The sequence below is a fragment of the Cucumis melo genome, chromosome 4 (assembly GCF_025177605.1).
Source record: "Cucumis melo cultivar AY chromosome 4, USDA_Cmelo_AY_1.0, whole genome shotgun sequence".
Lineage (NCBI taxonomy): Eukaryota > Viridiplantae > Streptophyta > Magnoliopsida > Cucurbitales > Cucurbitaceae > Cucumis > Cucumis melo.
In genome coordinates, this window is record NC_066860.1 from 5418462 (window position 1) to 5490550 (window position 72089).

General features: G+C 34.1%; 4 protein-coding genes and 1 long non-coding RNA gene across 9 annotated transcripts; 2 read left to right on the forward strand and 3 right to left on the reverse strand.

Moving 5' to 3' along the window:
• Positions 1 to 4117: 4117 nt before the first annotated feature.
• Positions 4118 to 4516, reverse strand: LOC127148838 (uncharacterized). Its single transcript, XR_007819973.1, has 3 exons — positions 4452 to 4516; positions 4282 to 4386; positions 4118 to 4190 (listed from the first exon to the last, which is right to left on the reverse strand). It is a non-coding gene; the product is annotated as an uncharacterized LOC127148838 (long non-coding RNA).
• Positions 4517 to 38430: 33914 nt separating this feature from the next.
• LOC107990608 (uncharacterized) lies at positions 38431 to 39813 on the reverse strand. The gene has a single exon (XM_017044169.2). It carries the CDS (start codon positions 39811 to 39813, stop codon positions 38431 to 38433), a length of 1383 nt encoding a protein of 460 aa, XP_016899658.2.
• A 4994-nt stretch (positions 39814 to 44807) lies between these two features.
• On the forward strand, positions 44808 to 50279 carry LOC103503950 (probable methyltransferase PMT28). 2 transcript variants are annotated; one of them, XM_008468346.3, is made up of 8 exons: positions 44808 to 46327; positions 46472 to 46621; positions 47220 to 47490; positions 47585 to 47677; positions 47991 to 48165; positions 48898 to 49143; positions 49364 to 49558; positions 49671 to 50279. In XM_008468346.3, exons 1-8 carry the CDS (start codon positions 45485 to 45487, stop codon positions 49867 to 49869), a joined length of 2172 nt encoding a protein of 723 aa, XP_008466568.1. In that variant the 5' UTR covers positions 44808 to 45484; the 3' UTR covers positions 49870 to 50279. The 2 variants fall into 2 exon arrangements, with proteins under 2 accessions (XP_008466568.1, XP_008466569.1); XM_008468347.3 differs by lacking the exon at positions 49671 to 50279 and having other exon boundaries at positions 48898 to 49088; positions 49364 to 49552.
• Positions 50280 to 50757: 478 nt separating this feature from the next.
• LOC103503952 (uncharacterized protein At1g01500-like) lies at positions 50758 to 53803 on the forward strand. The gene is made up of 3 exons (XM_008468353.3): positions 50758 to 51644; positions 51849 to 52672; positions 53348 to 53803. The coding sequence occupies exons 2-3, from the start codon at positions 51968 to 51970 to the stop codon at positions 53576 to 53578; spliced, it is 936 nt and encodes a 311-aa protein (XP_008466575.1). The 5' UTR covers positions 50758 to 51644; positions 51849 to 51967; the 3' UTR covers positions 53579 to 53803.
• LOC103503951 (CRAL-TRIO domain-containing protein C23B6.04c) lies at positions 53791 to 59006 on the reverse strand. Of its 4 annotated transcripts, none has more exons than XM_008468350.3 (7): positions 58558 to 59006; positions 57720 to 57773; positions 55577 to 55663; positions 55189 to 55365; positions 54826 to 54924; positions 54486 to 54731; positions 53791 to 54389 (listed from the first exon to the last, which is right to left on the reverse strand). In XM_008468350.3, the coding sequence occupies exons 3-7, from the start codon at positions 55640 to 55642 to the stop codon at positions 54117 to 54119; spliced, it is 861 nt and encodes a 286-aa protein (XP_008466572.1). In that variant the 5' UTR covers positions 55643 to 55663; positions 57720 to 57773; positions 58558 to 59006; the 3' UTR covers positions 53791 to 54116. The 4 variants fall into 4 exon arrangements, with proteins under 4 accessions (XP_008466572.1, XP_008466573.1, XP_008466571.1 ...); XM_008468351.3 differs by having other exon boundaries at positions 55577 to 55647; positions 58558 to 58951; XM_008468349.3 differs by having other exon boundaries at positions 55577 to 55795; positions 58558 to 58948.
• Between the last annotated feature and the right edge of the window lie 13083 nt (positions 59007 to 72089).

Genomic DNA, 72089 nt, shown 5'->3' on the forward strand with positions numbered 1-72089 from the left:
AAAAGAAAATAAGTAAAAGATGTTTTTTGGCATTTAGTAAAATCATTATATTTATCTTTTTATTATTATTTTAAACCCTCATCTTCCATCTGACTTCTTCAATTACTTCATTTCATCTCATATTCTCATATTTCCATCTGACTTCTTCCATTATTTCACTTATTCCACCATTATTTCATAAACTACCTTCCATTATTTCACTTCTTCCCATCTCACTTCTTCCACCATTATTCACAGACTGTCTTCCATCATTTCACTTCTTCCCATCTCACTTCTTCCACCATTATTTCACAAACTGTCAAGCACAAAAAGATAAAAAATAATGTCGACTGGTTTGACAAGAGAATGACATGATATTTATTGGAGAGAGGGTTTAGACCTGTGCCTCTCCCCTCATTTAACTCTTCTCTATAAAAGCACCATTTCTTCTTCTCTTTTCTCACAATTTCCATCTTACTTCTCCAATTAGAAAAAAAAATCTTTTCTTCCATCTACTCTCCTTCTTCCTATTTTATAACATCTCATTTCTTCACCCAGTCACTTGTTTGAGGTATTCAACAATAATATATTTTTTTCTTTATATAAGTTTTATAATTTTTTGTTTTATTATATTACTTCAGGTAAAAAAAAGTTATTATTATTATTGTTGTTATTGTGAATAAGAGAATAATTAAACTCAATTGTGGTGTGGTTTTACAAAGGTACCTCTATTTAGAGGACATATCATGGTATAGTTTATATTATGGAATTCAATGGGATGAATGTTATAACATAGAATGAAAGGAGAGTTATATGAAAATTGGTAACCTATGTATAGGTTATGGATATCTATAATTATATTTACAATACTCCCCCTTAGATATCCATATTATATAAAAATAAATGCTTTGTTAAAACCTTACTAGAAAAAAACTCGATGGGAAAAAAATCCTAGTGAAGGGAAAATAGTACATCATTTTTATACATTAATAACTACTTCATTAAAAATCTTACTAGGAATACCTAATAGGAAAAACCATAGTTAAGGAAAAAAGAGTGAAGTATTTTCATTCCTTAAGGGCAATATTTCTACTCCCCTTATGAATACATCACTCAAGTTCCCTGAGTCGTCGCATTCAAATGTTTTGTACCAGCTTTTCAAATGTTGATGTGGGTAATGCCTTTGTGAATAAGTCCGCCAAGTTGTCTTTTGAAGAAATTTGTTGAACATTGATGTCACCATTTTCTTTCAGGTTATGTGTATAAAAGAGTTTTGGTGAGGTATGTTATGTTCTATCTCCTTTTATATACCCTCCTTTGATTTGTGTTATACATGCGGTATTATCTTCAAATAATATTGTTGGTAAATTTTTACTGAAAGACAAACCACATGTTTCTCGAATACGATGATTCATTGACCTCAACCATACATATTCTCTACTAGCTTCATGAACTGCAAGAATTTATGCATGATCCGATGAAGTGGTCGTAATGGTTTGCTTTACAGATCGCCAAGATATAACAATTCCTTCACATGTAAACAGATAACCTATTTGAGATCTTGCTTTGTGTAGGTCAGATAAATATCCAGCATCTGCATAACCAACTAGATCAAAGTTTGATTTATTTGAATAAAACAAATTCATATCAATCGTCCCTTGAAGATAACAAAACGCCTGCATAACTCCATTTCAATGTCTTTTTTGTTGGAGAAGAACTATATCTTGTTAATAAATTTACTGAAAATGCTATATCTGGTCTCATGTTATTTGAAGTACACTAGTGCACCTATTGCACTAAGGTATGATGCTTCAGGACCAAGTAATTCTTCATTATCTTCTCGAGGTCAAAAGATATTCTTCTTCAAATCTAGTGATCGAACTATCATTGGAATGTTCAATAGGTGTGCTTTGTCCATGTAGAATCTTTTTAAAATTCTTTCTGTATATGTCGATTGATGAATAAAAATTCCATTGGCTAAATGCTCGATTTGCAAACCAAGGCAAAATTTTGTTTTGCCAAGATCTTTCATCTTAAATTATTTTTTTAGATATTCTATTGCTTTTGAAAGCTCTTCAGAAGTTCTAATTATATTTAAATCATCAACATATATATCTATAATCGCAAATTCTGATTATGATTCCTTAATAAATACACGTGGAAAAATTGGATTATTTTGATAACATTCTTTCAATAAATATTCACTTAAGGATTGTACCACATTCATCCTGATTGTTTCAATCCATATAATTATCTTTGTAATTTGATTGAACATAATTATTTAAAGTTTGAATTATATGATTCAGGTTACTTAAATCCTTTAGGGATTTTCATATAGATTTCATTTTTCAAAGATCCATACAGGTATGCTGTAACTACATCCATAAGATGCATTTTAAGATTTTCACATATAGTCAGACTAATTAAATATCTTAATGCAATAGAATCCACCACAGGAGAATATGTTTCCTCATAATCAAATCTCAATCTTTGAGAAAATCTTTGTGCAGCAAGTCGTGCTTTATATCTAGTGACCTTGTTATTTTCATTTCTTTTTACACACAAATATCCATTTAAATCCCATAGATTTTAGACCTTTAGGTGCATGAACTACAGGTCCAAAAACTTCACGTTCCACAAGTGAGTTCAATTCTACTTAGATGGCTTCTTTCCATTTGGACCAATCCTTTCTATTACGACATTCGTCAACAAATTTAGGTTCATAATCCTTATTTTCATGAATGATATTATGTGCAATATTATACACAAAAATGTTGTCCACAACTACATCAGTTCTATTCCATCTTTTTTCTATCGTGGTACACTACTATAGAAACTGACTCTCTTGACGGTTTTAAGCTGTCAAGAAAGAGTATTTTTTACGGTTTTAAAACCGTCGTTAAATCCAGTGTCAAGAAAGGTAATTTTCTTGATGGTTGTAAAAAACGTCAAGAATTGGTACCGTTGATAGTTTTTAATCATCAAGTATTCAATTTTTCATGATAGTTGAGAACCATCAAGAGGATAAGTTTTCATGACCATTTAGAAACCGTCAAGAGTGCATTTTTCATGACATTTAAAAGCCGTCAAGAGTGCATTTTTCATGACATTTAAAAACCGTTAAGAGTGCATTTTTCATGATATTTAATAACCGTCAAGAAAGTCATTGTTTATGACATTTTGTACCCGTCAAGAGTGTTCTTTTTCATGACATTTGGGAACCGTCAATAGTGTTTTTTAATGACATTTTGGAATCGTCAAGAAATTCATTATTTATGACATTTGGAAACCATCAAGAAATGTATTGTTCATGACATTTCAAAACCGTCAAACAATTTTCCATTTTTTTAATTGTAATTTATTTATATTATTGTTTCTGTATTATCTCTCATTGGCCCAAGAATTCAACTACATATAAACGACAAATATACATCAAATGGCAACTAAACATCATCCATTCATATCATTTCCAAAACTTTGCATCATATTTATATATCATTTACAAAACCAATATATATATAAACAATTTCAGCAGATTTCCAAGAATCGAACTAAACATCATCTAATTAACTAACCTAGCCCAAAAGTATATCATCCCCAATACATAAAGTTTCATAATGGCAACCCCCTACATATGAACAGTTCACCTATCAACAATTCACCTAAACTCTAAACCTCTACAAAGTCTCAAAAGTATATGAATCAACCCCCCTCCATATGAATATTTCAAAAAATCAGCCACAAAAAATAAAGTTAATTTCCTGTTTCAGAGATGACAAATAAGTTCTATATCATATGTACGAACCCAAAAACTCAACCAACTCAACCCGCACCTCATCTAACTCGGCCTGTGAGTATGATTTTCGTGTATCAATCTGTAGACATGCAAAATAAATGAATTAGTATTCATGAAAATTATTATACCTACAAAAGAAATAGTTTGGTATATAACATACCGAATCTAAGATGACAATGCTTCCTCTATTTACAATTTCTCTCATATACTTCATGACATAGTATCCACACGTAGTGCTCCCGACTTGTAGTGGACACTATAAAAACAACAAATTAGAATAACGGACTAATCTTAATTTCTAGTAATCTACAAAATATAATGAATTTAAATATTTATACTTACCTTTCGTGTTCGCCATAAAGTTTGTTTCCTGCTTTTATTAATGTTCTTTTACGAGTGAAATATTGCTATTGCTCTGTTTTGGCAAGATAAGATTGCACATATCTTAGAATATTGTACATGCATTAGAATTAACAGCACTACATGATATAAAAGATTAAACTTACGTGTCGGTTACATATCTTGTAGTTGCTTTTGATGTTGTCCTTAGCGAGTCAAGGTAAAACACTGTATCCTCATACGCATTTAAAGCAAGCAGTGCCCAATGACCCCTAATTATACAAAAATGTAAGTACTATTTTATTGTCAATGCAACTGATACCCTAACTAAACTTACCCGGGATTAAAAGGAGCAAGAACTACTTGGTTTGCTTTTGACACCATCAATCTACTACACAAGTTTCGAATTCGAGATTCTTGTATGTTTCCAGAAGAGATTAAAGACGGATCTATGAAGACATACTGCACATCTTCTTTCGAACCAATAACAGATGAATAAAAGTACCTACAAAATATATAAACTCATAAAGGAGATACATAAATTTAGATGCAAAGGAATGAAATTGACTTACATCATATAGGCCACCAATGTAAACGTTTTCACTTCGTTCATGTTACAAAGATCAATGATATCCTCTCGAAGCACAGAAGTTCGACTAATGCCAAAAAGGTCAGCAGGTAGTGAAAAAGTGATGCTGGAATCTTTCTCCATTACCTTCTCAACATATCTGAGAATCAACTTCAACGCTAATGGCAAAGTTGATGTCGATTCACATACAACTTCTTTTTTTGTAGGCATTTTCATTAAGTCTCTCTCCTAATTCAAGAACATCCACATTCAGTAAGACGTACAATATTAGACATTCCAGTTTAATAGTGGATTACATACCTTCAAGACGTCCAACTCTGGTTCATTCACCTTCATCGCCTCCTTCCCTTTCTTTTCATTCTCTTTTGGTTTTTCCAACGATTCCACTTCTATTCTCTTACCCTTCTCTTCAATCCCCTCTAACATTATTGGCCTTGAACAACTCCCGTGTGCAGACAATGGTGTAGATAAGTTTGAGCGAATTTGTGCCTCTAATTCACTAACTCGCCTACGGAGTTCTTCATTCTCAACTAGAATGTTCACCTCATCTTTTTTGATGTTTTCTTAACTGAATGAAAGTACGTTGTCGAAGTAACGTATCCACCAACCCCACGCACACGACCATTGTGCTCTTTTGTACCCAATGCTTGGGTTAACACATCATTCAAACAGTGTCTATTCACAGACGATGAATCTGTATTCATTGATATCTCATCCTAAAAAGATAGCAAAATTAATGTAAGTTATAGAAATGATTGCTTATGTAATGGATAATTGAAATGTGTGATTTACATGTAACGACTTACTATTTTATGGACGACTTGCTGAATGTCGTCGTTATCGTACTGTCCTTTTTTGTTAACTCGAGCTTTCTTCCACATTTTAGCTCGATCAACATAAACTTCATTTGAACTCTCCTTCTTCATTCGAGAACATGGAGTTCAAGTGGTAAACATATTAGCTTGTATTCCATTTTAGGTATAAAGCAAACTTACAAGCAACAAACAAACCTCCGCCCCTCTTAATTGACAAAGCCTTACAAGAACAAACTTACAACTTTTTATGCAACTCCACAAACTATACAAAGGCTTACAAGAAACAAACAAACCCCCCCTCCCCCCAAAAAAAATGACAAAGCCTTACAAGAATCCTAGTTACAACTTTTTATGCAACCCCTTACAAGAAACAAACAAACTTCCCCCCACCCCCATTTGACAAAGCCTTACAAGAAACAAACTTACAACTTTTTATGCAACCTTCCCCCCTCCCCCCCCCCCCCCCCCAAAAAAAAATGACAAAGCCTTACAAGAAATAATATTAAACAGACATCCCAAATTCTATAAGGTTTCTTTGGCAACAAAGAAAGAACAAGGTTTTGTCAGACATCCCAAATTCTATAAGGTTTCTTCGGCAACAAAGAAATAATATTAAACATATATCCCAAATTCTATAATATTAAACAGACATCCCAAATTCTATAATATTAAATAGACATCCCAAATTCTATAATATGAAACAGAGATCCCAAATTCTATAAGGTTCCTTAAACATCTAAACATATCTTACCATTTCCTCCTTAAGATTGCCATACCCTTTCCTTGAGATTCTATGATTGTATTTGTTCTTCGATCGTCTATCTTGTTGTAATTGTCTTTTTTCCTATATCCAAATGTATTTTTTAATGAGAAAGTAGCAAATATTATTCCGAATGATTTTCATGTATAAAAGTTATTCATACCTGAAAGGTCTCGGATAACCTTGACCTTACAAACTCTTCCCAGTGATTTTGCTCAATGAAGGAATACTTTTCAGGTGGAGCTTGAAGCAATTGTGGTGCATCTTTATGCAACATGATGTATTTCGTTGTTAGCTAGTTCTTAAACTGACGAAACGAAATACCTTCAGTTTGGAGAACGTTTTTCCTAAATCTTGGATCAATGACGAATGCAGCCTAAATAATTAAAAGTACTTAATCAAGTGTCCATACAGCAAGATCATTATCAATATAATAAGCACATTAAAGTTATATATACCTCAACTGTAGTGAATATCTTATCTTTTAGTTCTAGAGGCACACTTTTCCAAGACGTATATATGATAGGGACATGATAATGGGTTGCAGACCCTATGAAAGACTTTAACTTCGCTCCATTCTCACCAATAGGTGCTCCGTCTTCATTGTACGTCACCACCTTCTTGTCTCACAAACTTCTAATGCGAGTTACATCAAACATAATAGTAGGTTCTCATCGTCGCTTTAACTCTTTTGGGGTTTCATTTCTAGTATCAATCTCTTCAACTGTTGCATTCAACTCACCGACACCAACTTCTTTATTAAGATCGTCCATATTATATTATGCGAAGCTGTCAATCAAAATGAAGAAAAATTAGCATGATATACAAATTTTAAACAATAAATAATGAAATAAGATAAATGAACATAATAAACTTATGGTCTAGTTGTTTGAAATTATGAACACACCATTATAATATTATGTAGGTATCAATGTGCCTTCACAATCTGATCTTACGTACGTTGAGATACTGTCATCCAAATCATTGTTAAATCGACATCTGGCATATCATTGGGTATTCCTTCACACTGGAGTATTGTATCACCAAGTTCATCGTCATTATATCTATCTTCAAAGTCTCTTTGTGGTGGAGTAAGTACAATTGACCATCTAACATCACTTGGATCTTCAACATAAAACACTTGCTTTGCTTGGCTTGCTAGTATAAATGAGTCTGACTTGTGTTCTACTCTATTTAAATCAACTAAAGTATAACCAAGTTCATCGATCCGAACACCACCACTATTCTGAACCCAATCTCATTTAAACACCAGAACATTAAATGTATTATAATTGAGTTCCCATATCTCTTGTATCACTCCATAGAATGACATATCTCCAATGATGGGATTTTTATCTTTAGAACTAGACACTTGCATTGTTTTTGCAACTAAGCTAACTCCACTGTTTTGTACACTTCGATCCTTCTCACAAGATTTTGTGTGATAGCGACATCCATTTATTGCATAACCACTATATGTAATAACAAAAAGATAAGGGCCATGAGCAATCCACCTTAAGTTATCTAAAACTCCACTATTTCCAACTTCAAGCTTAGTTGATACCTACCACAAGAATTCTTATTTCAAGTTCAACACATAACATGTATAACTAAATTACAAGGTTCAACACTATACCTCTTCTCGTAACCAATGTATAAAAGTTCGATTATGTTCCTCTTAAAGCTATTTCTGATTTTTAGACTTATTCCGATTTTATAGTTGCAAAGCCTTCATATGTTTTCTTTGTAGTCATCATTCAAGCATTGTAATATAGTTAGATTTAATTATATAAAAGTCAATGAAACAATGAAGAAAGCAATGAAAAAACTTACTCCATATATGGTTGAACATCAATTGTATTTTCCAACACATATCGATGAGCTTGACGTAGAAGTTCTTGTTCAGGTTTGAAATGAACTCCCATGGACAATGGCCTACCAATGTTTGAAGTGTCTAAATGGTCTTTTGACTTGTGAGTCCCAAGCTCAACAGGATCTACTCCAGATAAAAAAATCAGAACAAAATTCAATAGCTTCTTCTATTAAATAACTTTCGACAATACAACCTTCTGGACGATATCTATTCCTCACAGAGTTTTTGATGACTTTCATGAATCTTTCAAAGGGATAAATCCATCGAAGATATATAGGGCCATAAAGTTTGACTTCCCTAACTATGTGTACTGTGAGATGAATCATGATTGTGAAGAATGAAGGGGGAAAATACTTTTCAAATAAACACAATGTTACCACAATATCTTCTTCTAACTTGTCTAATTGTTGCGCATCTAGCACCTTGTTGCATACAGAATTGAAAAAGATGCATAACCTAGTTATAGCATAACGAACATGTTTCGGTAGCACCGATCTTATCGCAATGGGAAACAACTGTTGTATGAACACATGACAATCATGAGATTTTAAACTATTAAGTTTTAAATCTGCCATTGACACAAGGTTTCTAATATTGGAAGAGTAACATTCGGGAACCTTTATTCTTGACAAAGTCTTCAAAACACATCATTTTTCTTCCTTTGTGAGAGTATAACACGCAGAAGGAATGAATATTTTCTTCTCACTACTAATAGGGGTAAGCTCCGGTCGAAGTTTTAGATCAACTAAATCACGTCTAGTATTCAACCCATCCTTACATTTAGCAGGAATATCAAGAAGCATACCTAAGATATTCTTGCAAACATTTTTTTCGATGTGCATCACATCTAAACAATGTCTAACATGCAGATCTTTCCAGTATGGCAACTCAAAAAAGGAAGATAACCTATTCCAACAAATCTTTTCACTTCTGTTCATCGATAGGTTCTTATGGATCATCTTTCCTTTAGGAAATTCAAGATCTTTCAATTTCAAGTACACATCCTCCCCAGAAAAGTGGTTCTGGAATTGTACCAAGTTCTTTTTTACCGTTGAATGACTTTTTTTGTCTTCGGTACGGATGATCGCGTGCTAGAAATCTTCGATGTCCTAGGTATGCTATTTTCTTCCCATGTCGTAACCTTATAGAATTTGTATTATCTCCACAAATTGGGTATGTCTTATAACCTTTAACACAACATCCACTGAGGTTACCATATGCAGGAAAATCGTTGATTGTCCACAACAAAACTGACCTTAAGTTGAATACTTCTTCTCGATAAGCATCATAACATTAAACACCATTTTCCTATAAAAGTTTTAAGTCTTCAATTAGTGGTGCTAAGTATGTGCCTATATCATCCCCCGGTTGTTTTGGCCTTGAAATTAGCATTGATAGCATCATGTACTTTCTTTTCATACACAACTATGGTGGAAGATTATAAATAACCATCACTATCGGCCAACAACTGTATTTAGAACTCATGTCACCATGAGGATTTACTCCATCGACTGACAATGCTAAACGAAGATTTCTAGGTTCAGAACCAAAGTCTGGCCATTTAAAGTCTACTAACTTCCATGCTGGAGAGTCCACTGGATGTCGTAACTTACCATCCTCAATTCTTTCATTAGCATGCCAAGTCAGGTTTCAGTACATTCAATACTTCTAAATAGCTTTTTAAATCGTGGAATGGGTGGGAAGTACCATATCACTTTTGAGGGAATTTGCTTTCTCTCTTCATTTCTATCCTTAACGTTTTTCCACCTCGATTGACCACATTCAGGACATTCGGTTGTATTAGCAAATTCTTTCCTATAGAGACAACAATTATTAGGACATGCATGAATCTTTTCATATTCCATTCCTAATGCACCTAATGTTTTCTTTGCTTCGTATAATAAATTTGGAAGTTCATTGATAGTTGGCAGAATTTCCTTCAAAGTTTTAAGTAATTCTGAAAAATTGATATCACTTCATCCATATCTAACTTTTAAATTATACAATTTAACTAGAGTAGACAACTTGGTGTACTTTTTACATCCTTCATATAATGGTTTTTCTGCATCAATAAGCAACTTCTCAAATCCATTTGGGTCTTTTGAATACTCCTCGTGAGCAACTTCAATCATTTCTTTTACACTTCCAACATCATTCTCTTCACATGTATGTGTGTCAAACTTTGAAGATTCTCCATAAAAAGATGAGTTAGGAAGTTCTTCACCATGCCAAAACCAAATTTTATAACTTTCATCAATACCATTAACATATAAATGATCTCTAACACCCTTTCTACTATGCTTTTCACAATTCCCACATTTTAAACAAGGACAACGAATGTAGGAGGTACTTGTATTTGAAAATCCAAATTTGATGAAATTTTCCACACCCAACTCATATTCTTTGGATAATCTACTTTTGTGCATCCATGATTTATCCATAATTGTAAATCTATTGATAAATAAAGTAAGTAAAATTAGTTCAAAAGGTCTTGTTGAGATAATAAAAAGAGAAAACAAATATGGAGATTGAACAAACATTCGCTTAATAAGACTAACTTTCCACCAACTAACCAAATAAAGAAAATAAATTCCTATATAACATTAGGTTTCTTCAAGCCCCCACCACAAATTTCTCCCCAACGAAACAAATAAAGAAAATAAGGTTTCACTACTACAAAAAATGACTCTTTTCATACAAATGTGTCGGATTTCAACTCTAACTTTATTTCAGGCATTTCATCAAACAGTTTAAGAGCATATAGAGAACATCAACATTAACAACAACCTACAATGTTTTGCTTATCACAAAGAATATGACATTCTTCCTTAGGCCAAGAGATGAATTTAAATTGAAAAATTGATATCACAATCCATCAGAAAACATCAATATTGTACTGCTGCCAGAATTCTCTAACCATCACCAACCACAGAAAGCAGAACCCAACACTCAATTTTGTCATGTTCATTATGCTTCATATTAACACAACCAATGAATATCGAAGTTAAGGCCAAAGTACCATTTATTGCCTTCCCTCCACCCTTTCATCAAAATTCTTGACGGTTTTCCTATTAAATCACCCCTTTCTTGATGGTTTTTCCAAAAACCGTCAAGAAAAGAAAAAATCAACCGTCAAGAAAGGGTCTTTTTCTAGTAGTGGTATAATTTATCGAGATCTCATTGTTATCTTCATTTACTTGAGTGTCTTCAATATTTTTACCATTAGTCATGTCCAGGACTTTTTTTTGAATGTTTCTATTGTCAATTAAGTCATTTCAACTATTGATCACTTTTCTTTTTCGAGGATTTTTATCCTTTGAACCTATTGGTCTACCACACTTTTGGAGCAGCGCTAATTCATTAATTGTATCAACTTGCTGAGTTGGGATATCAATTGTAGTTGGAATATATGACTTGGTCACTTTCTTAGTATTTGTAAATGCATTTGACATTTGGTTTGCTACACTTTGTAAATGAATTATCTTTTGAACTTCTAGTTCACATTGCTTTGTACGAGGATCTAAATTAACGATACATTCTAGAAATTTTCATTTTTTAACTTCTTAATTCCTCCACCTAAAGTTGGACAAGTTATCTTATTAAAATGATAATCAGTAAATCGTGCAGTAAAGACATTCTCCGTCGGGGGTTTAAGATATCTGATAATTGATGGAGATTCAAATCCGACATATATTCCTAACCCTCTTTGAGATCCCATTTTAGTACGTTGTGGTAGGAAAATTGGAACATATACTACACAACCAAAGTTTCTAAAATGAGAAACATTTGGCTCTTGGCCATAAGCTAAGAGCCAAATAAAAGAAGCCACAACCAAAATCTCGATGTCATGAAAAACATAGAGATAAAAGAAGTCGGTCCCAATGCTTATCAAATGACATCGGAAATATGAACACAGTTTCCAACGGGATAAACTTGAACATTTATTATGTGTAATAGCTAGATCCCCGACGCTTCATGCATGGTGTCAGAAATAGGAATATAGTTCCTGTGGATTACACTAGACGTCAGGATGAACTTCAACATTAATTATGTGTCAAAGTAAGATCCTCAATGCCATGCATGGCACATCGGGAATGATTCACCTACTCTCGATGACATTAGTGATTCATCGGAACTTGATCTAACTATTCCCAACGAATAGATAACGGCGTCGGAAGTTCCCTTATATATTTCGAGACAGAACTGAGATTTCAAAAATCTGATCCTGTCTTCCGTTCTTCTATCCTTTTCGATCTTCCATCCTTTCGTTCTTCCATCCTCACAAGTTTCATCATCTCTGTCGCACACAACCGTCATCGGAGATCTACGTCTTGATCGGTCTTCAACGCATGTCGTTCATCTGTCACCCGTCGTGCATCTCCCTTGTCGTCGTTCTTTCATTTTCGGTAAAGTTCAAATTATTCCAATTAATTTCTTTAGATGTTGGAACTGTTGATTTTCTTATTCCTTTCAAGAATATAAAATTGATCTCTTCTCTTATATCATTATGTTCATATCAGATTAATAAACATATATATTGGCATTGCCCCATCATTCTTTACTTCTTTAGCATGCTTTTAAGGATATTTAAAATCTGAACATTGAGGACATTGTTGTTGTATGTATGGACATTTCAAATCTGAACATTGAGTTTGTTGATGTTGAATGTATATTGATGCACATTGCTTTTGAATGTATATTGATGTTGCACATTGTTGTTGTTAAATGTAAACTTCTGTACATTGTTGTTGATGGTTGTTCATTTATTTCCTACAAATGTAGGTTCATTTCCAATAAATATCTTATCCGATTTCATTTATTTCAATAAGAATTTAAGGTATATTGTATGTATAGTGTCTATTTTTTATATCGAACTTGTTGTGTATTCCAGCATTGTGTGCAATGGAGGAACTCAAACAGAGGAAGGGAAAGTTGAACATTATTATAGCTAGTTTGATCATAAAGACATGACAACATGTGTAAAGAGGATAATTGGACATTATTATAAGCCGTGTTCGGAGAAATACAAGTTTGCTTGAAATAGAAAGAATCCTAACTCTGGTGGTTCAGAAAATTGATTCAGAAAAGAGGAGTAGAAAATGGCAAGATCGAGAGCCGAACAGGTAAGTCATAGAAAATCCTTTACTTGCATATTAGGTAATATACAAGTGAGAAACTTTCTATGACTTACCTTGTTTATTCTCAATCTTGTCATTTTCTACTCCTCTCTTCCAAATCAATTTTCTGGAATCACCAAGTAAGGGGTTTTTTTTGTTTGAACCAACCTCGTGTTTCTCTCAATGCAACTCGTAATAATGTTCGATTTCCCTCTTTGCACATTCTGCTCATGTCCTTATGATCATACTAGCTACATTGATGTTGAGGCAATGTGCAGAAGTTGAGAAACTGACGTCGGTGCTTTAAATAATGTTTAAGTTTTAATTTTTACTTTGTATTATTGATGTAATTTATATTTGAAATACTTAGAACGTGTACTTTTTTAATATTTCAATTAATAATAAATTCGACTTGGTATTTTTGTAACTTTTTTCAATTTTATGTTAATTCTAATTCAATTTAGAATTTTAATATTTTTTATTAAGTTTACATTAGTTAATAAAAGTTAGAAATAAATTAATTTTTTAATTAATTTTAGGTTAATTAAAAAAATTAAATCTAATTGCACTATTGATGCCTCATACTAAATAACGCCGATGCATACGTCGACGTTGGCAGTGAGGTATTTGTGACGCTTTTAACACGCGTCCGTAGTTCTGCACTCCCAACGTATTGATCATGTCAACGAAGAGTGCATCAGTAGTAATGTTTATCGACGTCATCCCGTTTTCACGTCGAGAGAAGCGACGTTGATGCATTTCTCATGACGTCCTTGCTAGCTTCAATTTCAACATCGGCGTAGCTTCTATTGACGCATTTTAGGATTATGTCGACACAGAGGTACGTCGACATACCCCCTTCTTCTTCTAGTGACAACATGCTTAAGTATATTGATAAAAGCATTTAGATCATAAAAACAATTACAAAACTTATACTAATAGAAAGTAGACAATTAAATTATAGACCCAAATCATAAAGAACCCATAAACTATATATAGATCTTAAAATAATTGAAATAAGAATTAAACATAAACAATCACATAAATCATAAAGAAATTAAGATGAACCAAATCATAATCTTATTATGAACTAACAATATTTTTTAACAAACAATAATCTTGTAAACATAATATATGTAAAATTACAACATGCAATAGGTCTAAAAGATTCTACATTCTCAAACTATGCATAATGTATACATGCAATGCTTACAAATACAAAGCAAAAAAAAAAACAAACTAATATTGTAGCCTACCTTTTGCGAATGACAAAATTGTAGAGACTCGTACTGATTGTGTTATAAATTAAACAACAAGGAAGCTAAATAAAAACAATGAAACAACCAAAGAGAAGAATAGAGAAGAAATGAAGAAGAGAACAATTGAACTCAATTATGGTGTGATTTTACAAAGGCACCACACACCTCTTTTTATAGGATATATCATGGTATATGTTACATTGTGGAATTCAATGGGATGAATGCTATAACATGGAATGAAAGAAGAGTTATATGAAAATTGGCAACTTATGTATAGGTTATGAATATCTATAATTATATTTACAATATATTATGATTATCATCATCATCATCATTATATTATTGTTATTGTTATTGTTATTATTATTCTTTTTGTTTGCAATCCAATAAACATATATTTGATTTCCTTTGCATTTTGTTTAACTATATGATAAATTTGAAGAAGTTGCAACAATAAGGAAAAAAAAAAGAGAAAATGAATAGAAAATGATTTTGTCTAATCACTACTACATATTTGGCCTTCTTCGATGTGCAAAGCACGTAAAAAATTATCTACCTTGATGGTCTTTGCCCATCATGTAGGCAGACATCAAGAAAGCTCGACCATCAAGAAAACTAGTTTTCTTGATGGTTGAGACATGTCATCAAAAGTTCTTTCTTGATGATATTGGCCATCAAGAAAGGGAACTTCGATGTTTTTTGTCTATCAAGGAAATTGAAAAGCCTATCAAGAAAATCATTTCTTGATGGCCAAAACATGCCATAAAAAACTATTTCTTGATGGTATTGACCATAAAGAAAGTAGTCTTTGATGTTTTCTGCCCATCAAGGAAACTAAAAGTCCATCAAGAAATTCGTTTTCTTGATGGCCAAAACATGCCATAGAAAACCCTTTCTTGATGGTATTGGCCATCAAGAAAGAAGACTTTGATGTGTTGTGCCCATTAAGGAAACTAAAAAGGCCATCAAGAAACCAGTTTACTTGATGGTCAAAATATGTCATCAAAAACCTATTCTTGATGGAATTGGCCATTAAGAAAGGTGACGTTGACGTCTTTTGCCCATCAAGAAAGTGGATGAGTCCATCAAGATAGCCCTTCTATTGACGGATTTTACTCGTCAACAAAACTTTATTATTGACGTTTTTAGCCCGTCAACTATAACAACTTTAGAAAAATAAAAAAAAAAAAAGGGTCATTACGACCCACCTTATATGTGACCTGATCGACCTCAAACAATATAAAAAATTGAAAACACCAAAAACTGAAAATATGCAAAATTCATTACATACAACTACAAACTAATTCAAACAACTCCTGCAAATTCGTGTAAACTACATAACCCTCCACCACAACTCCAAAACTACATAACCCACACAACTCCAGAACTTCAACAACTTGAAACTTCTAATTTCACAACTTATGTAAAATCTATTACATACAACTACAAACCTAATTCAAACAACTCCTTCAAATTTGTGTGTCAACTACATAACCTGCAGAACTCAAAACTCACACAACTCCAAAACTTCAAAAATTCGAAACTTCTAACTTTCCAACTTCAAACAATTAATGAAAAATATTAACAATCACAAATATGAAATTCATACCATCATACCATATAATTGAAACACACAAGTAACATATATTTCATAAAATTACTAAACATCCATCAAATGAACTAATTAATTTTCATTAATCAACTGTAAACCAATGTTGTTCTACAAAAAACAATATCTAACAAATATGATCAAGACATAACCCTACAGAAATTGACATCGTATCAAGATATACCTAAATTATAAATATAAAAACTACCCGTTCATTGCAATAGAAACATGTATCATATGTAGCATCTTAGAAAGTCACAGTATTCCACTCTCACCATATCCAATTCAGATTGAGTATAAGGCGCTTGTCTCGTCAGCTGTAAATGAAATAAATATAATTTAATTACTAGATTGTACTAAGCGTAAGAATAATAGCTATAAGAGATATTGTGCAATAAAATGCATACCACATCTGTAATTGTAATGCTCTTTTGCCTTACTATGTCTTGCATGAACTTCATCACGTAATACCCACATTCTGTACTGCCCGGCTGTTGAGCACACTATATGCACACATATATTCAAAACACATGTTAAAATAAAAATAAATATTTAAACTGAACGCCGATTATCATTTATTTATAATTTAAGTACTCATACCTTAACAGAAACCCAAGTAAGAGGCCGAGCTCTTGTGTTTGTTTCAGCATAAAACATTCTTAAGCCTATGAATTAAAAAGAATAAAAAAAATATAACAAACTACAATTTACATAATAAATATACACATAATGTGAAATTACGGTTAAATACTTACGTGTTGACCATAGATTTCAATTCGTCTCGAACACTACCATGTTTTAACGAATCGAGTGCATACATCGTATTTTCTCGTAATGAGATAATAAATAATATCCAATGATATCTATATAATAAACATATGTTTCAATTTAGTAAAAAATATTTATAATTAAAAACCATATGAAAAATAATGATACTTTGATTCTAACTTACCCGCAATTAAATGGACATATCAATAATTTATTCTTGATTGATACCAATCTATTACACAAGTGTCGATCTCTATTCTTGTCTGTACCCAAACCTTTTGAAATTTGTCGAGGATTCATGAATGCATATTCCTCTAGAATGACCGAGATAGTGAGACTGCATGAAGTACCTGTATCTATCGTTTCTGACAGAGATGCTCGTTTCACATCGAAGTTCTGGAAAGGACTTCAGCTTGCATTGGGCACGAGGTTAGACTTTAGTAAAGCTTTTCATCCCCAGACTGATGGTCAAACAGAGAGGTTGAACCAGATCTTAGAGGACATGCTGCGAGCTTGTGTGCTAGAGTTTTTAGGGAGTTGGGACTCCCATTTACATTTGATGGAGTTCGCCTATAATAACAGTTACCAGGCCACCATTGGTATGGCGCCGTTTGAAGCTCTTTATGGTAGGTGTTGTAGATCCCCTGTTTGTTGGGGGGAGATAGGTGAACAGAGACTGCTAGGCCTTGAGTTAGTGCAGACCACCAATGCAGCCATAGCGAAGATCAGAGCTCGTATGTTGACAGGACAAAGCAGACAGAAGAGTTATGCTGATGTACGGCGTAAGGATCTCGAGTTTGATGTGGGAGACATGGTTTTTCTGAAGGTAGCACTTATGAAGGGTGTTTTGAGGTTCGAGAAGAAGGGAAAGCTAAGTCCACGTTTTGTAGAGCCATTTAAGATACTAGAGCGGATTGGTCATGTAGCTTACCGTTTGACGTTGGCCCCCATCATTTTCGGCAGTACATGAAGTATTCCATGTCTCCATGCTGAGAAAGTATATCGTAGAACCGACGCATGTAGTTGACTGCGAACCATTGCAAATTAATGAGAACTCGAGCTACGAGGAGCAACCTATTGAGATCTTGGCAAGGGAGGTCAAGAGGCTCCGTAATCGAGGAATTGCACTGGTTAAGGTTCTTTGGCAAAACCACGGAGTTGAAGAGGCCACATGGGAGAGAGAAGAGGACATGAGAGCTCAGTACCCCAAGCTGTTCGAGGATTAGAACTTTCGAAGGCGAAAGTTTTTCAAAGGAGGGAAGATTGTAACGCCCCAATTTGGATGTTTAATATTATTTGACTTGTGATTATGTGATTTTGTTAGACATTACCTAATGGTGGTGGTGCTTGGGAGTTGTGTAATTAATTAAGTTTTGAGGAATATAATTATTTTATTTGGATAATAAAATTAGTAAAGATATTTGTTGACGATAAAGAAAATTGGGGTTGAGGAGAGAGAAAATTGAATTAATTGGTTAAGGATAATGGTGATGCTTTTATTGGAAAGAAAAATGATAAAGGGATTGTTGTGATTGGTTGGTTTTGATATTTAAAAGGGAAATTTGGTGGGATTAGTTAGGAGATAGATGATTTGGTTGTTTTTTTTATTATTATTTGTTTTATTTATTTCAATAAGGAAGAGGAAAGGGGAAATAATATTGGTTTACATTTGTTTTGTATAAATAAACTTTGGGACCTGTGCAAAGAAAACCCAAAAAACAAAGAAAATCTTAAAAAAATCCCTTCTTGTTAAAACCCTAGGCTGTCGCCGTTGTCGACCATCGTAACCTATCCGAGCCTCCACAAGCAGCCGCCACTCGCCGCGTCTCCGTCCGCCACTCGACACTCTCCGTCACACAGTCGCCCGCGACCCGAGCAAAGCGCCGGTCGACCCACGCCTCTCCAGCCACCATTAGCCGCAAATCGAAAACCCGACCCACCCTACCGACCGCTCCCAAGCGAAACGCCTGTCGGACCCACGTCTCCTCCGCCTGCAAGCCGTCGTCGAGTGGCCGCATTCCGTTCCCACCGTCGTCCGAACCCGGAAGCTCAACCCGTGCATCCACGACTCCAATACCGTGTGAAGTTGACCCGACCCGCATCTCCTTTCCGCGACCCGAGCCACACCCATACGGTCGAGTCGCACGCGTGCTGCGCCTAGACCGCTAGCCGAGCCGCACGCCAGCGTAAGCCACGCGTGCCCCTGTTGAGCCACGCCCTTTGTCGCAAGTTGCACCGCGTCTCAACCCAACCGTTTCACCTCCAATCGAGCCGCCAGTCGATTTTTGCCTCTCCAGCCAAGCGAGCTGAGCCGCCAAGCTCCCATTTAGCCCTATTTTGACCCATATTTTCGGTAAGCCTCGGTAGGTTTGATTTTGATTTTAATCTATCCAACTAAGGTTATTTTGACCCCAACTAACTTGACTGTTGGATTAAATTGACTATAGTAGTTGGGAGCCGAGCTGGAAATTTGTCCAACTAAGTCCAAACCGAGTTCGGCCTTGATCTTGGGTAAGTCACTTCAAGTGGACTTTTGGACCTAAATTCTTTGAGGGTTAAAATTATTAATTTGTGGTTTCTTAACCATTTAGGACTTCCGCTGCTTGGGGAGCATGTTTTTTTTTCTCTGCTAGAACTTGCTGAGCAACCTCCAAGTAAGAGATTCTATTACTAGCCCTACAAGTAGAATTAAGAGATCGCATACATTCTTAGTTATGCACATTGATGACTGGACTGCATAACGGCATGGCAATTAATGATGATATAATTTGACATGATGATATGATTTGACATGATGATGTGATGTGACATGATGACGTGATGTGACATGATGACGTAATGATGCTATGTTACGTGTATGTTATGGTTAGGATGCATGTTAGCTTATCCTATTAGAGTCGTACCTGCATGGATGTCCTTCGAGATCACCACCTATTTAGGACTACGTAGTCCAACGGAACCGCCAGTCTGGCATTGATATAGACATGATTCGAGTGATTCGACGGGATCCTCGCAGCCCAATTGTCTTAGTGTTTCCTCCGGATACGCTGCAGACCAGTTTATCCTTGGTGTTCCTTTGGGTCATCGAAGACCAGATTTTTTTCCTACGGGATTACATGTTGCACGTGTTCGGGAATGTGCCAGTTCTTGGGTACCATTTTCAGGACTCTAATAGGAAGTTAACAGACACCTAGCGGGACCGGACTAGTAGTGGGTCCCTTACTGAGTATTTTATACTCACTCTTTCCATTTCATTTTTCAGGCAAGGGTAGAGGTAAGGGCAAGGGCAAGCTGGCGAGCGACCAGAAGTGACCGTGGCGAGCTATAGGGATCTCTTGCTTCTGTTTTATATCCAAGTTCAGACCTTAAATGTTTGCATTTTAGTTATTCCTTATTTGTTATTTTATTTCCTTAACATTAGATAGGGCCTGAGTTAGAATGTTATTTTTATACATATCTCAAATTACTTTTGATTAGACTTTTAAATAAAAATTTTGAGGTTTTGCTTCATTTTATCCAAACTTTACAAATTTTATTTGTCTTTTAAAATTAGTAATGGCTTCGACTTAGTATAAGGAGTTGGGTCGTTACAAAATGTCTCGTACCCAGCAGGATCGTTTGACCTAACATCCGTAAAACTCTCGGCCCGGCCTCCCTTGCACGATCTTTGCCAAACACATACGACAGTTTGTCATAGTGGAGAAACGACTTATTAAGGAGGCCCTTGGCCGCCGAATGACTCTGTATAAGTGCAATAATAAATTGTTAGTCCATTTTTTGAAATATACTACAGTAATCACACAAATGACTAGTAACGCACCTTGACCCAATCGTCGAAGACTTCTTTCTCTGCGACGATGCATTTTTGTTCATCATTCCACCCAAAACCACTGCATGTTGAGCTACACATCTCCGGAATTGCATGAAACATTCTCTTCAACAATTTTATTCGGTTATCGATCATTGAAGCATGGACGTTAGAACTTGGGATCTTAAAGGCCATCATGCTCGCCAGCTGATTTAGGTACCCTGGCCGAAACGTCCCATTGTCGAACCTCCACCCACCAGCATTGACTAACTCCACGAGGCACTCGACGAGGCCAGCCTCTTCCTCTTTAGTCCAATTGTGCTTAGGTAGTCTCAATGAACTTCCCATGCTAAAAATGAAACACAAACATATTAGTTTCATTAATTTCCTACGATTACATACATAGTACATTCAAGTCGTACTGAATAACAATTTGCCATTAAAAAGTTCCGTAATCAATACATTGAAGACATATATATTTTGAAAACTATGACAAAATAAGACCCAGTGCAAGCACTACTTAAGTATGAAAATCAGTGTATTTAATTGTTCTACTGGTTACGCAACTCCCATTCACTAAACATTTCTTCAGCAAGGTCCTCCCTCCACCGAGTCTACTCATTGGACGTCTCTATGTAATGTATGTCATCGGCAGCACTAGTCGCGTGGGTGGAATCAACCTCATCTATATCGTCCACTATATCAAAGGTTGTCATCTCTCTATTGATAAGGTTGTGGAGGAGACAACATGCGAGTATTGTGCGATATTGGACTTCTATAGGGTAGTATGACTTTCCCCCACAGTATCGCCCATCGACCCTTCAAGACACCGCATGCTCTTTTGATTACATTACAAGTAGAAGAATGCTTCATATTGAAGAACTCTTTCGATGCTTAAGGTGCATTTTCAGCACCACGCCATTCCTGCAAGTGGTAGCGTTGGCCTCTGTATGGTGCGAGGAAACCCACTGCATTTGGGTACCCGACATCAACCAGGTAGTAATAGCCTGTCATCACATTGCACGACTAAAATATTGCAGCTGTTAATTGCAAAATTGCATTTATAGGTACAATGCAGTTGGTAGTTACCCTTGGACACCTTCAGGCCACAGGTCTTGAAATGGCATCACGGAGGATGCATGAGTTCGCAACTGATCCTTCCCAACCGGTAAGTACGTAAACGAAATCTCCTTTCGTGTCACACATGCCAAGTACATTCGTGGCGACCTTCCCCTTGCGTGTTCTGTACCTAGCCCAGTCACTTTCTGGAATGTTGACTTCTATGTACGTTCCATCTAATGCACCTAGCCAATTTTGCAACACATATCTAATGATTATTGACAAGATCAAACGTCATTGGGGCGGAAGTACGAAGCTGTAGAGAAATGTGTACCTCAAACCACCTCTATCTTTGATCAGTGCAATCGTTAGCCACTGGTTGTGGTTTTTTCCAAAGCTCGTCATGAAGTCAAATAATGGCCAACAAAACCATGTTAAAATGATGGAAAATTGTCTCACTCGACCGCATGAACTCTCGTTGAATGACATGGTTTTTCACGTCATGCGCAAGAATGTGGAGGAACATTGCTACCATCTCCTCAACATCGACGACTTCGGTCGACGTTAGTCCACCAATGGTCCTCAGTAGGTGGTAGAGAATGGCAAAACATCTTCGATCCATTCTCGTACTCTGGCGACACACTAGGTCTGATGCATGAATCATGCGAAAATAGGCTAACTGTCCAATCCTATGCCTAGTGTCATGAGGGATGTCTGTTATCCTCTTCGTGTTGTTATTTAACAGATTTGACATTAGTAGTAACTGACGTTGGGATGTTATAAAAGCATTTAGAAGCGACGCAAATTCGTGTTCGTCCATTACAAATACTAGATTTACAACCTGTTGAAAAAGAATCCTAAGAACGCGTTACATTCAAATGCTATTAGCCTAATGACATACTTGAAATTAAATTTAAAAATTCTGGTAATATGTTGAATTTTAATATTTGTTTATAAATTAACCAGTGCATTTTCTAAATTAACTAGTGCATTTTCTAAATTAACCAGTGCATGTTGTAAAATATGTTTATAAGATCAATTTTTTAAAGTAACGAGGGGAGTTTGTAAAAAATATTTTTAAATATAAATTTGTTTGTAAATTAATTTGGGTACTTTGTAAAATATTTATAAATGGAATTTGTGTTTAAAGTAAATGGGGGAGTTTGTAAAATATGTTTTTAAATATTATTTGTTTGTAAATTAATTGGGGGAGTTTGTAAAATTATGTTTATAAATATACATTTTAACAAATTAATTGTGGAAGTTTGTAAAATATGTTTATTAAATACAAATATTTTATAAATTAATTGAGAGAGTTTGTAAAATTGGTTTATAAATGGAATTTGTTTCTAAAATATTTGGAGGAGTTTGTAAAATATGTTTTCAAAATTTATTTAATTTCAAAGTAGTTGGGAGAGTTTGTAAAATTATGTTTATAAATATACATTTTTTGTACATTAATTGTGGGAGTTTGTAAAATATGTTTATAAATACAAATATTTTAATAAATTAATTGAGAGAGTTTGTAAAATTGATTTATAAATGGAATTTGTTTCTAAAATATTTGGAGGAGTTTGTAAAATATATTTGCCATTAATTTTTTCTAAAGTAATTGAAGGAGTTTCTAAAGTAATTTTTCTAAAGTAAAATGTTTGTAAATTAACTACGGGAGTTAGTAATTTTCTAACCCACTACATATTACATAAAATAAAGTTAGTTGAAAAAATTAATTTCAATTTTATTATCATTTAACATTACTTAATACTACCCAAATTATTTGTAAAAAAAATAAAATAATATATTTTAACATTTAATTGAAAATGTCAAAGTTGTTACGTAAATCAATGTCTCAATAATGTTGCCTAAATAATAATGTCAATTTTCTTATCTATAACTCACTATGTTATTATTATTCCTATGTATATACAATCAACTTGTCTTTAATAAAAGTGTTAATTAAGTTTGATGTATGATAAAATTTGTTACGTTATTACGTTTTTAGTCCTGATAGGTACATGTGATACTAGTTACTTTCAAAACAGTAGATAAGTAATGAATATGCTATTCATACATACGGGCAGTGGCAAATATAGTATGGAAAGGAATGAATAAAGAATAGTATCACTTAGCATAGTAAGAAAAATACGATTTATAAGCTATAATTCCAAGCGTTTGATACAAGAAACATAAATCAATTATAATAACGAAAGAACAGAATTCATTACAAAAATAATTAAGTAGACCACATATATATCAACTTCATAAATGAATGAGGTTTAAAGTCGTAGTACCTCATTTACGAATCCTTTAAGTACGACAACCTGAAGATTCAAACAAGAAATGACCTTGTCATTACATATGCGTGCCCGTAAAGATTATGTATTGTAAAAAAGAAACGAAAAAACGCAAATGAAACATACCTTAACCACAAACGAAACCTTACAAATCCATGGAACCGTACAAAAAATAAATGTGTTAGTACATAATATATGGAAAAGGAAGTTGCCTCAGAGTTAAGAAATTCCCTCAAAGACATTCAAGAAGAACGCATTTGCGGTAGAATTTAGTGCGGTGGACTCGATAACATCATATGTAAAACATAAGCAACCAAAGAGAGACATAAAATAGAGATCAACATGTTCATAAAATAGTCATCGGTGTGACAACACAGTGCACAAAGAAACATAGACCATTGAAAACAGCACTTATTTGTTGTGACAATGCACGAGGAAAAAAAGCCATAGGGAGAAAACATAAAGCCATAAGGAGAAAACAAAGTACAACAACCAGAATTATTTTGTAAAAAACAAATAAGTAGGAAAAATTTGAAGAACATAGCAAAGATTCATCAAACAAAGAGTAATGGAGCATTCAGAATAGCAAGAAAATAAATGTACTTTCTCAGTGTATTGTAAATAATTACAAACAGTGGCAAAGAAGGCAAAACAAAAGGGTTGAAATAACTGTATCTTTCAGCATAGAAGATATATATGAAGTGTGGTTTTAAAAGTTAGATTAAAAAATGATTGAATTGTAAAGTATTAAAAACAGTGGCTAAAGTGGCAAACGTAATGGAATGCAAGTAGACCAAACAAATTTTATGAACATACTAAAAGGGACTGGAATTATACCAAAAGGGAAAAACAATCGGGCATGGAATGCATGGAGGGAGGTCCAAATATATAGTAAAGGGAGTATCATAATAAATAGGGCAACGACCATTAATTAAGTTCAACAAGAATCTATAAAATAGGAGATTTCAGAAATGCAGTCAAACCCTATAAAAAGTAGCCGGACATTTTTTTCAACACAAGTACACAGTAGGCATCACATTGTTCTACATAGGCTACAAGAATAGATATAATTCTCAGACAGAAGAAGGGTCTAACAATAATTCAATGCAACAATTGAAATTGAACAACTTGTAAAAGAAATCCATGTTCAGAAGACAAAGTTGCAACATAAATGATCACAGAGGAAGCAAAAACAAAATTGATCACATATGGATGTCAAGAACAGAGAGTGGTGATGGTTAAACAAGTTCACAAACTAAGCATTAAAAAAAATGTGAACAGAATCATGCATAACATTAAACTCATCACTACCAATGGAAAAAGATATGCATAATTGACCCAAAATTGATCACATATGGACGTCAAGAACAGAGAGTGATGATGGTTAAAGAAGTTCAGAAACGAAGATTTCAAAAAAAAAATTTAATAGAATCATGAATATATAATTCAACTCATCACTGGCAATAGAAAAAGAAATGCATAATTGACCCAAAATAAGAACAAACATGAAAAAAAAATCAGGCACACCACCACAATACTCATCATAGGCTGACCATACCTTTGGTGCACACCAAGAACCCCTACGATGCTTCCATGCCCCTACTCGACTTCCTTTGACCGATTTAGTGTAGCATGTATGACAACATACCTGTTCGGTACAAAAAAATAGTGGAGTACACTAGTTAAGGACTGGCAAGAGTGGGAAGCGGCAAGGGTTGTACGGTAGACAAAGGGTATGAAAATATGGAGAGAGGATAAGAAGCGTTTCGGAGGTCACGCACGTTCGTGGCAATCAATCAACGAAACGCAAAATAGAGAGGATGAGAAGCATTTCGGAGGTCACGCACATTCGTGGCAATCGATCAACGAAACAAAAAATAGAGAGGATGGAAGGCGTTTCGGGGAGAGTAAGGCAAAAAATGGAACACGGACAAATTGTTCAAAAAGGGGATGAATGAAATGTAAATCAACTTTAAGAGGAAGGGAGAAGAAATAGGTAAAATCGAGATAATCACACAAAAATGAGAAGATAATGCGAGAAAAATGGAACGAAAAACACAGGGAAAACGAAGGATTTCGGCCGGAATTTGGTAGGGTTAAAAGAGGCGGACGGTGGGTTATGTGTAGGAGAATATAGGTGATATAGGGATTAGGGTTTTCCTAATCCCCTTTTAACATAATACTTGGGCCAAACATTTTCTTTTTCTTTTCCCCTTATACCCAAGGCCCAAACACACCCTAAGGGTTTGTACACTTTGTGTCCTAAGTATGATTATTTGTAAATCATTCCCTAAACCCTAAATTATAGAAAAAATTATCAAATCACTATAAATATTGTTATTAAATAGATTGAGGAGAAAAACATACTAATAAAATAAAATAAAAAATTGTCCAATGGATTACAAAAATACGGAGGTGCATAATAAAATATTAGGAATAATAAATTATTACAAAAATCATAAAAAAATCATTAAGTAAAAAATAATTAAGCATATAATCATTAATATATAATTAAGTAAATATGAATTTGTGAAAAATTAAAAAAAATCATTAAGTATATAATGATTAAGAAATCATTAAAATTAAAAAAATAATAATAAATGCACAAAGGAGAGAGAAAATTTCATTTTGTAAAATAATAAAAAATTTAAAAAATGTTTTCACTAAATTGAAAAAGAAAAACAACCCCTTTTACCTAATTTCTTTTAAACCCACCCCTTTTTTCAATTTTAATTTTAAAGTCACCCCCTTTTTTTCAAAAGACCTCTTTTTTGTTTCAAAATTAATAAAGTTATATATTTTAAAAACTGATTATCGAAGGTAATGACTTCGAAAAATGTAATTGAATAGGTTTTTAGTCCTAATCTTGTAATGGATCCACAAGGCATTGCTAGAATACTAACCGTATTCACAACCTCCCAACGTCAGTTACTAATGACGTTGGAGTTATTAATGAACTACCATAAGAGGCTAGAGCATATACTCTTCGACACTATTCATCAAATTAGGCAATTGGCATACTTTCGCCTAATCCATGTGTTCGACCTAGTTTGTTGTCAAGGTACTAGAATGGATAGAAGATGTTTCACCATTCTATGTCATCTACTTAAGACGAATGGTGGATTAGCGTCAACAGAAGTCATAGATGTCGAGGAGATGGTTTCCATGTTCCTCCGCATACTAGCACACGACGTGAAGAATCGAATGATTCAAAGGGAGTTCATGTGGTTTAGTGAGACAATTTCTAGGCATTTCAACATAGTCTTGTTGGTAGTTTTACGCTTGCATGACGAGTTATTGAAAAGATTGCAACCAGTACCAAACTCATGCACAGATCCCCGATGGAAGTGGTTTTAGGTATGCTATTTTATCTATGGTTGTTAGTTGGACGTGTCCCATTTATGGTTTGCAAATTTACAATTTTCCTACATTACATAATTGCACATCCTTAGAGATGCTATTTCAAGATCTAGTGGACTAAAGGTTCCAAGGGTCACTAGCTACACATTGTTTCTTGAAATATTTGTTTTATTTCTGTAATTAGACCTTTGAAAAGGTCGATCTTTCAACAGAGTATTACTATCTATACGATGTTGGTTACACAAACGTTGAGAGTTTCTTGGCTCCATATAAAGGAGAAAAATACCACCTTTAAGAGTGGCGTGACAAGGGTAATGCACCTATAACAGCACGAGAGTTCTTCAACATGAAACATTTCTTTACGTGAAATGTGATTGAAAGAGCATTTGGGTTGTTAAAGGATCACTGGACAGTCCTAAGAGAAGAGTCACACTACCTAGTCCAAGTCCAATCACAATAATAGCTTGTTGTCTCTTACATAACCTCATAAACAGAGAGATGACTACACTGAAATGGCTGAGGATTACAATAAGTTATGCCACGATCGCAGGTGACAACATTCACTATATTGAGACCTCCAACAAATTGAGTCAATGAAGGGATGATTTGACTGAAGAAATATTCAGTGAAGGGGAGTTCCGTAATCATTAGTACCCTACGGGTATTTACCTTTTGTAAATCCGTAGCCTATTTTTTCATTCGTTCTCAAATAGTAGATAATGATGTACCACTTTGCTTGTGTTTTTCATTGGTTTTGATTTATTTGTTCTTGTATATGCATGTTATGATGATCAAGTATTGATAAATCGAAATTTACGCACTTTAGTATGTTACATATTGTCTACCTTATGTTACTCATTTCATTAACATGTATATGTATATTTACTAGTATGATAAGTTCTTCACGAGCACCTAAACATATTTAGACCAAAGAGGAAGAAGCAAAACTGATCGATTTGGCCTCCATTAGTGGCTAGAGATCTGATAACGGTACCTTCAGATCTGGGTATCTCGCATAGCTACAATGGATGGTGGTAGAGGAGCTGTCGGGATGTAACATCCAAGGATTGCCAGCAATAGGCTGTTGGATAAAATCCGTTATGAGAAGTACCAGGCCATCACAGAAAATGTGAGCCCTAACTTGCATTGGATTCGATTGGAACGACAAATACTAGTGGATCATCGTCGAACGCGATATATTTGATAATTCGGCAAAGGTATGTATCTTTTGTCCAACATTTTACATTTATAATCATAATCAACAACTAATATATTGAAATTTTTGCACAGAGTCATCCTATAGCTGTCAAGGGCCTCCTGAACAAATCGTTTCCTTATTATGATGACCTGTTGTACGATTTGGAAAATATCAGGCTACAAGAGCACAAGCAGAGACCTTCACTAATGTAGGGTTCTAATGTGCCAGATAGGTTCGATGGTTTTTCCATTGGCGATGTTAATGATCTGGATCCCGATGATGTATAGTCAAGGATTGGACATGTCGCTTAATGAGCTCATGGGCACGAGACTACGTCGATCTAGTGAGGGAAGAAACAATCTGAGCAGAAGCAAGAGGAAACATGGATGAAATGGTCAATCTCATTCACAATGCAACAGAATTTGCGAGTGACCAGTTGAAGGTTATTGAGGATTGGCCAAAAGAGCAATGTCAAGTGGAGGACGAAATGATGTAGAAGTCGTGAAACATTTGCAGGATATCCCTAAATTGAGTAGCCACGATAAGGTGCGACTTGTGTGAATCATAATGCATAATGTCCAAGACATGAAAGCATTCCTGAGGATACCCACAAAGCTTAAATTGGAGTACTGCACCATGTTGTTGGAAGAAATACTTGACCAATAGTTGATTTTTTTTTTCCTTTATTCTGTCGACTGGTTGTAGTGTTTTTATGAACATTTATTTATTTCTTAGTGTATTGTAAACTCTTTCTTTAGAAAGCTTATCTATGTTAGGGGATGTTTGCCTCGATTAGAGAGGAGTGGAGTGGGCCATGTTTTGGCCTTAGTATTATAATAATAATAGAATTAGGATTTTCCTAATGCTAGTATGATATCCTAATTCTATTATTATCATAATACTAGTTTTCACTCCCCTTTCTCTTCTTCCTCGTACTCCCCTCTCACTGAGCATCAAATATTTACCAAATAAAAGTAGAAGGTCAAGTCAATACGAAAATTCCAGTAGCAGCTACCACAAAAGGAAGTAACGTCGACAAAAGCTGAGATAATAGTCTGCACCCAAAACCCAAACTATTATAATCCCCAGACTATTATAAGTCACTCATTGCCTCAAACGCCCATTAATGAATTCATGTTTGGGTAAATACGTATTGCAAATGTCTTGTCTTGTTTTTTTCACCTAAGTAACTATGTAGAAAAATCATAGCGATGTATGCTTAAACTAATATCGAACATAATAACCTAAAGCAATGAGGAAATGGCTTTGTGGAGATTAATCTAAAATTAATCAAATGAGGATCCTAATTAAGAGTTTGTTTGGATTGACTTAAGAAAAAAATATTTTTAAAGAAACTCATTTTTATGAAAATTGTTTAAAATACACATAAAAAACTATTTTAAGTGACTTCCAAACACTCTAATTTTTTTACTTCAAAATAATTTTTTTTTTTTGTATTAAACACTTGAAAATGTAATGCGAACACTCCATAAGAAGATTTAATAATATCAATTTAGGAATTATGTGTTTTTCATTATATATGTAGGGTAAAAAAGAGTAGTGAAAACGTAGATTAAAGGTAAGTTTATTAAATGAAGATTAAAGTTAACAAGATTTATTGAAATAAAATTTAGAAAAATTGTGTATTTTTAGGTACCATATATATGCATGAAAAAAAAAACGAGTAGTAAAAAAGCAAGATTGAAGTTAAATTTATGAAATGAACATCCTAATTAACATGATTAAATAAAATTATTTGAATAAAATTTTTTATTTTATGTATCATGTATATGCATGCAAAAAAAAAGTAGTGAAGAAACAAGATTGAAGCTAAATTTATGAAATGAACATCATAATTAACGAGATTAAATAAAATCATTTGAAGAAATTTTTTTATTTGATGTACTATATATATATATGCATGCAAAAAGAGTACCGAAAAATCAAGATTGAGGTAAATTTATTAAATGAATATTGATCACACGAGATTTCAGGAGAAATTTAATTCGTGGAATCGAACTTTGTATTGATTTATGTATTGTGGATACAATCTCTAATATTTACTCCTTTGATTCTTTCTCTCGGATACAAAAAGAAAAATTTAGAACTTCGTGGTCTTCGATTTTCAAGAAGTTGTAACTACAAGTCAATTCGAGCTTCAATCTTCTAGAATTCAAGGAAAGTTTGATCTTCCAAGTCTTCGATCTTTCAGAAGGATGATTTCGAGGTTGATGATAACTTGCACGTCTTGAGAGTCTTCAGAAGTTTTTGTCTTCAATTCTTCAGAGCTTCGATTCTTCTCTTCAATCCAAAGGTCCCCCAAATTAATGGTAGATGTCTCTATTTATAGAGAAATTTTATGGGCTTTAGGTGGGCTTGGGCCCGTTTGCTTGTTGGGGTTGGGCTTGGGCTTGGACTTATCTGTCTGTTGGACTTAGGCTTGGCCCATTTGCTTGCTGGGCTTGGGCTTGAGCTTATCTGTCTGTTGGGCTTAGGCTTGGCCCATTTGCTTATTGGGTTTGGGCTTAAGCCCACCTGACACTCTAGGCTTGAGCCCATTTGCTTGTTAGGTTCGTGCCCGAGCCCACTTGTTTGACGGGCTTGGTCCATTATTTCTTGTCCTAATTTATATTTAGGGCTTAATTAGATCGGGTACAAGAAAACTTAATTATCCAAACCCAATTGAATTATGATTATCACAATGTTTATTGTGATGACGTGGCGGAATTTAATTGGCCAAAATTTATTGCTCAACAAATGCCCCCTTTTCGAGATTCGTACACCTGCATGAGTGGATGAATTTCGAAAACAATAATCTGAGATAAAAAATACAAGCGATTTGTTCTTGATTTTGCCTCCCATTAAAAACTGTCAAATTAATCACTATGCATTCGAATATGAGTGATTAAAACACTATGTGAAATTTAATTAATTAATTAATTATTATTATTTTTTAAATAGTAATTGGAAGATTGAAGCTTAAAAGTAATGAAATTGGAATATTGCCAATTCATGAATGTAAGCCGTTGTTTATTATTATTATTATTGACTCTATATGTTAATTTTTTTTTTAAGTGTAAAAGAGAAATGGGAGAAGGTAAAATTAGTACTTATTTATTGAATTCCGCCATAATTTAACATTTGAGGTAAAAAAAGAAAGATAAAAATGTGTATATGAATGACGATCATTCATTTTTAATTTTTTTTTAATATATATATATCTTCCTCTTTTGAATTATTATTATTTATATATAATATATAGATACATATTTAAAAAAAACGGAAGAAAAAAAAAGAAAGATGAAAAAAGATAAATAAATAAATAAAATCTCAAACTTCTCCAAGATTTAAAGAAAAACTTCTTCAAGATTTAGATGAAGATCTCAACAATTTAAATGTTTTAGATGAAGATCTCAACAATTTAAATGTTAAATCTCAACAATTTAAATGTTAAATCTCAACAATCCTAGATATGATTTATTTTTAGTCCCTATAAATACTTGAGGCTATATGCAAAGAGGCACAACATTCACATTATTTATTGTCAAAGAGGGAGGAAGAAGAAAAAGGTTTTTCTTTGTTTCTTTTTTTTTTTATTTCTGATTTTTTTTTCATTCCGCCGGCCACATGCCTCTGTTAGTCCGCGACGAAAGAAAGAAGGAAAAAAAAAAAGAGAGAAAAAGGAAGAAGAATAAGAGGTGCAGAGAGATGTAGAGGAGAAGGAAGAAAAAAGAAAATGGGAAAGGAGAAAGAAAGAAAAAAGAAAAAAGGAAGAAGAAGCAGAGGTGCAGAGAGAAAAGAAAGGGAGAAAAGAAAGAGAGAGAAGATAAGGGGGCGGCGGCTGACTTTAGGGTTTTTGTCTCTTCTATTTATAATTATTTTTTTCTTTTTTTTACGTATTTTTTTTATAATTTCTAAAAGAAAGATTTTTCTCTCTTTTTTTTTTCAACCTTTTTTTTAATCTCTTTTTTTTTATTTATATATGATCTCTATAAAATTTTTTTTTTACTTTTTTCATAAATGTTTATTGCTATTATTATCATTATTGTTTTAAAATTAGTTTCTTCCCTTTTTGTTAACTTTCCACTTTGTTCGCCATTTTTTTTAGTCTATTATTTATTTATTTATAATTCTTTTTCTTTTCTTTTCTTTTCTTTTCTTTTTTTTTTTTTAAATTTTTTTTTTGTTTTCTATATATATATATATATTTTACCTTTTCTAAAAGAAAGACTTTTTTCATTTATTTATTTATTTGTTTGTTTGTTAATCTCTTCTTTTTCTTTTTTTTTTATCCCTAGCGTACCTAAATTTTTTTTTTCAGGTTCGCACCAACCAGAAGCTCTATCAAAGGTTGGTTCCATTTTTTTTGTTTACTATTAACGAATTTTTTTTTCTTCTTCTCTTTTTCTTTTAAAGAAAGAAAAAAAATGGAGATCTCATGCGAGTATATATGAAGTTAGATCTCCTGAATGCCCTGCTTCTATGACTGTCAACTTTTGGGGTTTGTTCATGATAGACGATGCAACTTTATCATGACGCCCTGCTGCTTCCTCGACGCCTGGGGTTTGTTCGGGATAGACAATGCAACTCTATCATGACGCCATACTGATTCCTCGATGCCTGGGGTTTATTCGTGATAGACGATGCAACTCTATCATGACGCCCTGCTGCTTCCCCGACGCCTAGGGTTTGTTCATGATAGACGATGCAACTTTATCATGACGTCCTGCTGCTTCCTCGACGCCTAGGGTTTGTTCGTGATAGACGATGCAACTTTATCATGACGCCCTGTTGCTTCCTCGACGCCTGGGGTTTGTTCGTGATAGACGATGCAACTCTCTCATGACACCCTACTGATTTCTTGACGCCTGGGGTTTGTTCGTGATAGACGATGCAACTCTATCATGACGCCCTGCTGCTTCCTCGACGCCCTGCTGCTTCCTCGACGCCTGGGGTTTGTTCGTGATAGACGATGCAACTCTATCATGACGCTCTACTGATTCCTCGACGCCTAGGGTTTGTTCGTGATAGACGATGCAACTCTATCATGACGCCCTGTTGCTTCCTCGACGTCTGGGTTTGTTCGTGACAGACGATGCAACTCTATCATGACGCCCTACTGCTTCCTTGATGCCTGGGGTTTGTTCGTGATAGACGATGCAACTCTATCATGACGCCCTGTTGCTTTTTCGATGCCTGGGGTTTGTTCGTGATAGACGATGCAACTCTACCATGACGCCCTGTTGCTTCTTCGACGCCTGAGATTTGTTCGTGGTAGACGATGCAACTCTATCATGACGCCCTGTTGTTTGCTTGACGCCTAGGGTTTGTTCGTGATAGACGATGCAACTCTATCATGACGCCCTACTGATTCGTCATCATGACGCCCTACTGATTCGTCGACTTTGTTTTCATATACTTTTTGTTCCAAGACAATGTCATTGACACTAACTTGCTTGTGATGATTTACTTTTACAGAACGATGGTTTACTTCACGGAACGATTCTTGTCTGGAGTTCGACATCTCGTAATACTTTCTGATAGAAATCAACCTAGAGAAGATGGACTTAGTCTCATTGTGGAGAAGCTGTGAGCTGGCGCTTTTGCAGATCATTGGCCACGCTTAGACAACAACTCAGTTCTTCCCAGATTATCCGTGGAGGTATCCTTGTCCGAGGGAAAAAGCGCATGGGTCTTGCAATCTTCTATCCACAATGAGGCTCCTAATTCTGGCAGAGCTCTCACTCTTGGACAACGTTTAATTGAAGGGCAAACACGTTGGGTACTGTGACCAAGGTCCCTGGAGAGTTTTGCTTTATTGACTGTTATTGGGAGTGGTTGGACCTTGTAGTTGGTCGAAATACACGACTTCTTTACAGTACTCGTTTATATGGCGCCGTAACAGCTTCTTTGTACACTTATGATCGCAACAGTGATGTTGTTCGAGCATTTTGTGAAGCATGGTGTCCTTCGACTAATACTCTTCATACTATGGCTGGCGAGTTATCCATTTCTTTGTGGGACTTATGGTCCTTTAGGGGTCTTCCCATTAAGGGAGATTTCTACGAGGAAAGGATCCCTTCTTTTAAAGAATTAACCTCCACATCGCGGGACAAGATGAAGTGTCTTCCGACGACCTGTCAATATCTTTTTCAGGCGTATTACTCAATAGTTTGTACGTAGAGGAATGATCGCTCGACATCTTCTAAGAATGACTCCCAAGTAACTATTGGCTCTTGGATTTCGTTCTGGTATCTTGGATCTAGGAGCTATGATAAGCCAACAACACGAAAGCAAAAGAAGGTGTCGCGCTCCAAATCTACTCAAAACCCTGATGGTTCGAAGATCCAAGCTCGTGAGTGATCTTCTAGGGAGAGCATGTTATTTGCAGAACTTGGGATCAAGGATGATTTGAAGGATGAAACGTATTTAGCTGCCTTCTTATCTTGCTGGTTGTGCCTTTTCGTATCTCCTCAGAAAGGATCGTTTCTTCGTCCTGGAGTATTTAGGGCAGCAAGCCTAATGGCCGCTGGCACTATTTATAGTCTTGCAGTTCCAGTTTTGGCGAACATATACCATGGGCTAGGTTTGATAACCAAAGCCTCCAATCCGATAGGACGCATGGATTTTCACTTTCCCATGCATTACGTCCATGGCTGGTTAGCCCATTATTTTGGCACACATTATCCACTTCCCACGGAAGTTCGAGGTCCCAAGATGACTAACTTTTCAGGCGAAAGCGGGTCTATTTATTTTGGCGAATATAAGGCATGCGAATTGATCCATAATGGTGCGAGAATTCAGTGGCACGCTAACCTCCAGAACAGAAGTAAACATGAACGCATGGTTGATACCCATGATTCATCGTTTCTGCAAATGTCATATTTCATAAGCATGCGTTCTTGCTTAATACCTGGATCATAACATCATACAGTTCATAGCGATTTGGACGACAGTTTGGCTTTTACCAGGACCTCCCTAATGATATAGAGGGTATGCCACCTGCGATCACGCTGGATAATATATTATATCACTGGAGAATATGTACGAGGCGTAACACTTTATTCGAGTTATACTTGCCCGCCCGTTCGTTAGAGCCTTGCAAGCATATGACTCAGCGATTTACAGACTGGTGGACCACGAAGCACGGGACCTATTTTGAGGATAACAGACACCATTTGGTGAGTAGTGCCATTCCTCCCCCTTCACAGCCTAGACTACCGAAGAACCGAGGGAGCAACCTGGGTGGTAAAGAAATTCGATTAGTTGAGGCAATGGCTCCTAATCTTGAGGAGGAGGTAAAGGAGCATGAGAGCGATAGCAGTAAAAGTGATCGTCATTGGAAGAGACCTTTGAAGAAAGCGAAGGTATCAGGCGATCATCCCAACGGAAGGGGTTTAAGTGCTTTGGAAGTTCCTGATGTTCCACCACTGGTTTGCACGTTTTCCCTTCTAAATTTTTTTTTTTGTTTTGTCCATCTTCTTCGTAAGTGACTTATTAGTTGTTTACTTCTGCAGTCACCATTGAACGATCATCTTGAAGGACTTATAGAGCCAGACAGTGATGAATCTTTGACGGGACCTCACGCAGTTGATTCGGCCTTTGAGGAAGTTGGTACCTCGAAAACTCCCGTCAATAAACCGGCTGAACAATCCTTACGCCCATCTGCTCTTCTCGAGGAGATTCGTCGAGGCAAGATGACAGTGGGGGGAAAAGATCTTGAGAGCCCTTCATCCAAAGAAGGTGTCTATCCTAAAGCATCTTTACAAAAAGTTAGCTCAGCACATGCTCCCCTTTCTGAATTACCATTAGGCGCTTTTAATAAACAGACTACGAGAAACCCTGAACCTTCTCAGTGAGTTGGTGAAAAGGTGGTTTCAAACTTCTTCCAGAAAACAGCCTTATGTATGTGGGAGGATATTCAAGATAAGATCATGCGAACTCCTTTTGAATATATCCCAAGACTTAGGCCAGAAATAGCGACGGTTCTCTCGAGGATTGAAAAGATCCATGCGGATGGCCTGACTTCTCTTGAAAAGTATCTAAATAGTTACCTTAAGATGGTAGACAATTTTAACGATGTGCAATCTTCATATTCTGCACAGTTGTTGTCGACGGACAAAGCTCGTCAATTAAATAAGAAGACATCTGCCATCAAGGAAGCTTTGACTTTGGTGAAACAACTACGAGAAGATGCCAAAGTTATTCAGGAAAGAACCGCATAGTTATCTTTAGAAAGGAAAGAACTGGAGAAGAGACTTCAGAGCATAAATGCTGAGTCCGAACAACTGTCGATTTTATCTTGTGAAAAAGCGGAGGCCATAGACCAACAAGAACTAGAAGTTGCCAAGCTCCAGGATGAAGTCAATACCCTTGAAAGCACCCCTGCTATTACTGAGGAAGCGATCGAGGCACTAGCTACGGTTCGTCAGAGCATGGAAGCTGCACGAGAAGAATTTAAGAACTTCAAGCGGAGGCTTTAATTTATGCCCCCTTTGCCTCTTTTTTTTTTTTTTTTTTTTGCTGCTAACCTTGTAGATGTGAAGATTTTTGTTGAATTATAATGCAGAAGGATTTGTTTTTATATATACATTTACATTTATTTTACCATGTTTTCATATGAGCAGACAATGAAACATGACTTTTTTTTTTATACATGTGACTGGACTTAAAGTGAACTTTAAGCTGCCTACGTACCCTTTTTATAATATAGGGATCAAGTCATGACGTAGTTCAAAATTTATTTATTTATTTATTTTTGTTTACATAACTGGATTAGGCATAAAACTTCTTGAGAAATTTGCCGTTGATTAGGCCAATTCGTAATCCATCTTGATCGATGATTTTGTATGCTCCATTCGTGAAAACTTCTTTGACAATGTAGGGTTCGTCCCATTTAGGTGTGAACTTATTTTCCGTATGCCTTGTTGTGATAATAGGTCTTCTTACTGCGAGCACTAAATCACCAACTTGAAATGATCAGGGCCTTACCTGTTTGTCAAAGGCTTTTGACATTCGTGCTTGATAACATTCGAGTGCTTGTTGAGCTTCCAGTCTCTTTTCGTCAAGTGCTTCTAACTCTTGAAGGCGTAATCTAGCATTGTCTTCAGTAGTTAGCCCTTCTTGAATCGCCATTCTCAAGGACGGAATTTCTTTTTCTAGTGGGAGTAATGCTTCAACGCCATAAACTAAGGAATAAGGTGTAACACCCGTAGGAGTACGATAGGTAGTTCTGTAGGCCCACAATGCTTCCCCAATCTTTTCTTGCCAATCTCTTTTTGTTTTGGAGACCACCTTTTTAAGCTGACTGCACAAAGTTTTGTTGAATGCTTCTGCCAATCCATTTGCTGTAGCATTGTACATAGAAGACTTGTACTGTTTGAAGTTAAATTTTTCACATAGCTTGTCCATCAAAGTGTTAGCGAATTGTCTTCCATTATCAATTACGATACGATGAGGAATACCATATCTGTAAATGATGTGTGTCTGAACGAAATTTACAATGTTTTCCTTCTTTGCTTCTCTTAATGGCACGGCTTCAGCCCATTTGGAAAAATAATCAGTTCTTGCAAGGATGTAAGAATGACCAGCCGATGATTTAGGCGTGATAGGTCCAACCAGGTCGAGTCCCCAAGCTTCAAAAGGCCATGAAGCTATTGTTGGATGGAGCGGCCCTAGTGGCTGATGTATAAAATTTGCATGAAATTGACAAGCCTCACAATACTTTCCAAAGTGCATCGAATCGTGGATCATGGTAGGCCAGTAGTAACTCATTCTTTTCAACTGATATTGGAGCTTTGGACCAGACTAGTGGGCCACACAAATACCTGAATGAGCTTCCTCTAAGGCCTTTGTCGATTCCTCTTTTCCTAGGCATCGCAGCAGAAGTCCCTCATATGAGCGTCTGTAAAGTGTGTCTTTGTAATAAATAAATTGCGCAACTCTTCTACGTATTTCAGCTCTATGTCGAGGATCGGTGGGAAGTTTTCCATGCTCCAAATAGTCTATAATGGGTTGGCGCCAATCTTCTTCATCAATTGCATATACAGATATCACACCAGCTTCTTCATATTGACTTTCAATTGAAGGCACAATCCATTTTTGGCAAAGGAAAATGTTTATTGGTATATCTTCCGAGACTGTTAAAGCAGTGGCCAAATTTGCAAGTGCATCAGCTTTCTTATTTTCTGATCTCGGTATATGTTCCAATATTATGTTGTCGAATCTGTCCATCAATCTTCTAGCATAACTAAAGTAAGGCTTCAAGTCTTGATGCTTTACCTCGTACTGATAAGAGAGCTGATTTATGATTAACTTCGAATCACCGAATATTTCTATGCACTTTATCCCAAATTCTGAAGCCATTTGGAGGCCGATAATAAAGGCTTGGTACTCGGCAACGTTATTTGAACACAATTCACCGAGTGTGAAGCTATATGGCAACATATGTTTCTCAGGGGAAATGAAGACAATGCCAACACCAGCTCCACTTCTTCGTGCCGCACCATCAAAGAACATGATCCAAGGCTCCATGCTTTCAACAAACAATACTTCCTCATCAAGTAAGTCGTCACATAACTTCCAATTTGATGGAACTGGATGATCAGCCAGGAAATCTGCCAATGCTTGGCCCTTCACTACTTTTTGGGGGATATATACAATATCATATTGTTGGAGTATAATAGCCCACTTCGCGAGGCGTCCCGAGATGACTGGCCTTAATAAGATATATTTGACAGGATCAGCTTTTGCCACCAAGTGTATAGTGAAGGCTTGCATACAATGTCTTAGTTTATCTATTGCAAAGAAGAGGGCGAGACACATTTTCTCAATTGGAGAATAATTTAATTCAGCTCGTGTCAGAGTTCTACTTAGATAGTAGAGTGCACATTCCTTACCTTTATCATTTTCTTGTGCAAGTAATGCCCCGAGCGAAGTCTCTTGAGCCGCAATATATAATATTAATGGTTTTTCAGCTGCAGGCGCACTTAAGACCGGAGGGTTGAGCAGATACTTCTTTATGCTATCAAATGCATTTTGGCATGACTGGTCCCAATCAAAGACTGCATCCTTCCTCATTAGTCTCTGGAATGGTTGACATCGACCTGCAAGATTAGATATAAACCTTCTAATGTAAGCCAAACGACCTTGCAATCGTCTCAATTCGTGCAGGTTCTTCGGACTTGGCATCTTCTGGATAGCATCAATTTTTTAGTGATCAACTTCGATGTCGCGATGTCTCACTATAAATCCCAAAAATTTCCCTGAAGTTACACCAAATGCACACTTGAGAGGGTTCATTCTTAGTTGATATTTTCTGAGGCGATCAAGTACCAGCTTCAGGTCTTTCAAGTGATCGCATTTCTTCTTGGACTTGACTACGAGATCGTCAACATAACATTCAATGTGTTTATGTAGCATATCATCAAAGATCCTTTGCATAGCGCGCTGGTATGTAGCACCTGCATTTTTCAATCCGAAAGGCATTACCTTATAACAGTATATACCTTTTGGAGTTCGAAATGCTGTTTTCTCCTCGTCATCTAGAGTCATTCTAATCTGATTATATCCTGACGATCCATCCATGAAAGATAAAGCTTCATGCCCTGCATTTGCATCTATCATGATTTCCATGATAGGCAAAGGAAAGTCATCTTTTGGGCATGCGTTATTTAGGTCGCGAAAATCGACACAAACACGTTGTTGGCCATTCTTTTTCCTTACAGGAACAATATTAGCTATCCATGTTGGGTACTTGACTTCACGAATAAATCCAGCCTCAATGAGCTTATTTACCTCTTCCTCGATTTGAGAAATGAGTTCTGGTCGAAATCGTGGTTGGGCTTGCTTGACTGGCCGATGCTCTGGTTTGATCGCTAAGCGATGAACGGCCACCTTTGGATCGAGTCCAGGCATTTCCTTATATGACCATGCAAAGACATCTTTATATGCTTTGAGTAGGTTCACATACTCATTTTCATCATTGTCAGAAAGTTGGGTGCTTATGAAGGTTGGACGAGGTTCTTCTTTCGTACCAAGATTGACTTCTTTTAACTCGTCAATTGTTGATTGACCCCCACCCTCAAGCGATAACGGAGCCGCTTCGGCATCCTCTTCAAATATATCATGCTCAGATGTCTCTTCTATTGTAACATGGCAGCAACCTGCCACATCTACTTCATCTTCTGGTTCATTATCTTCAGGTCGAGTAAAAACAACATCATGTCGCTTTACTTTCAATGAACCCTCTGTATTTACTGAGACGAACATCTTTCTTTTCATTCTCGATGGAAATGCACTGCGAATTTCCTCATCTTCTGTCACTAGGCTAGATTTGTTTGAGACGAATATGAAGGCTTTCTTTTGGCCTCTTGTTACTGACACGCTTAACCTTTTGAAGGCAGATTTTCTTGTGGTCGAAGTTGGACTTATAGATTGTACTTTCTTTGCATTTGTGTTTAGCCTTTGAAAGGCAAAAAGTCGAGTGGAGTTGCAGGTTGAAACTTGATTACTGTCTTTTGTTATCGATGTACTCACCCTCTGGAAGACTGAAGGACGTATAGCAGAAAAAGCAATGCGATCAAAAACTGAACTTCTTTGACTTCTATCTTTTTTGCCCTCTTTAGAATCTTTGCTTTCTTCAACTGTAATGTGGCATGTATTAGCAACTTTTGTTTTTCCTTTACCAGTTATTCGGACTGGTTCAGAAGACTGATATCCAATTCCACCTCTGGAATTAGGTATAGAATATCCTTGTTTCTGAAGCTTCTTTTGAGTAGGGGAAAGCTCAGGCCTTTCGTCAAATATTTTCACGCTTTTAAGCTCAGTACGAGTTGTAAAGTCATAACCCGCCTTTGCCATCAACTTATATACCTTTGGGTCGAATTCCTCCACATATAAAGGTCTACTATGGAGCTTTGACCCAAGTAGCAAATCTTCATCACTGAATGATATCGACATACAACGGGAATCACACGCCTTCGTTGGTGATGTAACAGTAGTCGAGACATCATCATTTTTTAATATCTCGATGATTGTATCCTTAACTTCTCGTGATAGTGTCAACAAATCATTTATGCCTAGAGGAAGCACATCCTCTGGTCTGGGTGTCTCCTTCATTACATTTAAGGGGAAAGCGTCCTCCTCCGTCGTACTGGTAGTATGACACGAGACTATTTCCATTGGAAAGTTTTTAGGGAAGAAGTCCTTTAGAATTATCGGTCGTCGTGGTCGAGAAAGCCCCTCACTTTCTTCAATAATCGGTAGAAACTTTCTCAGGTTCTTTCTTGTGTTTTTTCTCTGAGACTTACCCTTGCTCCTGCATGTTCGGTACGAGCTGAATTCTTTTTGGGAAAAACTTTGCTTGCGCTTCTTTCGACGCGTTACCAACGTCCATCCCTCCTCAACATTATCTACTTGTTTTTCTTCTTCCTTGGGGCCATCAGCCCGGAAGTCATTATTTTGTAAATCCTCCGGTGAAGAATATATAACTACAGGTTCCAACGATCCAAATTGGATTAGACTCCCTATAGCAGACAATCTACTATCTGACTGTATGATTACTGCAGCGTGATTTGTTTGTGCCACATCATCAAGTCTAGCTCGATCTTTTTGTCTAGAGCTAACTTTAGAATCAACTCCTTCAACACAAAACATTTTTCAACGGGATGGCTAATGACCCGATGATATTTGCAATAATTGGGATCGTTTACTCTCCCCATTTCTGCAGGTCATTTACATTCGGGGAGTTGAATGAGTTGTTTTTCCAGTAGTTGGTCTAACATGTCCGGTAAGTCAGAGTCTGGAAAAGGATAAATTTTTTCTTGCCTCTCTTTCAATGTTAGACGTCTTTTTTCGCCTTCGTCTTGGCGTTTTTCCATTTTCTTTTCCTTTGAGACAAGCTTGAAAGGGGTTGTACTGACGACCATAGCCTCTTTGGTAGCACCCTTCAATACCTTCTGGGTGCTCTTCACTTCTTTCTTTTCTTTTCTAACTTCTGGGACTAAAAGATCATTGTTTCCTCTATTAGCAATACTTAGCTCCATATCATGAGCTCTGGTTGCTAACTCTTCAAAAGGTACGGGGTTTTATTCCCTGCGAGATGTACAGGAGTCCCTAATGCATTCCTTGAGTGCACATTTCAACAGCTGATAATTCAATTAATCTATCTTTGCAGTCAAGGCTTAATGCTCTCCAGCGATTAATATAGTCAATGATTGGCTCACCTTTTCGCTGCTTGGTTGCAGTTAACTCTATCATGCGAACAATATGTCGGGTGCTGTAGAAACGGTTGAGAAAGTCCCTTTCAAGCTGCTCCCAACTATCAATGGATTCAGGCTCCAAGTCGGTGTACCAGTCGAAGGCGTTTCCTTTGAGAGTTCGTACGAACTGCTTGACTAACAAATCTCCTCGTGTACTAGCAGTTTCACAAGTTTCGATGAAATGAGCAACATGTTGTTTTGGATTGCCCTTTCCATCGAACTATTGAAACTTGGGTGGTTGGTATCCATGTGGCATTCTCATATTGTCAATCCTTTTCGTATATGACTTGGAATATAAAGAGAACGTTTGAGCAGGTCCACCGTATTGAGTTTTGATGGAGTTTGCAATCATCTCTTGCAGCTGCTGGACAGACAACGATGCGATCGAGGTAGAATTTTGTGGTTGACTTTCTTGCATAATCGCCTTCCCTTTGTTAACATTTTTTATAGTGTGTGTGTGACTTGATTCAGCAGCATCACGACTTTCGATGTGATTTTTTAACAATGCGATCTCAAAATCACTTTCTTCAACCGCCTTCATGAGCATATTAACCTTCTTTTCGAGCTCTGCCATTCTGTCTTCGCTTGTATCCACATCAGTTACCATAACTGACATTATATTTGGCTGTGGCGCCTCCTCATTTGAGCGATCAGACAACGAGTTGTGTTCGTCAATCGCAGGATTCTCTTTGATTACAATTCCACCTTTTGGTGGCTTGGAGATTTGCTCTCAAATATTCTTTGCAACTTCAAAAGGAGGCATATCTTCAGATGACTGAATCTCCCTTGAGCTGCTGCGAGTGTTTGGCCGCTTGCCGATATCACTGAGAGCTTTGGAAGTGTTGCCTTGAGATGTCATGATTTTCTTTGGATGTTCTTTAAAAAGAGAAAGAGATGAAAGGTAGAGATGGTCCCACCGGGCGTGCCAAATTGTTCACACGAGATTTTAGGAGAAATTTAATTTGTGGAATCGAACTTTGTATTGATTTATGTATTGTGGATACAATCTCTAATATTTACTCCTTTGATTCTTTCTCTCGGATACAAAAAGTAAAATTTAGAACTTCGTGGTCTTCGATTTTCAAGAAGTTGTAACTACAAGTCAATTCGAGCTTCAATCTTCTAGAATTCAAGGAAAGTTTGATCTTCCAAGTCTTCGATCTTTCAGAAGGATGATTTCGAGGTTGATGATAACTTGCACGTCTTGAGAGTCTTCAGAAGTTTTTGTCTTCAATTCTTCAGAGCTTCGATTCTTCTCTTCAATCCAAAGGTCCCCAAATGAATGGTAGATGTCTTTACTTATAGAGATATTTTATGGGTTTTAGGTGGGCTTGGGCCCGTTTGCTTGTTGGGCTTGGGCTTGGACTTATCTGTCTGTTGGACTTAGGCTTGGCCCATTTGCTTATTGGGTTTGGGCTTAAGCCCACCTGGCACTCTGGGCTTGGGCCCATTTGCTTGTTAGGTTCGTGCCCGAGCCCACTTGTTTAACGGGCTTGGTCCATTATTTCTTGTCCTAATTTATATTTAGGGCTTAATTAGATCGGGTACAAGAAAACTTAATTATCCAAACCCAATCGAATTATGATTATCACAATGTTTATTGTGATGACGTGACTGAATTTAATTGGCCAAAATTTATTGCTCAACAAATATCATAACTAAAAAGATTTAATAAAACTAATTTAAAAAAAATATATATTTCATATACCGTATATATATAGAAAAAAGGTAGGAAAAAATATAAATTATAATAATTTTTACCCAAATACATCTTAAAATAACATGTTATTATAAACTACCTCTTTAGTTTACATTTCAAAAGTAGACTATAAACAAACTATTGTAATTCTCATACTATACAATCTTCCGATTTAAAGAACGATAAAATGGGACCCGAAAGTTGGGATGTAAATAGAAAATTGGAAGTATTTTCTATTTCTCTTGAAGAAAGAAAAAAAGAGAAAAAGATTTAAGTAGGAAAATTGAAAAACATAAACTCACTACGCTGCCGGCGTACTTCGTAAGTTCCCGGACGTTTCGCTCTCTTGCCTGAGGCAACTTGTTCCACAGTTCTGAAGCTAGCCTTTCCGTTCCGGCTAAACCATTCAACTCCATATTTTGAATTTTATTATTCTATTCCATCAGGAGAACGATGGTTTGAAAAATTTATTGTACTCAACAACAGCTTTTTTTGTTATTCAAAATTCAGGATCTGATATTCCTGCTACTGCAAGTAAACCATCTCAATCTCATCATTTGATGGACTTTTTCCTTCTCTCAATCTAGATATTGATTCTGCTTCGTATATTTGAGCTAGACGAGTAATTCATTGACTTTGATTCCGACGCCAGCATTGGATTTCTGAGCTGAGTATTCGTTGTTTTTTTAAAAAAAATTTTTAAACTTCAGTTGTAAGATTATCAGATCTTTGTATATTTCTTTGATTTTGTATGTTATGCGATTCAATTTAGTTCTGTTTTCTCAATCTTGTTCTATTAGTTCGTATGCTTTATTTTCTCTGCGTTCTGTCTGGGAATCGGATTTCAATCCGCGTAGTAGTTTTGTAACTTCAAGATTTTCCGAGAACTATCGGGTGCCGAATGGCTATAGCTCGGCTAGCTCGCCAAGCAAAGCGTTCGTATGGGTTTTGCGCGAAGTTGACGGCAGTGGTTATTTTAGGCCTTAGCTTTATAGTCGTTTGGTCTGTTTTTGCTTCTCCTTCCACGTCCGTGACTATTCAGAGGGAAAGTTTCGACAATATTGGCGAACCCGTAACAGGAAACACGAAAGTAAGCCATCCTAAAACTCAAAATGATAATAGGAAGAAGATAGATGAGGGCAATTTGAGCAGGAATACGAAAGATAAAGTGAAATCCGATCTAGGTGGAAGTGATACGAAAAAGGTTAACGGTTCGGATTCCAAGTCTCCCAGTAACCATAACCATGCATCTGAAAAAAAGCATGGAGCAGCAAAAGAGAAAAACGAGAAACATAAAGAAAATAAACCAGAGGTTACAAGAAAAGGGAATCAAGGATCAGAGGAATCTGAGGATGAAGATGCAGAAAAGGGAAATGAGGAGGAAGAACAGGAAGTGGTTGATGGTCAAGAAGGAGAGCTAAAGGATGATGAAGCTGAAACAGAAGGTGATCTGGGTGAGTCAGATCAGGAACCCGAGGATAGGATTGAGCCAAAAGATACAGGGAAAAAATTCAAGAGAAAAGGTCCATTGTTTGATCCAAATGCTCGTTATAGTTGGAAACTATGCCGAGCAAGAAGTAAATACAATTACATCCCTTGTATTGACATTGAATCTGGAGTGGGAAGACAACAGGGCTATCGGCATAGGGAAAGGAGTTGCCCAAAAGCACCTCCATTGTGCGTTGTGCCTCTTCCTCCCAGTGGATACAGGCCCCCCGTGCACTGGCCGGAGAGCAATTCAAAGGTATCAAAGAGTACATTTATTAGGTCTTAAATTATCACATTTTGAGGATATGCGAATTGTATATACTTGTTAATTTATAGATTCTCACTTTTGAGGACACGTGAATTATTATCACGTCCTTTCTAATGGCAATAAATTTTGCAGATACTTTACAAGAATGTGGCACATCCAAAACTTGCTGCTTTCATTAAGAAACATGATTGGTTGGTGGCAGCTGGAGAGTTCCTTACATTTCCTCAGAATCATTCTGAGCTCAACGGTGGAGTTATCCACTATCTCGAGTCCATTGAAGAGGTTAGCTTTTGACATCGTGCTTAAAAGCTGGTCCATTATTTTAATTTTCATGACCTATTGGTTTGGAAAACGCAATATAATTCCTTCCCAATTTAGTCCTGCTCTTTCATGTCTTGTTGACACTGTTGATACCACACAATAATTTTCTTTTTAATTTTGATGCTCAAGTTTCTGGTTCAAGCATATTGGTCATGTAATACTGTTAACTGATTTGTGGGTGGATATCAAGTGAAAAACATGCAATCTCTCCATAGCTTAACTGTCTTGTATGATAATGTGATGGAATGTACTTCTGTACTCTCCTTTGCTTAGTCTAATTGCAACAAAATTAGAGAAATAAGAAACAAAATCATGTTGGTATTTTGGAAGCATAAAGCAAAACTTTCCGTTTATTCATTTTCTTTTTCAGATAATCTTGAAAACCTCACGTTGCATCAGTATATTGAAGACCTCACATTTATAACTCTGGAATGAGTGTAGAATTCCTTCGTTGATTTCTTTCACTTTAAAAGTAAAGGTGTGCATTAGATTTGGTTTCTCTACTTCTCCAGGGAATTATGTTTCTATTCATGGACTGAAATTTGAATACATTTGGCAGATGGTACCCGATATTGAATGGGGCAAGAATATTCACGTGGTTCTTGAAATTGGGTGCACATATGCAAGTTTAGGGGCTTCTCTTCTAGAAAAGAATGTTATAACATTGTCATTGGGCTTGAAGGATGACCTTGTGGACTTGGCTCAAGTTGCACTTGAGCGAGGGTTTCCAACTGTGGTTAGCCCTTTTGGGAATAGAAGACTTCCTTTTCCTAGTGGTGTTTTTGATGCCATTCATTGTGGGGGATGCAGTAGAAGTTGGCATTCCAAAGGTTTGAGCACCTTACCTTGTCTTCTTGAAATTTATTCTCAATCGAGTAAAGGCCTTATCTAATAAATGGTCTTATTTTTTTTCTCTTTCTCTAGATGGGAAGCTTCTCCTAGAAATGAATAGAATTTTAAGGCCTGGAGGATACTTCATCTTGTCCAGTAAACATGACAACATTGAAGAAGAAGAAGGTTTGGCATGTTTTTCAAGTTTTTACTTCATTTGCGTTAGAATTTATCCCAATTCATTTGGCCTAATTCTCAAATTAGGAGTTCGTGCACTTCTGTACTAAAATTACAAGATTTACTAATAATTCAAATGTCAATATTTGTGGAGAAAATGGCATACAGTAGATGTTCAATTCTGAGATGTATATTTGTGAAACGTTGCCTTAACGGAATAATGAGACTTCTTGCTTGCTACTCTTCTTTTGTTGAGTATTAGATATGTAACATTGTTCTTCCTTGGCTCTCATATATTGCTTGCTTGTAAATTCTCTTTCAGCAATGAGTTCATTGACGGCTTCAATTTGTTGGAACATTCTGGCGCATAAAACTGATGAAGTCAGTGAAGTGGGTGTTAAGATATATCAGAAACCTGAATCAAACGATATATTTGAGCTGAGGAGAAGGAAAAATCCACCTCTCTGCAAGGAAAACGAAAACCCTGATGCTGCCTGGTAATTCTTTTGCAATGAACATGCTCTAGAAAGATTTGATATTCTTACTAGGTGCTGTAAACTTTTTTGTCCAAAAGTTCGTATTTGGTCTCAAATAATTGAAGAAAACTAGATCAGAAGAGGAATAAATCAAGAGAAGGATCAGGGCCATTGCACTGAGAAACATTTGAAGCAAAGCAACCCACATTGCAATTTCAATATTCTTCAATGATCTTGATTGCTTTTCCAAAATTGCCCAACTCACATTTTGAAATTCGAATCTGCACATGATAATAATCACGAGGAAAGAAATTCTGGAGAAAATTGTAAAAACTATCCCTGAAGTATGGTGGTATATTGGTAGTTGCAATTATTAAAGTGTTAAATTGAGCTCTCGAACTTACGTAGCTGTAGAAATTATAACAACCGTATAAGTTTGAGAGCTTAATTTTTATCATTTGTAATTGTGGGTCCAATTTTTATAACTATGGTAGGTTTGAGGATCCAATTTTAACACTTATAAATTTAAGGGTTCAATTTTTATTCTGAAGTTTAAGGGTGTTACTGCAATTACCACTATACTTGAGGGGTTTTTGCAATTTGTTTAAAATTCTACAACTAATTACCATGTTCAAAACGTAGTCTATACTTATACGAATTTGAAGTTATTTACTCGTACTTGAGTACCATCTTCATTTTCTGCTTTGATACGTGGACCTTTTCATTTTTGCATGATAATTTCTGTTTAAACAGGTACGTGCCTATGACAACCTGCTTACACACCGTTCCAACTTCTATTGAACAGCGTGGAGCAGAATGGCCTGAAGAATGGCCGAAGAGACTTGAATCTTTCCCTGAGTGGTTGAGCAATGACAAAGAGAAGTTAATCGCAGATACCAATCACTGGAAAGCAATTGTTGAGAAGTCATATCTCACTGGAATAGGTATTGACTGGTCGAGTGTTCGAAATGTGATGGACATGAAAGCCATTTATGGGGGGTACGATATCATCAAATTGCTTAATATGATGGACTTACCTTTCAATACTATTTTGCTTGATATAGAACTTATAAGTCAACTGGTAAATCAAGATTTAGCAGCGTCAATTTTATGCTTTGTTTAGGATTTAAGTCTTCTTCCCATTTCTTTCTTTGTACTAAAAACACAGAGAACGAAATTAGAAAAGTATATATTCGTAAATTCTGGCATGCTTTTCCAGGTTTGCTGCTGCTGTCTCGCAGCAGAAGGTTTGGGTAATGAATGTGATCCCGGTCCATGCACCAGATACACTTCCGATAATCTTCGAACGTGGTCTGGTTGGTGTCTACCATGACTGGTGTGAGTCTTTTGGTACTTATCCACGATCATACGACCTTCTGCATGCCGATCATTTGTTCTCAAGGCTGAAGAACAGGTGAGAGAAGGTTCAACATCTTTGTTTTTGTTCCATGCTTTCTAGTAACAACTTTTGTACCTTCAAATAATATAAAACGCTTGTGTTAACACCAAATTGATCGACAATGTAGGTGCAAGGAGCCTGTAGCAATCGTGGTTGAGATGGATCGTATATTACGACCCGGAGGTTGGGCAATTATACGTGAAAAAGTGATAATTATGAATCCATTGGAAGAGATACTCAAGAGTCTACAATGGGAGATTCGGATGAGTTATTCTCATGGAGATGAGGGAATCCTATGTGCACGGAAGACCATATGGCGGCCTTAAAACAAATTTCCAAGTGAAACCTTTTTGTTCTAATAGTTGTCTCAAAAATGAACCAAATTCCAAGCTCATTTATTACAAATTGCAGAAGGTGAAGGCAGAATATTTGCAAGCAAAAGAGATTCTCATTCTGGTTCCTCTTCCTTTCTTCTATTTGAATTTGTATCATTTGCTACTAACTGGGAAATTGATTTTTCCCCCCCTTAAATTGTTGGGATTGAGTTGAATTTGTAAAGGGTTGGAGAAGGGGAAATTTTTTATTTTTTATTTTATTTTATTTTTTCACCTTTCATTCTCTAGAAGAACTAATGTATTGTATATCATTTCATAATCTTGTGTCGTGTTATTATAAACAGATTTATTGATAAACTCATATTAAACAGAAAGAAGGCCAAAAAATCTTCAATTCTCAAGATTATAGTGCACTAAAAAAATGCAAGTCTCTAATATTAGATTTAGTTGTTACGGATAATATTGCGAGGAAAAATTATTAAAAATAGAATATTTGACAACATATGACTTGTTTTTTTATTGGTGGTGTAAATAATTTATTTTATTTATTTTATTTTTGAAAAAAATTCTTTTATTTTTTTGCAAATTATAAATATTTTAAAAAATTTTGATATATAAAATAGGAAATATATATTAAATATAGAGAAAAAGAAAACAAATATTGTAAATTTTCAAATATTTGGACAATCATGTTTAAAAGGTTTAAAGCAAAAGAAATGAAGGAAAATGTTTGGTTGTGTAAAGCTAAGAGTGGGGCAGTGTGCTTGTGGGCGTCCTTTTCAGGGACACCGCCCTCGTGAATGCAAACTCCCAACCTTTGTCAATTAGATAACCTCATCTATGCATCCGCCCCCCTCTTCATAACTACTATTATTTCAAGGATGATGATTTTCTTTTTTTCTCTTCTTTAAATTAATCCTACAAATTCCATTTTCATTAACTGAGTTTTAAGTTTTGTCCCCTACGAGCTTTTAGAACTAAGGCCAATTTGATTTTTAAAACTATTTTAGTTTTTAAAAGTTTGTTATTGTTTTTGAAATTTGGCTCTTGTATTTAAAAATAATGCTTCCCATTGTAGGAGAAAATAAAAGTTTTGAATTTCTAAAGATGACACTTTGATCTTTGAATTTTGGAAAAATTACCCTTTTTAGTCCTTAAATTTTTAAGAATGTATTTAGTCCTTAAAAAAATAATTTAAAGGATGATATGGTCTTTAAAAATTCCTCTTCTTATTTAAAATATCATATAATTATTTATGTTAAAAATATAAAATTATTTTAGAGATCTTTTAAACCTAGTTTTAAAAAGTCCAAGGCTTGAGAAGATATGTCTTGAAAATTTGAAAATCAAATGAGTTTCAGATTGAAAAGGTAAATTTTCCCGAGAAGAAAAATTATTCCATAAAATATACGTGTCACATAATCCTACAATATTTCCGATCTGCCCATTACCAATAACTTTTCTAACTTTTCCTACAAAGACAAATCTCCATCCTTTCTTATTTGAGATTCAAAAAGATCATAACAAGAAGAGGTACCTGTGAATGAATGGCCATTGTTTCCTGAGAACACGAACCCCCTCCTCCTTCAAGCTCTTTATGTTTGCACATTATGAGCCACAAGCTTTGATCCAACGAGCATTTTCAGCCTTGTGCATCGACAGCGATTTGAACAAAAGCCACTGTGTGTAAAAGATTGGATTGTTTGGGGTGTGATAGCAATGGATAGAAGAGTTCAGATTCAGCTTCTGGACGCCAAGTTTCCCAGGTACGTTTGATTTTCGGTAGAATTTTTTTTTACAGACGCCCCTTTCGCGGGCGCGTTCACGTCTATGGGAGGCTGGTTATTAGCCGTTAAGGCGCCATTAAAATGTCATCTGTACAAAAAATTTTGATTTCCTTTTTTTTAACTTGAGATTTATGGCCAGCAGTAGATTTCTCCAGGTCTAACTTTCTTTTATTACTTTAACAGATTTCACTGGTTTTCCAGTTGCAACCAGCATAACTTTTCAGATGATGCATTAATGATCACTTTAATCTAAATCAGTTCTTGAGAGGTAGCTGAACAATCAAGCTCCTCTCCTATGAATCATGGAACATTATTATGAAACTCAAGCAAATGGAGAAGCATCTGGTCATGATTTCCAAAACTGTGGATACTCTTCTTATTCATTATCTAACATTCACATGTCATCACCCTCGTTTGATTTAAGAGTCTTCTACATTAGGTTCAGTAACTTCCAAGTCGATGATTTGACCCCCGAGTTTCTCACTTTGAACCACTTCCCTCTAATGCCGAACACCCATTTGGATGTTAATGGTGTTAGAAGCAGCAATTACTCTGAAGGCTTTTCTTCAGTTCTCAAGAGAGACAGAGTCCACAAGAACTCGGAAGAAGCAACATTTGTGAGCACTCATACCATTAGGTTAAAGAGGGGTTTGAAGTTTGAGGTTTTCAATGGAGATTATCAAATTCTATCTGGGGAATTGTCTCATAAGGGGTGCATTGGAGACTCGAAGAGCAATTCTAAGAAAAGATGGAGCATGAACTGTGAATCTGGTTTTGTTTCCGATGCTGTGTTTTTGAAGGGAAAGCTCATTCCAGGACAGGCATTGATTAGTCCAACAATTGAGGTATACATTGCTGGTAGTTTTTCTGGAAACCCTATCGTCTTAACGAAAACTCTGCAACTCAACTTTTGGAAGAAGCACAGTTATAAACGGATGTTGGATTCAATACCAGAGCATGATACTACTGAATGCGACGAAGATTCATATCCTGTATATGATCCACAAGTAAGCTTCTTGATAGCTTCTGAATCTTTCTTCTTTCTACTCCTAATTCGTCAAGAAAATTCTGCTAGTCCATTGTAGCCTCAAAATATGTTTATCCACATGTGTTTCCTGCACTGCAACCTACTTTTTTTAGATCTAAAAAGTTATTGTTTTGTTGCTTGGACGGATCTGAGAACATAAGATCTTATCCAGGACACATGAATCGATGAAACAAGTATGGGTATAGCAAGGTGCTAAATGCTGGGATGGTTGGTACACATTCCATCACCATTACCTTGGCCTTTAGTTGCGCCCATCCTTTTAAGATTCCTATAATAATAATCAATCAGAACCAGGCCATATGACAAAACATGGCCTCCCCCTCTCCTAAGACATGTTGAGGATGGTTTAAATTGGGGTCCCCTCCACTCTCCCTAGAGTTTCCTGAGAACCGTCCTCTTTTGACTTGTGCATTCGCCTTGCATCCTATCTGCTTGATACTTTCGTGTCATCTCTCAAAATGTAGCATAATTGAACATGATCAATCTTACTATACAAATCAAATCAAGGTCAAACTAAAACTAATAAGGAAACTAGGTTGTTCTTTTCCATTGTCTTCTCAATACGTTGATCTCTGTTCTGCCTAGACTGCTAAAGCCAGCTCTTTATAACATCGTCTACTCTATCTTTATGCAGGTATCAAAGTACAGAAATTACAGAGAAGAAAATGAAGATGACTATGGCAACATGTACTGGAGAACCAACTACATGGAAAGAGAAGATGGCGAACTATCCTGGTTCAACTCAGGTGTGAGAGTTGGAGTAGGAATTGGACTTGGTATTTGCTTGGGAATTGGTGTGGGAGTTGGCTTGCTCGTGCGTACTTACCAGGCAACTAGTCGAACCCTGAGAAGGCAGCTTATGTGACATGATTTCTTCTACAATATTTCAATTGATTCACTTGTCCTTGACCTTGAGATTCAGAAAGTAGGCAAAAATGGTTTGTCAATAATATGCATCTCTAACAGCAGTGAAACCTTGTGAAGATAACATTGTGTCCTAGCATGTTTATTTCAAACCATGTGTATAGAAGCTCGGCTAATATCATTTCTTTATCAAATGACTAGATCACTCTTGGCTTCTTGTGAATAATCTGTTATTGAGATGTAACAGAAATGAAGATTATTTTTTGGATAGTTGGATCTCTATAAGTTGATCAAATTGATCAATCCTTTTACAGAATAATTCAGAGTCTCCTAACCACAGTTACAATTACCAATTAGAACAGAATCTCTCCATCATCTGTAATTACGCAAGATTAGTGAAATTAAGGGCTTACATCAAACCTTTTTGCTGTATATCTTCTGTAGACCATGAAAAGTTCATAAATGAAACACATTTTCAGGGTGTCAGCCGCAAATTCAAGTGGCAATCCCTGTAACTGAAATGTTGCTAAAAAGTACACTCATTCTGGAGCCACCACTGCACTCGAGTAGCCATTGACAGTATGGTGTTGCTTTTCATCCTGTTCCCAGAAGGCAGCACATTTAATATCATCTTGAATCATTAATGTAGAGAACTCCTCGTGAACATATTCCAGTTGGGCTTTTCCTCCAAACTCTGATGGAAGATTCTCCTCATCAAAATATGACTTCATGAGTTCCACACTCTCTTGCTTCTTAGGATAAACAAATCTCACTTTCTGAAATGTCTTCGGATCTAAAAGGTACTTGACTACCTACAAGTAATAGACAAAATAACACCATAATGTCATTGTTTTTATTGGTAGCTATTACCAAAAGGATGGAAGAGATATTGCAAGCATATACCATACCTTCCAGAATGCTTCAAATATCCTTGGGGGGTTATAGAGAAACGCTAGGGCTAATCTCTCTGGATAGTGATTCTGCAAGATGTTGACAGTCTCCCGTGCGGATTTGATTGGCACACTGGTGCTAAGAGACCAACCATTAAAATCAATCAGCCATGACATCTGCTCCTGACCTTCAGGAAGGTTAAGAAGAGCATTCTCCATAAGATAGACCAAATGCCGAATCTGATTCTCTAATGACGTCGTGTTCTGTAAAATAGTAAGAAAAAGTATTGGGCTTCTAACTCCAATTATGGCCGCAATTGCAAAGACCGAGGGTGCAAAACTTACACAAATAAAATACCTGCTTTCCTGGCTTCATTATAAGAACAGTTCTTCCTTCTCGATCGTGAAAACTTGCTCGATAAAGTTTTCCGGTCTCACTTTCAAATGCTATTTCAGGCTAAAATGAAGACAAACTAAATGATTAGTTTTAGAGCCAACATAAAACTCCACCACTACTACTATTCCACTCTTCATGACTTCACCTTGAGTTTCATTAGCATCAAGCTTTATGAAACTACAAGTGCCAACATGAGCCTATTTCAACTAGCATCTATTTTTTCCCATAGACAAGAGGTTTTGAGTTCAAATCTTCCAACACATGTTGTACTTAAAAAGCTCTTTTCAAAAAAGAAAAAGAAAAAAGAAACTACTACAAGCTTACCCAACGAATTTCTTCAGGCTTATAAATAGATCTCCATTTGAATGTCTCTTCCAGCATTTTCTTCGCTTTGTCTACATTCCAATTCCTGGCCACTAGATATCTTTTCAAACACGCATCACTGCAATATATCGCATTGCGCCCAACTAAGGGTCCTAACTTAGCCTTTAGCTCATTGACCTGCAAAAGCGTAAAATCTTATTATCCATGATTTCCAATCATCTTAAAACCTGTTGTAAAACACATGAATCATGATTCCAAAAAATCTTTAAGATGGTTTAGATCCAATCAGACTCATTCAAGTTACAAGTTTATAACTATTTGATCTGGAAACTAACAGAGAAGCCTACATACGTATTTTTTTTTATCATCAACTCAATTGGATTCATACCTTCGATGTGATCTGTTCTGGATTGTTCTCTTCCTCGTGATGAGAAGTAGACCGTCGGCCAAACATTATAGCTGCGCGATCACGAACCTGTTACACTCTAACTAACATAAATTCTTTGCTTCCTCGTAAAAAAGAATAGCCTAAAGTTTGATATGAACTTCTGGAAGATGGAGCCAGAGTCTTCACTAGCAAAAACGTTGGTAATTTGCCGACAGAAGACTTCCAAAGCAGTAGAAAGGAATTACCACCAAAATCGCCAGCAAATTCCAAATAATTAGGCTTAACTGAAAGGTAAGCAAATTTTCAACATCAAAAGTTAAATGCAACAATCAAACAGTGATGAATCTCAGATGTTGATCAATTAGAGAACATGGCACTAGAAGATCAAAATTAAAATTTTAAAACAAATAATCTCAAGCAAGATTCTTATACAAGTCAATGTACAGAATCAAAATCTAGCTCGTCTTCTGTTACACAACACCCCATATTACCCTACATTACCTATGGCGTGGCATGCAATGTTTTAAAAAGCTATTGAGGCTTATGTCTTGAGGTTCGCAAGGCTCCAAGTGTTAGCTTCAAGACTTACTCCTTTCTTGAACCATAAGAGGCTTACGCCTTTGGGAAAACACACTAAGGCTTAAATCTCTATGCCTCACCTAGTGACTAGAAATAATCGTGATTTGTCTAATTCTTCAAAAATATTAAGGTTTGAGCTGTGACAATTTGAACTAGGACTATTTTTACTCTTGTGAACTTAAAAATGTAGAAAGCAAACATATATGGTATAATTCAACCCTGTACTAATAATAGCAGTATTAATGACGATGAAGATGTCCTTTTAGAATTTTTCATTAAGTGAAAATTGTGGGTGTGAACTTTCTTTTTACACTTTTATATGGCTATCATGTTTAGAAATACTGATCATACCAATTTAGGTTTTGAAAAATGTATTTAAGTAATTATTTGAGGCTTAGGCCTCGCCTCTTTGGAGAGGAAAAGCCTCAAAGGCCGCCTTTTGCCTTTTAAAACATTGGTGGCATGTCAATATTAGATTTCAGCTAAACCATGAAACGCATTGTCAATCTCAAACTAGCATATTTTAAAACAAATGGCTTGGGAAACTTTTAATTGTAAACACTGTTAAAAATAAACTTAACAAAATGAAAGTCCATTAAAATTTCAGTAGAGTTTCCTCTAAAAATTGAATAAACCACACCGGAAAAGAAACAAACTTTCAAATATTTTGTTTCAAACTCAAAACTCCACCATAAATGAATGAGTTGTGTACCACTTGAAAACATAAACGTAAACTGGCAAAAACTATCACCAAATCTATACCAAAATCTCTATCATACTAGCGTAGAATAGTCTCAATATGCACAATAGAGCAATCTATCATACTATGCATGAAGTAAAACTCTATACACATGGCAGAACAAAACTTTGCCGTAAATGCCCACGAAACATTCCCCTGCGTCCCCTGCCTAGGCACACTAGTATAAACTGTAGAAACACATTCACATGGCATACAAGTAATCACCACAAGGTACATCAATCTAGTGGGTCAAAACCACTTTTCACTCCAAATACATAAATCTCATCAATTCTGAAAATTTTGAATTATCATGATTCTTAAAGCATTATAAACCATACTTTCTCATCAATCTCAAATCGTATTGGAAATCATACTTTCTTGAAACCTTATTTTGCAACTTAATTATGTTTCTAGTAAACGTAAAACCCTTCTAAAAGTCAGAGAAACTTGATTTCTTGTCAAATAACTTTGAACTTTTGCCAAATGACTAGAATCAATAGATTACAAGAATTTACCTTCCATAATCTCCAATAATACAAGTAAGTCGTTATATCTATAATCACACTTAAACATACATCTCTTAACAAATAAAAAAGAAACAAAAAACACTTAAACACACATCCCTTGAAATTTAATTATTCTAAACCAAGAAGCATAAATGCATGAGTCTCTTTCCAGTCGTAAACAATTGCAGAATGAGTGGTTCAGTTTCTTGAAATCTTGAATACCCAAATCGATGGTATGAACATAAATCATAATCAATTTCCAAAATCAAAAACCATAATTTGCAAAAATAGGAAAATTATTTGCATAATAATCACTCACAATTATGCCGGCGATAACTCCTCGGGTGAAAAGGGATTCAAATTTCAGTCCAACCTGAAATTCCAATAAATAGATCAATAACCATTGACCAACCATGAACTTATATGAATTCTAAACTCAAACTCATTCCTCATGACTTAGCTCCATTCTTTCTCTAGTAACTTCTGTAGACCTTTATTTTTATTTTGTTTATAAAGATTATTTATTCCCTCATAAAGCTAGAATTTCCTCCCCATTTGATACATTTCCGTTTCTTCCCTTCCATGCTATGATTATATATTTTTTCCCTTTATTTTCATCACTTCTCTCCCTCTTAAATGAAAAGTTGTACTATCTAAAATATCAAATCCATTGTATAAAAACTACTATTATTATATTCATCATCTTCTTCTTCCTCTTTTTTTTTTTCCTTCTATCTTCAACAAAAAAAAATTTCATTCTTCTTCCTCTTTACTTCTTTCACTCCAACACTCCTCTTATTTATAAGTATTGTCATATAAACTCCAAGAAGGAACGTAGTGGAAAAGCACAAGAAATTAAAACACATTCTCTTGTTTCCTCAACACTCACATTTTTCTTCATTTAATTAATTCCCCCTTTTTATTCCCACTTTTTTTTCACCCTCAAAAGTGGGTTACCACTTTCCTTTTCTTCTTGTCCTTTTGAGCTAATCTCAATCAAAATACTCACAAGATTAATAAAAATTTCTTGCATCAAAGAAATTGTTTGGACATAAAGGAAGAAATATCAATAAATTGATCAAAAGAAAGAAAACCCATAAATCTACCAGCCAAGATCTCCATTTTCCAAGGTTCACCTTATAAGAAAAATGGCTTACCAAGTTGGATCCCTCTCTAAAAGCTGCTTCAAACAGATTCCGGCGTTAGTTTTCACTTTTCCAACCGATTTTCAGCAACGGGTGGTTGACTTTCGTTCTCCTACCCCCTTCTTCTTTCGAGCTTCTTCCTCTCTTTCTTCTTGCTTGCTTTGTTCTTTTTCTCTTCTTTTTTGTTTTGTTTAGACGTTAGATGCTTTTTTTCTTCTTTTAAGATTTATTTTGCTCCAACTTATTATGTGGATTCCAAGAAGCTACCTTTCTCTCTACTAAATATTTACCAACGTTTCTCTTAAATAAAATTTACTCTACCAACTCCTACATCCTTGATTGTCACGTACCAGCGCCTACTATAATTAATTTCATTGCTTTTCTCCTATTTGGCTTCAATCAAGTTGAGTCTATTATAAATTTGAGAGTGAGAGTCATATTTAGGTACAGTCTTAGTTGTAGTCTTAGTTGTAGTTGTATCCACATGACATGCTTTTTTATATAAATATACAAATAAAAGACCATCTAATAGTTTTTAATTGGATACTCCAAAATAAAATAAAAGAAATATATTTTAAAAATAACTTCTATCTCAAATATAAATCTGATTGCTAGAAATTTGGAAGCAGGTCTTCTATATTTTTCTCTACTTGCTTCTTTCTAAAAGTTGTTGCATGATTAATTATACAATACAAATATTTAGTTCAATTGATACATGTAGGTCGAAAGTAGTGATTCAAATTCCCTCAGTTAACATTTCTCCAAAGTTGAAAAGAAGATGTGACGTTTTAGAAATGGTGTGTCACTGTTATGGCTCATTTTGTTTTGGCACACAATGTAGAGCAAGTGTTTGATATTTTTCTTGGTTTTCCTTTTCCCCATCCCAATTGCATGCTTGAAAAGGAAAAAAGTGGAATTAATCGATGGTCAAGTACGCACCACGTGCCACGCTCTTGAACCAAAGTCCATAAGAGAAAAACAAGTGTGGGTGTTGTTTTGTATCTGTCCTTTGTCCCATTTCTATGTCAATAAAATATATATTTCTTCATTTACAATTACTATAGCTTCTAAAATTTATATATATATATATATATATATATATATATATATATATATATATATATATTTGTTCCATTTCGTTGTATTCACATCATCCGCGTTTCAATCTTCTACTAATTCTGGTGTTAAAAAAATATTTTAATTTTATAATTATTAATATAGTCTTAAATATACCAATTAAGTTTAAAATATTAATATATAATAATATTTTGTATAAATTATATAATGATAGAAGTCTATTGACAATTAATAATAGATCATGTTCTAAATACTTAGATAATATTTAAATATTAATATATACTTAATTATTCATAAAATTATTATTCGTTATAATTTACTTTATAATTTAATATTGTTTTAAAATTATAGATATTAATTTTATAATTATTATAGCATTTATCAATTATATCATTAAAGCCTTGTTCAGTGAAGTTATTTAATGTTTGTTGACTTACTTATAATAAATAAAAGTTACATTTATAGTTTCTAAATTTTAATATATGTATTTAGGATAAATAATTTTATTTCTCACGTTATAAGAATAGATTTATTTGATTTTCAAGTTTTCAAAATATATAATTTTAGTTCTCATACTTTAAAAATAGGTTTAAAAGATCACTTTATACTTTCATTTTGAGGTATTTTTAAAAATTAAAAAAACTAATTACAATTTATAGAAAAAACATTAGTAAATAAAATTGGTTACAGTTAGATTTTTCTATCAAGTTTAAATAGTTTGTCAAATTTTCTTTTGTTGACAATTTTTCTTTTATTTCCAATAATTATATGATATTTAAAATTTAAAAAATAACGACTAAAAATCATATTTTCTCTAAAGCTTTTTTTCTCTAATTTTAAACATCATGTAATTATATTTTAAAAAATATATAATATTTTTAGAATTTTATACACCTATTTTTTGAAATTCAGGAACTAAAAAATATACTTTGAAAATTCGAAGACCAAATGAATTTATTTTTATAAACTTGAAACTAAAAATATTCATTTTTAAAATTTAAAGACTTATCATGGAACAACTTGGAGTCTAAAAAAAATAGTTTTTTTTTCATCTTTTTTACCATTATATATATTCATTTTACCTTTATATTTTAATTGTAGCATTTTGTCAAAAGGTCAATAATGCCTTCATCATTCAAGATGTAAATGTTTTGTAGACTTTTCCGTAGGAATATTTTGTTTTTTTTTTTAAATTTAAAAAAAAAAAACAAATATTACAGTTAGATTTTAAAATGCATTTGCAAATTAATGCATTGACAATCAATGCACTTAATTGCAACTTTATTTGGAATGTACTGCATGCATCTAAAATTATACCATAATATTATGTAAAGTTCTTTTTTTTCATTGTAATTATTGAAAAAGGTCTGTAAAGTTTTTTTTAATTAGTGTTGTTTTAATAAATAATGTCAAAAATAGGGTAAAAAGAAGACTAATTGTGAAGTCGTGATGAGATTTTTAGAAAACATACAATAGGTCATGATCAACTAGAATGAATTGTGGATCCAATACACAATTTATAACCCCATAATTGTTGAGTTCATGGTCATTTGCCATGTATTTGCTACCTTGTAGAAGACCTAATCCAACCTTTCCCTTAAATCTAGTCGGTCTGTCACTCCAATCCTCCTCTCTCTTAAGGTGATCTTGTCTAACTGTAGTTATCGTAGAGTGTTTATTGTCGTTTGTTCTTTATTTTCCATAAGTTTCTAAATTTGGATATAGTTCTTTTTTTCTTTTTCTTTTTTTTGTATGGATGAATATATCTAGATCTAGAGTGTTGTTTGTCGTGATAGTAAATTATTTTGTGTGATATTTTTTAATTGATAGGTTTTTGAATTGTTGTTTGTATCGCTTTATTAATTTTTGAACTGTTGTTTGAATTTTGATTTTGTGTTGCATTTATTTATTCACTTTTATGATTTATATTTGAATTTGGACTTTTTTTAATTTGATTTTGACCTTTGAAAATTACAGATTGGATTTGAATTGATAATTAACTGTAACGACCCAACTCTTTATACTAAGCTGAGGTCGTTACTAAAAAGAAACAATGACAAGAGACACTTTTTTGAAACGAGGGAAGAATAAATTTTCATTAAAAATGGAATATTAAAACACTGAAACATAAACGCGGAAGCAAAACTGAGTCTCCATATGGCATGTCACGGATCCTTCTCTGTCGCTCGCCAGCTTTCCTCTACCTTTACCTTCGCCTGAAATGTTAAACATAGAAAGAGTGAGTATAAACATATACTCAGTAAGGGACCTACTACTAGTCCCGCTAGGTGTCTGTTAACTTCCCATTAGAGTCCTGAAAATGGTACCCAATCTCTGGCACGTTCCCGAACACGTGCAACATGCGCTCCCGTAGGAACGAAAATCTGGTCTTCGGTGTCCCGGGGGAGCACCTAGGACATGCTGGTCTGTAGTGAACCCGGGGGTAACACTAAGACAATCGGGATGCGAGGACCCCGTCGAATCACTCGAATCATATCTATATACATGCTAGACTAGCGTCCCGTCGGACCACACAGTCCTAAATAGGTGGTGATCCCGAAGGACACCCATGCAGGTACGACTCTAATAGACAAAGTTAACAGAACACCCTATCCATAGCATGTAGCATAACATAACATCATAACATGGCATGAGTATTAATCTTAACGTCCTTAATCATGTGATTAATATATCATGCATTAACAATCATCAACATAATAATCTCAGTCATCATCACCAACATCAATACAATGACAGTCATTATCAGTAGCATCAAGTTATGCATTTTAGCTACCATCAATGCATAATCATAATTACATGCGGTCTCTTGAATTCAGTTCGAAGGTCTAGTAGGAGAATCTCTTACCTTGAGATTTTAGCCAAACAAGGTACTCCCTAGTTGACAGTAAAAATTCTCCAATTAACTTGATCCTAATCATAAAAGGAAAACTTAGTATCTTAATTAATGAAATTAGCAATTGGTTAACATCCAAAAATCCTCCCAAATTAATTAACTTTCTAAAAATTGGGTTGAAACCAATTCAACCTTGATTGGGAAAAATCCAAGATTTAGATCTTAAAAAGTTTAGCCAATTGAACCTTTACAGAAACCCCAAATAGATCCAAAATTAAATTAATAAAATATTAATTTAATTTCTTTCGCTTACCAAGGTTACTCAAATGAAGGTTGGAAAAATCCTCTTATGCTTGATGAAAAATTCATCACTTTAAATCCTCAAGCTTCCAAAGAGACCAATCTTAACTTCAACTGAGGCGGTGACAGCAGAGGGTTATCTTAGAGAAGAAGATAAAGAACCTTTTTCTTTTTCCTTTAATTCCATCTTAAACATTCCAATGCTATTTATAGACTCACATAATAACAATAATAATTATTATTATTATTTCCTTTTCCTTTTCCTTTTAGGATATATATATATATATATATATATGGTTTAGGGTTTAATACCAAAAAAATATACATATATCTTTATTCTCATTATTTTTCCTAAATAAATGCCTTAATCTTAGGCTTTTATAACCATTAGTAATAATAATAATACTTCTTTATTATTATTATTTTTCTCTCACCAAAATCTACAATAAATATATATTTATTTAAACCATCATTTTCTCTTTTAAATAAATATATATCTTTTTCGTCCAATCAAATCAACCATCTCTCTTCTCATGGATTATCTTCTTTTCTAAACAAATATAATTATATTCCATCATATAATTAACTTCACTTTTTCATATTATTAATTAAATATATATATCCACATATATATACTCAATTAATTACAATTCCACCAAAACTAACTTTTCCCTCCAAAATCTCAAATTAACTTAAATCCTCAATTCTTTTAATCAATCAAATTTTTTTCCAATAAATCACTTATAACTTCCAACATGAATTATCTTAACTCAACCATAACAACTTCACTCCATAAACAATATTTATCTTTCTACATAATAATTAATTATCTTCCACAATAACTAATTATTATTTATCTTTCTTCAAAATAATTAATTATCTTCCACAATAATTAATTATTATTTATATTTCTCCAAAGTAATTAATTATCTTCCACAATAATTAACTATTATTTATCTTTCTCCAAAATAATTAATTATCTCCCACAATAATTAATTATTGTTTATCTTTCTCCAAAGATAATTATCTTTTCCTTAAATAATTATACTTCAACAAATATAATTATCTTTTCCTTTAACATAATAATTATATATATATATTCTCACATATACATATAATTATTAAATCTCCAACAAACTTTCCACCCCACAATTTAATTAAATAGCATCCATAATTATTTAATTAAATTCAACTTCAACAACACTAAAAATCCACAACTTTACTTAATTCTCTTAACTTACCATCTAATCAAAATCTCAACAAACAACACATGCCAAAACCTCTAATTAATTAAATATTCATCCAACAAATATTTAATTAATTTCAATTCCCACATAAATCAAATAATTCTCATTAAATGGATTCAAAATAACGCCCAATAAATTATCTAAATTTTTGGGGCGTTACATTAACCGATTTATGTTTATAATCTATCAAGGTCAATTATGAACCTTGATTCTACTCATTCAATATAGTTATAGATATACTATAAAAGACCTAATTGATGCTAACGAGATTATCACATAGAGATATAGTAAAAATTTGTTGATGCTAACAAGATTACCATATAGAGATATTGTAAGGTCTTAGTTGCTACTAACGAGATTATCCTACAAAGATATTATAAGGACTTAGTTGATGCGAACAAGATTAACTCTTTGTATCGTAAGGATCTAGTTGATCTTTCATTCTAAAAAAAAAAAAAAGTTAAATTAAATAAACTTCTAATTTGGAAAGTAGACTGTAAAAAGAGAGTTTGGTAAAAGTCTCATGGTCATTTCATTTATAATAATTAAAATAAATGTAAAACCAAATAATTTAAAGAAAAAAAATATATATTATGCATTCAAACCACGTGGAAGTAGAGTTTTAGTTTGATTGGTGGGCGGTTGAGAGAGTGTAGATAGAATATTAAGTGGCATTTTGACCCAAGGTTATCACTATTGGGTTTTAATCTTTGTTTGGAAAAAAGTTATTATTATCCTTGTTTTAGGGTTCATCATAACCCCTCTTGTCTCTTTTCTTTTAAACTCTTTCAATTTCTGTAACTCTATCTCTTCAATTCCTCTATAGTTTCATTATTTCATTTATTTTTTAAAATTTTCTCTTTTATTTAATAAATGTCATTTTTTTAATTAATTTAATGATCTTAAAAAGAATATTTTATGGAGGTTTAACTCAAAATAGCCTAATTTGACTTATGATTTTACACAATTGGCCTAATTTGCCTATATATTATACTAAGGTTCTAATTGGGCTAATATTTTACAGAAGAGTCTTGCCCAAATTACTACACTACCCATATTAAATGATTTACAAATTAAAAAAAGAAAAAAAAAAAGAAAATTGGTGAATGATATGTTAATGGCGTGAAAATAGGGAATTTTTGAACCACGTAAGGAAAGAGGCAATTGCGGAATCCATTATACTCTCCTTTGTACGCTGAAATTTTTCTTCAACCAATATTTAGAGTTTTGAAAATGGAAGACGAAACGGTGGCGGAATCAAGATGGAAGACCAAACGGTTGTGAAAATGGACGAGATTTTGAAATCCGTATTGATCGACGGTGGCGGCCACTGAAGAATCCGAATTCGTTGTTGAGTTAATTAATTGACGACAGAGGGAACTGGAGAATCCAGCTTCTAACAGCAATGCGACGCTGTTTTCGTAATTGGACACGCTTTCGATTTTAAAATCGACGGTCGTGGCGACGGAGGGAATTCGTCGACGACGGACAGGGAATTGGTGACACTTTGTTTGGAGTTTTTGAACGGCGGGACGGACACGACGGAGACAGTGATAGAGTGAGGGATGGCGGAATTGATAGCGAATGAGGAAGTTCAAAGGAATATTGTGGAAGAAATTAAAGAGACAGTTGGTGAGAGAAAAGTAGATGTATATATTAAATAAAAGAGTGTATATTACAATAGTGCATTTTTCCAGTAATTGTAATTGAAAGCAATTTGATAATACACTTTTCGACTGAGATGATATATATTAAATAAAAGAGTGTATATCAGGATATTATACATTATAATTTAAAGTTAACTGAAATTTACAATATTAAATACAATATTGTAACGTTCTGAACTGCAAAGTTTGACCTAAAAAACTGAGGGAAATAATGTATACATTATGGTTGAAAAAATATCATGTGGTTGAAAAATAGAAAAATAATACAGAGTATATTTTCAATATTATGAAGTATATAGGAACATAAAAGTAAGAAAAATGTAAGAAATGTTTATAATTGAAATTAAAATTTTAACAACATTACAATATAAAAATCTAAAATACAATAGATTTGGTATATATTTACATAATATGAAAGGTATATATTCACATACACAGATAAGATAATATAATTACTGTAGCGGAACCTCAAAGTCTAAAATATAGTAGATTGAGTATATATTTACATAAACAAAGAAGATAAATAACTACTGTAACGAAAATTCTAAATCTAAAAAAACGATGATGAAACTCTGTAATGTAAAGTAAAGTTTCCGGTGGTTGAGGATTTCCAGGGGTGGAAGAAAGATCCGGTTGTGTAATAAATTTTCGACAGAAAAAAATATAATGATGATTGAGGATTTTCAATATGGTGAAGAAATTAAATAGGGAAGAAATATCCTGCAAAACTGTACATCTGGATGAATGTACGTACATTGTTAATATGACGGGTATATATTTATATAAACAAAGAGTACATGTAGCTACTGTAACGAAAATTGAAAATCTAACATACAACATATTGGGTATATATTGACATATGATGATATTGTTAAATAAACTAATAGGATATATGTGAAACGGAATGGAATCGTGAAATAAAAAAAATGTCGGAATGTCAATCTGGACGAATGTATGTGAACATAATAAGGGGTATGTAACAAATTCAATATACTTCTAGAATGTCAATTTGGACAATGTATGTACTTTGTTAATATGAACGGGTATATATTTCAATACACATTTACGATAAAAAATTATAGAAACATAAGATCTGAATATAAAATACAGTATATTGGGTATATATCACAAAATCTAACTACTGTATATATATGTATATATCACAAATGTAATACGTTAATATTGTAAATCTAATTACTTAAAATTGGGTATATATCACAAAATCTTAACTAACCGGATATATGTGAAGGCGAATGAAATCTTAAAGAAAAGACAGTGGAGAAAGATAACCAAATGTGTTCAAAATCGAAGAAGAAATATAACCGGCTGTGAATTATTCAACCATTATTCAATCTCGAGAGATGAAGAATGTAAATAGAGAAGATTAAACGTGAAAAATATAAATAGAAAAAAAAACCACGAGGACGGAGGAGAAAAAAATGGAGAAAATTATATGAATATATACTTATTTAATAATATTACCATATTAAAACATATATTATTACATTATAAATATATTGAAATTATAATTAAGAAAATTAAATGAAGATAAATGAGAAACGTTATTTAATTATTCCATTATTGCACATTAATTGTCAATATAAATAAATAATAATGTAATTAAGGAAATAACCATTTATTAAAATGAAAAATTATATATATTAATGATTAACGATAAGGATAAAATGGTCTTAAAAAAAATTGATTTCCTATTTAAGTAAAAAAATATATAACCTAGATATTTCTGAAATTTTGTAGCCAAATTAGGCATTTCCTTCAATTTTTTTTTTATTTTATTTACAAAATTAATTTTAATTAAATATTAATTAAATATTAATTGTGATTATTTGTTTTTCACTTTTTCAAATATTTTATTTTAAAACAAATCTATTTATATCTAAACTATTTTTGATAAATTTAAGTTAAAAGAAGTTCTAAAAAAATGAAATTTATTAAACTTATAAAAAATTAGAACAAAATCAAATCGGACAATTTAATATTAAATTAAATAACATTTGAATATTTAAATAACCTAAAAAATGTATAACAACTATTTTAAAAATTATTTAAACTTTAAATGTATAAAACTTTTCTTAAAAAAAATTCAATTTAATGGCGAGATTTGATTTAAGATTTATTTTAATTAAATTTTGAATATAAAATTTTTACCAAATTATGCTCATACCTTTCCAAAATGTAGTCTTTTCTCTTTCTATTCCTTATTTTTATATCTTCGTTAATTCATTATAATTTTTATTTTAAAAGAAAAAATAATAATTTATTCAACCCTAACGATTACTTAAAAAGAATTGAAAAATTCAGGTCATATTTAAAGAAATTAAGACAAATTGTTTTATGAAAACTAGGTCGATTTGTTAAATTAAATATATAAAAAATTCATGTACTAGATTTAGAATATGAATTTTTTAAAAAATTATTCTCACATAACGATTACTTAAAAAAGATTTTGGCAAATTGTTTTATGAAAACTAAAACTATTTTGTAAATTAAGTATACAAAAATTTGTGTTTGGAGTTAAAATATGAATTAAAACAATTAATAATTTATTCACACGTAACAATTACGTAAAAAAGGTTGAAAATGAACGTCATATTTAAAGAAATTACTGAAAATTGTTTTATGAAAATAGAACATTTTGGGAAATTAAATATATGAAATTTGTGTATTGGATTTAGAATACAAATATTTTAAAAAATTAATAATTATTCGCACATAACGATATTGTAAAAAACGTTGAAAATGGACGTCACATTTAAAGAAATTATTGAAAATTATTTTACGAAAATATGATAATTTGGTAAAATATACGAAGCTTGTGTATTGAATTTAGAATACAAATTTTTAAAGAATGTATAAAAAAATAAATTTCGTAACACTACCTACATAACCCTTCCCCAGACACATCTTATCATAACACCATCATAATTCTATCCACATAACCATTCTCCAAAACACATCTTATCATAAAACTACATTTTTAAACCTTTCCTCCAAACACATGTTATTATATAAACTTAGTTTAATCATAACACTAATCTTCCATAGATTAAATAATCTATAATTTTGCATTTTTTTAGTTTATTTATTTGTTTCCTACTTTAGTTTTATTTCATTGTAAATTGTTCTTTAATTTTTTTTTTCAATTTGAAATTAATTATTGTAATTATTATCTCATTTTTCCCAACTATTCACATTCTCTTATATTAATTCTATCGCGTCTCTCAACCTTTTAAATTCTTCATTTGCCCTTTTAACTTTATTTTTCAATTTGAAGTCAATTATAATAATTATTGTTTCATTTCTCCTAACTATTCACTATTCACGTTCCCTTCTCATATTAGATCTCTTTTAACCTTCAAATTCATTCTTTTCAAATCATTGGATATGAATATCTCATTCCTTTTCTTTTTTTTTTTTTGCATTCATGTTCACAAGTCATAACAAAATACTAAGGGTAAAGAAGAAATCAAATCATGTTTTTCTATTCTCTTCTAATTTTTTCATTTTTTATTTTATTGTCTAATTTTTATATAAGGTTTAGGGTTTACGATAATTAGAAATTAATTATTGTAATTATTCATTTTCTTGTATTTGTAATCATTTACAATTTTTAATAAATATTTGGGTATTAAACACTCGTAACCATGTGAATATAAAAAGTATATAATGGAAATGTGGAAACGACTCACTACAAGAAAACCGACTTTCTATGACATTTCTAAAGAAAAAAAATTGAGAGGAGAGGATAAACAATTGTCATAATATGTGAAAATGCGCTTTTTTGGCGGGAAAAAACGTTGTTTTCGGATATTGTTTTCCGTGACAGTTATTTGGTGTCATAAAAGGGTATAGGATTTTTTAATATAATTTATTAAAATAAAAAAACCCAAATTTATTAAAAAAAAACATCAAATCCCTAATTTTTTTCTCCATTCACAATCCCACATTCTTCCCATTCTTCCGCCAACGGCCGACCACGACTGCAAGCTTCATTCTTCCGCACACGTAAATCCGGCGATGAGGAGACTGAGCTTCCGATTCTTCCGCAGATGCAAAGTCGGCGACGCGAGAGTGGGTTCCCATTCTTCCGTAGATGAAGCTGCCTGACGCCGACTTGTAAAAATCCCATTTTTTCGCAGACGCGAAGCCGTCGACGCCGACTAGTAGTCTTCCCCTTCTTTCGCGGACACCAAGCCGTCGACGACCGATTCTTTCATGGACACGAAGCCGACGACGCCCGATTCTTCCACGGACGCCAAGTCGCTGACGCCCGAGTGTTTCGATTGTTCTGCCGATGCCAAGCCCAGTGTTCCGCCGACATCCGACCAGCCCAATCCGCCGAAGCCCATACCCAGGTTTTAAGACCTCTTTACTGTTACTCTTTGTTATTTTTCTTTATTAAAAGAAAATTGTCATATATATATATATATATATATATATATATATATATATATATATATATATATAAATCCCATTTATTAAATTACTTAGACCATGTCTAATAACCTTGAGGGATTGTTTGATAATTATTTACTACTTGTTTAATTATTATATAAATTTAACTACTAATTTTTTTATTATTTAGTTTTGTTATTTAAAATTTGGGTTTATTTTTTGTAAGAAAAATACTTAAATACATTTAGGGTTTTATATTTTATTGAAATATTCAATTTGCCACGTAAAAAGTTGTTTTTAGTTCTATTGTAAAAAATATATATATTTTTTTTTTATAAGAGTGATGAGAAGATTGATGCATCTAAGTATTACCCTTTTCACAATTTCTTATTTTCATATTTCTTAGGTTAAGTATTTGATATTTTTAGCTAGTTTCTAAAAAGAGAATTAATTTTTTTAGTTTTTAACTTTAAAATATTTATAAAATATAGATAACAAAAACAAACTATTGATGATAGAAGTAATATATATAAGCTTAATTTAAAAAAAAAACTTAAAAACAAAAAGATCAAATGGTTACCCTCTTGCGTTGGCATGTGTTTTCATTCAATAGGTTGGTTTTCTCTCCTTTTGTACTTTGTGCTAGTGCATCGTTCGATCAATTTTCTTACTTTTAGCCATTGATGTGTGTTGTTGATGTTGAAGTGTGTATGTAATTTAATTATAGTATATGCTCTATATTGTTGAAGTGTGTTGTTGATAAAAAAGTGTTGTTGAAGTGTGTATGTAATTTAGCTAAGTATGTGCTCTATGTTGTTGAAATATGTTGTTGATGTGTGTTGTTGATCATGAAGTGTTGTTGAAGTGTGTTGTCGATAAAAAAGTGTTGTTCAAGGGTGTTGATGTGTGTTGTTGATGTTGAAGTGTGTATGTAATTTACCTAAGTATGTGCTTTATGTTGTTGAAGTGTGTTGTTGATGTGTGTTGTTGAAGTGTGTTGTTGATAAAATAGTGTTGTTGAAGTGTGTTGTTCATCATGAAGTGTTGTTGAAGTGTCTTGTTGATAAAAAAGTATTGTTGAAGTGTATTGTTGATGTTCAAGTGTGTATGTAATTTAGCTAAGTATGTGCTCTATGTTGTCCAAGTGTGTTGTTGATCATGAAGTGTTGTTGATCATGAAGTGTTGTTCAAGTGTGTACGTAATTTACCTAAGTTTGTGGGCTTAATTTAGCTAAGCTTAGAAGTTATTATTATTGAAGTGTGTATGTAATTTAGCTAAATATGTGCTATATGTTGTTGAAGCTTGTTGTTGAAGTGTGTTGTTGATAAAAAAGTGTTGTTCAAGTGTGTCATTGATCTTTAAGTGTGTATGTAATTTAGCTAAGTATGTGCTCTATGTTGTTGAAGTGTGTTGTTGATCATGAAGTGCTGTTGAAGTGTGTTGTTGATAAAAAAAGTGTGTTGTTGATGTGTGTTGTTGATGTTGAAGTGTGTATATAATTTAGCTAAGTTTGTGCTCTATGTTGTTGAAGTGTGTTGTTGATAAAAGTTAGTTGTTGAAGAAATGTTGTTCATCATGAAGTGTTGTTGAAGTGTGTTGTTGATAAAAAAGTGTTTTTGAAGTGTGTTGTTGATTATGAAGTGTTGTTAAAGTGTTTTGTTGATCATGAAGTGTTGTTGAAGTGTGTATGTAATTTATCTTAGTTTGTGCTCTATGTTGTTGAAGTGTGTTGTTCGTCATGAAGTAAATGTGATGTGTTTATTTGGGTGAATGAGTCTTGTTGAATCATTTTTTTCCTTCTCTTATCTTATTAGGTTTTGCCACAATCCATTGGAGCAATGAAGGTATATTACGCCAATTCATTGATGTATAGGCTTTTTTGTAGGTTGGTAGGAATTTTTTTTTGTTTAGATGTAGTTATTTAAATAGCTTGTTCGTACCAAAACACATTTGTACCAACAATTAAAGCAATATTACAAAGG

Bases quoted from the DNA above. Each gene is read 5' to 3' on its own strand.
- LOC107990608 (XM_017044169.2), bottom strand. From the start codon at position 39,813: ATGCCAAGTCCGAAGAACCTGCACGAATTGAGACGATTGCAAGGTCGT.
- LOC103503950 (XM_008468346.3), top strand. From the start codon at position 45,485: ATGGCTATAGCTCGGCTAGCTCGCCAAGCAAAGCGTTCGTATGGGTTT. The intron at 46,328-46,471 runs GTATCAAAGAGT...TAAATTTTGCAG, and splicing joins GGCCGGAGAGCAATTCAAAG to ATACTTTACAAGAATGTGGC. The intron at 47,678-47,990 runs GTTTGGCATGTT...ATTCTCTTTCAG, and splicing joins CAACATTGAAGAAGAAGAAG to CAATGAGTTCATTGACGGCT.
- LOC103503952 (XM_008468353.3), top strand. From the start codon at position 51,968: ATGGAACATTATTATGAAACTCAAGCAAATGGAGAAGCATCTGGTCAT. The intron at 52,673-53,347 runs GTAAGCTTCTTG...ATCTTTATGCAG, and splicing joins ATCCTGTATATGATCCACAA to GTATCAAAGTACAGAAATTA.
- LOC103503951 (XM_008468350.3), bottom strand. From the start codon at position 55,642: ATGTTTGGCCGACGGTCTACTTCTCATCACGAGGAAGAGAACAATCCA. The intron at 54,732-54,825 runs GTATTTTATTTG...ACTATTTTACAG, and splicing joins TAATGAAGCCAGGAAAGCAG to AACACGACGTCATTAGAGAA. The intron at 54,390-54,485 runs GTATGGTATATG...TATTACTTGTAG, and splicing joins TATTTGAAGCATTCTGGAAG to GTAGTCAAGTACCTTTTAGA.